General features: G+C 37.0%; 1 protein-coding gene across 1 annotated transcript; it reads right to left on the bottom strand.

Moving 5' to 3' along the window:
• Window positions 1-8,095: 8,095 nt before the first annotated feature.
• On the bottom strand, window positions 8,096-52,392 carry LOC129264288 (serine palmitoyltransferase 2-like). Its single transcript, XM_064101531.1, has 12 exons — window positions 52,240-52,392; window positions 37,856-38,023; window positions 29,832-29,986; window positions 20,943-21,088; window positions 18,099-18,223; window positions 16,915-17,008; window positions 13,897-14,002; window positions 13,008-13,227; window positions 12,419-12,545; window positions 11,087-11,222; window positions 10,197-10,326; window positions 8,096-8,665 (listed from the first exon to the last, which is right to left on the bottom strand). The coding sequence occupies exons 1-12, from the start codon at window positions 52,390-52,392 to the stop codon at window positions 8,567-8,569; spliced, it is 1,659 nt and encodes a 552-aa protein (XP_063957601.1). The 3' UTR covers window positions 8,096-8,566.
• Between the last annotated feature and the right edge of the window lie 5,727 nt (window positions 52,393-58,119).

The raw sequence follows: 58,119 nt of genomic DNA, 5'->3' as shown, positions 1-58,119 counted from the left end.
TTGCCGTTCTATGGTAATTACCATGGTTACAACGCTAAGTTCCCATTGGATGGCAAGCCAACCATTGTCACAACTTTTATGCCACGGGTCCCAGACTACATGTACATGAACCTGGCGGATGTTTTCAAAAAAGCTGTTCGTAACTTTATACTTACTTCCTCAGACCTGGTAAGCTTTTCTTGTGCTAAATGTTCATACCATACCCACGTAACTGATTTAGAGCATAAGTAAGATCATGTCCAATTGTGCTTAAAATCATACGTAACTTTACGGACAGCTTTATGAAACGCCCACCCGGAAAACCTTGGGTATTATCACTAAAGTGTATAGAATGAGTATTAGCAAATTGCCACGATATCAAATAAGCTTCCAAAGGAGGAAAGAAATGGTACATGGAGCATAAGTAAGATCATGTCCAATTGTGCTTAAAATCATACGTAACTTTACCGACAGCTTTCTGAAACGCCCACCCGGAAAACCTTGAGTATTATCACTAAAGTGTATATAATAAGTATTAACAAATTGCCACAATATCAAATAAGCTTCCAAAGGAGGAAAGAAATGGTACATGGAGCATAAGTAAGATCATGTCCAATTGTGCTTAAAATCATACGTAACTTTACCAACAGCTTTCTGAAACGCCCACCCGGAAAACCTTGAGTATTATCACTAAAGTGTATAGAATAAGTATTAACAAATTGCCACAATATCAAATGAGCTTCCAAAGGAGGAAAGAAATGGTACATTTCGGTTCTTTTCATCAAAGTTATCTTTTCATGAATACCAAAGATGTTATTTCTAGTATCAAAGAAAAACACGATATAAAACAGAATTAGCAGAAAAGATCTTAGATTATACACTTAAACAGCTATAATAGAAGATTTTTTTTTTCTTTTAAGTTCCATGTGCTTGTACATTAAGCTCAGGGATCATTGTGATAATCGACCTTCACTCCCCCTTTCACTTGAACACTAATTGCATGTGAACGTAGCTCAAAGAATCAAGTCCCTAATGCATGCTTTTGATTGATTAAAAAATCATGCTGTGTTTAATTTTATGAGTTGCGTTTGATTGCAACTCTTTCTGCAACTTGTTTCGTGAAACATAAATTCATCTTACAAATATAAAGAAAATTCGCAAAATAATAGTCGTTTTCATGGCTCTAAAAATTCACTTGTATGGCACGAAGATCAAATGTCATGAAATTGATTTATTTGTCTTTGGCCCACAGGAAAGTTTTATGGGAAGCTTGTTTTGTATGGATATATTTTCATTTGTTTTCACTTGACTGAAAATAATCCACAAGGTAAAAATATTTGAAGCCTTTTTACAGCAACAGTAGGGCAATTCCATAAAATGATCAACTTGTTTGTACGTCCGACCCCCATTTTTCTGAAGTCTTCCTTCACATCATAAACTGACCAAGTCATGGTCCTTTGAGAACATCACAGACTGTCAAAATAATGAGAAATCAGAGACAGAAAATTTCATGAGGGTCCCACATATTTTATGAAATTGCCTAGTAAAAAAAAATCAATATTGAGGACTCTTTGTGTACAAAGCCAATGGGTAATCAAAATGTCCCCAGCATGGACAAAATGGCATGCGGTGAAGGGACCGTGACATAATTGCTGATAATGCCTGTATACATACGTGTACCTCTCCATACAAAGCAAACTTGTATTGCTAGTTACTCCACACTATTCATTCTTTTCAAGATAATTCCATCATATTGAACGGCTTAGAAGGGATATATTCCACATACTCCACAGGTTGGGGCCATATTGTATGAATCAAGGATGAGTGCAATACTTATATTTGCAAGTGGCATATTTATGATATCCCATTAATAGTGCCATCCAATCATTATATAAGTGATCATTATTCTGTCCATCATGTCACAGTATTAGACAGCAAATTTTTGTACATGTAAAGCCTGATGGAAATTCATCAGATTTAAATTTAGGTACATCGTACAATATATGGTTCTGCACAGCAGACCAAAATACATATCGCACCACAAAAATGCCCACAATATATGATAAAAGAGTATAATGTATGTATACAGAATGAAACGGTAAAAATCTCAACTGGTATGATTCAGAAAGTGATCATCATCATCATAACCATGTCTCATCAAAATATATCATTTACAAACTTATCCTACATAATTGATTACTATTAAAAAAGCCTATACGTCACATTCATTGAATAGACAAGCAAAACGAATGCCTTTTAGTATCAAACATATGATTCATATGACATACATCTACACAATATATTAATGTTATGCAATTATTGATTATATAAATGCTATGAAAAAAGGTTACACAACCATGCCTATATCTAAATACATGTATATATATATCGTACTACTGAGTATTAAATGGTAGAAAAAATATTGAAAGTAGAAAGAAAGAAAAAATGATATGATAAAGAGGAAAAATATCACAAATTCAAGACCTCTACTACATTACATTGCTGAAATTACAGCTGACAGTCTCTTGTTTTTGTCAATAAAACGGAATAGCATTATGACGACATACAATTTATAATAAATACCCTGAAAGGCTTAATATATCAGTAACAAAATTTGTGAATATTGAGACTCTATCTGAGAGGATCTCTGCATAAACTTTCTCATCAAAACGGATACTTAACTCATCAAGATTCACTGAAAATATATATGCAGAGGTTCTTCATAGAATTCCCCTTCGCCGGGTTGTTGGTAGCGCTATCAGGTTGTCAAACATGGCAAGAAAAGAAAAGTTCTAAACAATGACTTTGGAGTTATTAATATTTTCAAATAAAAATATTGTATACCCTGTAGAGTTTTACATAATGGCAACAACAATTGGACACATTGCAATATACTGAGAGAATTTATGCATAATAATTGTTCATTAAATACAGGCATTTGACTTTGACATGATAGTTAAATGCAGGGATCTATTCATTAAAAAATCTACTCTTGTTGAATATATTGGCATAAATGGCAAAAACTATACTCCTCTAAAATATGCATATATTGCATCACAACTTGTCACATTCAAGGGAGAATTATAGGCTTTAATCTTAATAATGAAGATAAACAAAGATTTAACCTACATGAAAGAAAAATGCTTTTCACATTTTCTTTCTTCAATTCGTAATACACAGGCACAAGTCTACTTCAATTTAGTCATAGATTTTGAAAAGTGGAATAATCATACCAATCAACATCTTGTACATAAAAGAGGCAGTCACAATTGGATATTTCAATCAGCATATATCAACATACATATGGCAAACCATTTAAACATTTGATCAAATTTCTAGCTATAAAAGGTTCAATGTTTGCTCTCAAGCATTCAATTCAATTGACGAGTGGATACCATGCGCGACCATGGGGTCTCATAGAGCACCCTAAACAAGTATTTTCCATATTCTGAAAATGCATGTATTGGCGTGTGAAACCCTACCCTTAACAAGTATTGGAAACAAAACGATACCCTTGGCAAGGACATGTATTCCCTGAATTGAACCCCTAAACAAGTATAGCGATATTTTAGTAATGTCACGGACGTCGGTTGTCGCTTTTACCTTTACCTACATCATTGGGTTTAGTACGGCCACATCTCCCACACCTCAAGCAAATAGGACTCTATTCACGTAGTGTTGACGGGGCAAAAAGTACATCCTTTATAAAACAATTTAGTCTTTTTTATACCCTCGCAAATTTGACCCTAAATACATAACTTTCCTAGTGAAATAGATCGTATACACTCGTAATTCCGAAGCTTCGTTATTCCGAAGGTTCGGATATTCCGAAGGTTCGTTAATCCGAAAGCGAAATAAGGTTCGTTGTTCCGAAGGTTCGACAATCCGAAAACGAAATGAGGTTCGTTGTTCCGAAGGTTCGTTAATCCGAAAGCGAAATAAGGTTCGTTTATCCGAAAACGAAATGAGGTTCGTTGTTAATTTCGTTTTCGGACTAATGAACCTTCGGAATTACGAGCCTCATTTCGTTTTCGGATTAACAAACCTTGGGAATTACGAACCTCATTTCGTTTTCGGACTAACAAACCTTCAGAATTACGACTCTCATTTCCTTTTCGGATTAACGAACCTTCGGAATTACGCCACAAATGTTCGGATTAACGAACCCTTTTTCGTTTTCGGATTAACGAACTTTGAGGTATAGGCAATTTACGTGTTTCGGAATTACGAACCTTCAGAATAAAGAACCTTCGGAATTACGAAGTGTAACCGAAATAGATACCCTTTTTTTCATTATTATAGTGTTTTTGACACCCTTATTACGTTACGTAAGTAACGTGCCCCATGTTTTGGGGGTCGCGCATGGTATCCACTCACCAATGTAAGTGCTGTCAATTTAGTCGTGAAAGGCAGAGTTTCAATAGAACAGTTGGGAATAACGTACATATCCATATCACAATTTTACTCATAAATATATCAAAGTAATAACAAAGTTCAGAGCATATCACAGTTATTGCTTAATATTACTGACACTGTTGCTTGATATTATTAACACCAATACCATGATTTTAGATCTGTTAGCAGCTTCATTAAAAAATACATTCAATTTGAATCTTGATTATTCATAATTTGGGTAAAGAATAAATGATTATTGATATTTGAACTTTTGAAGGGAAATTAAAAACAAGATACCACAGTTTTATATCTACCGTATTTAACATATTTCAAATGTCCTTTAATGGGCATTGCCATTCATTCATACAGAACAAAAGAAAAACAACTGTCCAACAGAATTTATTTCAAAAAGGAAAATATACACAAGTATGCAAAACAAATTAATACTTTATAAATATTCAAATGAAAGAGATTCAAAGATTTGAATATGAATTAAAATTTTGATTTGGCTTTAAAAAGAGAACGATAAAGGAATACTAAGTAAAAAAAAATAACAGTTATGGCACATTGCATTTATATTTCAATGCACTCACACATCCTCATAATATGGTTCATATGATGAAACTTACAAAACCGTATCTAACAGATTGCCAGTAGTTTTTTACCCGTTTTCATACAAGACCTTAATGCCGTTTGCATAGCAGATGTACTACAATTGATTGCACAATTTCTATGAACATTTTTCAAAGACATGAGAGCTGTTTGGGATGAATTTCATGTTTTACAAATTTCATGTATTGGCAAGCAGTTCTGGTCTACCACAGACCAGACTTTCCCCTAAAATATTTAACTTAACCAAATATGGAACGTTTTTTGGCTGGTAAAGAATACAAGTAAAGAATACTAGTAATCAAATGTTTTTATCACACAAACCTATTCAAAATATTTTATTTTCTTATCATATACTGAGATTCTAATATTTAGATAAGAATTAGAATTTCAATTTGGCTTTAAAAAATTAAATATGATAACACCCCATCATATAGTGTGTATGATAATACATGCAAAATCTTAGTGGAAATCAAAACATGATCTTTGGGTAATGCTATTTTTCATATAAACAGAATTGATCAGCCCTGGAAGTTTTTACCATCAAAATCAGTTTTTTGAGCTGATTTTGCTTCTTATTAGAGGGTCTGATAATGTATCAACATCATATGATCTGGTCAAAAGTTACATAGTAACAGGTACTGTGTGGGGGTTAAAGATCTTTTACCATCTAAATGATTTTAAACATTCCAAATTATGTACACAATAAATTTACAAATTCCTGAAAATTGCAGTGTATAATAGTTTTTAATCTGTTTCCAAACTAGACCTTTATGAAGTTTGCACACAAGATGTATTCCAAACAACCAACTTCACAAATTCTATGAAAAATTATCATCAAAGATGCAAGATTGGTTTGGTAAAAAGAAAAAATTAATTCTTTTCAAATATCATGAACTGACATAGAAAAAAAGCGAGAAAATAAAAGGGGGAAAAAAGGGGGTTGAAATACTTTCTATTTTCTGAATATTATGTCAAAACCTATCATTAAAAAGATGTATAAAAATTGTGAAATATTTGTTTGCTTGGTCAAAGATTTTTGTTCTTGAAATTTTACCCCATATGCCATGTCTGGCCCCCTCAATTTTTTTTCTCATTAAGCCACTGGTTTGTAATATTAATCAAGTACTTACAATTTGTGCAAAGATTCTGGTATGATTTTACTAGGAATTGACAAAATTAATGACCACAACACTGGGCCTAGATATTCGCGCTCTTAATTGATTACCGGTAGTGAGATACTATGGTCATCATGATTACAAAGACTACAAGTGCTTCATGTGTTTAGATGTAATTCTAACAAAATCAGGAAGCACTTGGCACTCGCATTAGATGACTATGGTGAGATATGTATACTCTTAATCCTAAAATATAGTCCTTAAAATGTCAGTTTGAGGTCAATGTATACAAAAATTTCAGCTTGCGCTTTGCGCTCTTATTGTTGTTTAGCGAGACGGGTACGTATCATGATTACAACAATTTGCTTATATAATGTCCCTTTTTAGGTCTGATAATCAAAAATTTTCAGCTCGGGCTTCGCTCTCGCATTATTTGATCAGTGAAATACATATCCGTTTAATGGCACTGTCCTTAAAATGTCTCTATTAGGTCATACCTGGCAACTGAGCGCAAGAAGTGACTCAAATTTTTTGCTGGTGCCCCCTTAATGCTGTGGCCCACGGTATGCCACTGTGGGCATGTGTACAGCAATGGTGATGACTGTATACATTGTACTTTTTATTTTGTGTGTATGCACCCCCTGGGGGGGGGGGGGGCACTCACATATACATGTATTGGTGGTACGTGGACGTGCCGCTTTGATGACCCCCTTTTTCAGACCTAATTTTCAGTTCCCTAGATACTCTGAATGACAAATTTTCAGTTCAGAAGCCACCCAGCCCCGCTCGCAAGACCCTCGTTATGAGACATCTCAGTTCCCCAGCCCTGCCAAAATTGTCAAGCATGAGACCGCATGCAAAAGTTACACGTACGGCTTTGCAGCTCCCAACATATAATTAATAGCCGCTCCATGCATGGCGAGCGCATGCGCAACGCTCTACCTACAGTGCCGCGATCCCGTTCCGTAGACCGTTTTTCACACCACACGGTATATATTTAGATCCCAAGACCCCGTACTTTGCCCTTTTAGTCAGTTCCTTAGACCCCCATTTCAGAGTTTCGTGAGGCACACCCCCATCAAAAAAAAATTAGAGTGCCCCCCCCCCCCCCCCCCCCCCCCCCCGGTATGGACCCCTACTAAAAACAGCATTTGCTGATAGGATGTTCCATCCCACGAGTGGTAAATCAATAAAAAAAAGAACCTGAGCAACAAATCACCTGAAATTAGAATCAATGACGTAGTTATTTATGAAAGAGATCCCATACCACAAGGCCAAAGCAATAATTATAATAATAATAATACATGTATATCCATTCATAAAGCACAGTTACTCTACTGCGCTTGATACTTGGTATCATATTATTAGAAGTCATGACAAGATGCCATGTGAGGTGTCTGTTTTGAAAGTACATTTGGTCAGGAGAATCTTTTGTTATATTTTCATCATTAACCTCTCAAGGTCACTTTACAGGGACAGAGTTCAGGGCCCCATCTCACAAAGAGTTACGATTGATCCAATTAATCTCACCTGTATGGAAATCCATCAATACCATAATTTTTTTCTACAGGAAATGTGCACAATCTCTTTAGTAAAGAAAAAAATCATACTGCATCTTCAAGAGAATGATGAATTTATGAATATACATTGATATCTAGAAAATATTTTGAAGAAATTTGCATTTTTAGATGTTGACGTTGCTGGCCGTCCATAGTTGTGATTGATCTGATCGAACGTAACTCTTTATAAGACGGGGCCCGGGGAGTGTTTCATGAAGCACCTAGTCAGTGCTCTGAGCCAATCAGATGCAAGGATTTCAGTAGTATAGTCAGTTAATATTCACTGTTATGTTTTGTGAAATGCTCCCCAGTTTTCCACTTACTTCTCAGTATGGCAATTTTTCATAACACACTACGAGTTTGTTTTTTTATTAATACATAAATTTTCTTTTCCCAATCCTGTTCAAGTTTATAGAAAGAAGGAAAAGGATGCACAAAGATAAAACACTAAATACCACAAAACAACAGTTGGATATTGTACGAAGAAAGAAAAATACAGCATTGTTGGCAAATATCAAGCTAGCTTACTGGAAATCCTGTAAGGGAAAGGAAGCACTGCATTAACAAATAAAAAGGAATTAACAATAAACATTCTCAGCATGAAAATTAATGAGTTGCTATTAAGGTTAAATATTGTACAACAAAAAAATATTACATTGGTAATCAAGCTAGCTGACTGGAAATCCTATTCATGCAAGGAAGCACTGAATTAATAAAGAAGTACTACAATAAAATTCTCAGAATGAAGATTGATGAGTTGCTTTATATGGATTATTACAAAAACCATGCAGAAGATCAATAATATCATTTAATTCAAGCAATAAACTTAGTTTTACAAAGACATTTGTTCTGAGTTGTAGGAAGACTTGATTGCATTTGTTCGGCTGAAGGCAGTGTAAGTTGAAGCTAAGTATGGCAGTTGCCATTTAACTCTTGCTTTATCAGCTGGCGTCTGGAGTATTTCGCATTGAGCAAGTCACCAACTTCATCCATTATCTTCAAGGCCTGTAGTAAAAATGAACAGGAAACAAAGTGAATAGGGAAGTGAGATGAAAATAAAGCTGCCCGCAATGTGAAATATCCTCAATTCATCTATCTTGTCAAAATATATTTGTGTACTGTTTAAGATAAAATGTCACTAATTTTTTGTTGGTGGGAATAACGGTGTCCCACATAATGTGTAGTCACCTTCACACTGTTAAGTTTGAGCTTTCTAGCGTTGTGAATCACATTTTCACATTTTGTCAACACACTACACTGTGAATCACATTTTCACATTGTCCACTCTGTGGACACACTGTCAACACACTACACTATAAATCACATTTTCACATTGTCCACTCTGTGGACACACTGTCAACACACTACACTGTGAATCACATTTTCACATTGTCCACTCTGTGGACACACTGTCAACACACTACACTATAAATCACATTTTCACATTGTCCACTCTGTGGACACACTGTCAACACACTACACTATAAATCACATTTTCACATTGTCCACTCTGTGGACACACTGTCAACACACTACACTATAAATCACATTTTCACATTGTCCACTCTGTGGACACACTGTCAACACACTACACTATAAATCACATTTTCACATTGTCCACTCTGTGGACACACTGTCAACACACTACACTATAAATCACATTTTCACATTGTCCACTCTGTGGACACACTGTCAACACACTACACTATAAATCACATTTTCACATTGTCCACTCTGTGGACACACTGTCAACACACTACACTATCAATCACATTTTCACATTGTCCACTCTGTGGACACACTGTCAACACACTACACTATAAATCACATTTTCACATTGTCCACTCTGTGGACACACTGTCAACACACTACACTATAAATCACATTTTCACATTGTCCACTCTGTGGACACACTGTCAACACACTACACTATAAATCACATTTTCACATTGTCCACTCTGTGGACACACTGTCAACACACTACACTATAAATCACATTTTCACATTGTCCACTCTGTGGACACACTGTCAACACACTACACTATAAATCACATTTTCACATTGTCCACTCTGTGGACACACTGTCAACACACTACACTATAAATCACATTTTCACATTGTCCACTTTGTGGACATACTGTCAACACACTACACTGTAAATCACAAAACTTGAACTAGGTCCATATACTTTCTAAGTTATGATGACATTTCAAAAACTCAACCATAGGTTAAGATTTTGATGTTGATTCCCCAACATGGTCAAAGTTCATTGACCTTAAATGAACTATGACCTAGGTCATGTGACCTGAAAATCTGGTAGGATATTCAGTAATACTTGATTACACTTATGCCCAAGTTTTATGAATTAGGTCCTTATACTTTCTAAGTTGTGATGTCATTTCAAAAACTTAACCTTAGGTTAAGATTTCAAAGTTGATACCGCCATCGTCGTCAGAAAAGCAGCGGCTATAGTCTCGCTCTCCTATGCAGGCCAGACAAAAAATGGAAAATATTAAAAAATGATATGCCAACTCACCTCATCAAGCATTTCTATGGTGTGCGAGGCAGAAAGGCAAATCCTAGCCCTGCCCTCGATGATAGGCGTAGCCGGAAAACCTACAACGACCACGGCAAGACCACGTTTACGACACTCCCTGGCAAACGCCCTACGGAATAAGGTAACAAATCATACACATAATGAAACTATTCTTCATATCTCACAACCCCACACTGGTTGAGAGAGCAATGGTATCGTTTCATACAGCGCCATATATCTAGATATAATCTATTTGGAGACGCACGATTATCATTATAATGGCTTTAGCTCGAGCTGCTGTATTCCAGCGCTTAGTGGAATTAATCAACCAAAGAGTAAATCCTACCTGGGCTGGGAGGGTAAATTACACTGCTAACTCGTCCACACACCACATGGTCTACCTTCATTTAGTCTAATGCCATTCCGTCCGTCAACATTTCGTCTAACAACCATTTGGTCCAATAAGCATTTGGTCCAATCATCCCTTCGCCTAATCACCAGTTCGTCTAATAACCAATTGGTCTAATAACCAGTTGGTCTGATATCCATTTTCTTTTCATTCATTTTGCACAATTAACATTTCTGTTTAATTAGAACAAATGGTATATGGACTAATTGGCTATTGGACCAACTGGTTATTAGACGGAATGGCATTGGACTAAATGAAAGTAGACCATGTGGTGAGTGGACGAACTGATGGTGGACCAAATGATAGTAGATGAGTTGGCAATTGGACGAATTGGCATGAGACGAATTGGAAATAAAACCGCTGAGAGCAGCACAAATAGGGTAAATAATCTCGCTGAAGGGAATACACAATGGCTGGGATTCAAGATTAAAATATAATTGGGAATAGACATTTCTATTCTGCTAATGAGCTAGTAACTCACGCCAGCTTTGAAGGGTAGTAGAGCAGCATTGGAACAACAGGAGAGTCCACATTCCCGTAGGTGAGGAACCCCAGCTCACGAAGGCGTCTCCTGAAATACTTTGTATTTCTTCGCAGTGCTTGAATTCTCTTCTGACCTGTGAAAGGAGAAAAAAAACATGTTCTATAATTATGTTCAAGTGATTTCAAAGTTTCCATTTTGTCATGGCTCCTAATTGTAACTTACAAAAGAAAACCAACAACCATCTCCTTATCAAGACATCATCACATTATTTCACAAGAGTACATAACTCCAATTAGGCAATTTTTTTTTTTTCAGCAGCTACTTTTTACTACCTACTGCGTAGATCTGCAGCATTGGATAAAGTTTAAAATCCCGAGCCCCATGTAATATTTTTTCCCTGCCTGCCACCAATTTGAAAGTAAAATTCTGAGCACACGTCATGAACATGAAGCGCAACGTCCCTTGTGGTCAGGGTCAACGTCCAGCTCTGGGGTCATAGACACTCACAGGTGCAAACACAGGCTTATTATTCAACATATCCATGGCCAAAACCATACTTATATTATGTACAAGTTAAAGCTAAAGATACCACTTCATAGTCACTAGAAATGGAACAAAAACATGAGAAAATACCTGAGCCAGAGGCCTGATTTGTCTACATGTACCATCTATGCTTCTGTTGGCCCTGCCTACTGCAAATTCTACGTTTAAAAAAGATCCACTTCAACTATCGTCACTTTTGTATAAACATCTGAGAAAGTTCTCGAGACTCCAAATTGGTCAAAATGCGTCACATGTAAAATGCACTGTAGTATAAAAAGGTGTGACATTGACATTGCATGCTCCAAGTGCCATCAAGACAGAGTAGGAGAGCACCAAAAATGTACTGTTTTCTGTGCCACTTCATTATAAAACAAGTAAGGCACTTGCTCGGTCATGTGTAACAGAAAATGCAGTAAATGTTCAGCTTCTTCACAAAGTGCACATTCATTGCGGCACATATCTCAAGAAACTTCAAGTGCACTGCATTTCCACTAACACAATCACACCTGGGGGCCGTTTCATCAAGCTGTTCGTAAGTTAAGAGCGACTGGTGAACCTTCTTACGTGCTTAACCATCGCCAATGAATATACCAGAATCACCAGTCGTTCTTTAAGTCGCTCCTGACTTACGAACAGCTTTGTGAAACACCCACCTGGGTTCCGTAACATTAGCGATGAATCGTACACTTGACTGCACATTGTTGTAATCAATTGTAGAACATTGTACTACGATTATTGCTAAGCTTTATGTGTACGGTCCCCTGTGCATTATTTGCATGATATTACCTTCTGTGGACCCATCTTCTTGCATGATGATCTTGACCGTCCTAAGGACCTGTTCTACCACAGGAGCTGGGGTGGAGCTGGAGTAGGCTGAACTGTGTGAGTGGATCCGAAGGTGATCTATCAACTCCTGCACCAAGAACCAAAAATAATATTTAAAGAAAGAGTTTTGATGAACATGAGGTACGGTGTGTTTACATTCTCTATTTCATTTCACTTTCAAAAAGTATCACAAATGAATTCTGAGTATTTTGCTTGCTATTAAATTGGATCTAGTTTTTCATTGTTTCCATGTTATTTTATTATTTTTCCATGCAAAAATTATCACAGAAGAACGAGTATTTCAGTTGCTATTTAAATATAATTTGGAGCCAGCTTGTCATTGTTTCCTTGTTACCAACTCAAGGTCCAGTAAAAATGAAAAGTAATTTGTGAGTCTGCACTTAATCATCTGTTTATTTTTATGTGATCAACTTTGAACAGACGGATAGCTATTTAAAGTGCAGCTTCCTTTTAACATACCACCACTTGCATTTCTTTCACAGGTAAACCTTGACCAATGTCATTACTGAAGTCCTATCATCAATCTCACCTTTGACCCCGCGATGTAGCCACCGGCAGCACCAAAGCTCTTGGTGAATGTACCCATCATGATGTCGACGTCCCTGGGATTCAAACCAAAGTATTCCACCACCCCGCGGCCGGTCGGCCCGATGGCCCCGATGCTGTGCGCCTCATCAAGGTAAAGATAGCATTTGTATTTCTTCTTCAATGCTATCAGTTCCGGGAGTCTCACGATAGACCCTTCCATACTGATCATGCAAAATCAATGAAATTAATACTACTTCAAATTCAAATTCATATTTCATATAGCCAGTCATGCAAAACAAAAATCAAACCTTGTTTTGTGAGTCTAAGTGCCTATTCTATTTTGTTCTTATTCTTTTGGTGTTCCTGGTCATACCCAGTTACTCAAGATCCTAAGACAATTGGGGGACATTTTCAGTTTAATTAATTAAAATTTGAGTTTTCATTTGATATTTGATCCATCCTTGTACCATAAATACCTTTTGCACACTTGCTTTGTCATTTTTCACTTAACATTTTGGGGAAATTTTGACTGCTACAAGCCTCTAACATTATGGAAGAAAATGATGTTTCTTTAAATTGAATAATATTTGTAGAAGTGATTAGTCTGAAAAAGTTTGTGGGTCATGCCATCTTCCAGTAGACCAATGACTGATTAAAGAGAGTGGATGTGACTGAAAATATTAGCCAGATAAAATCATAAAAAATATTAATTATGTACCATTTGAAGAAAAAAAAATGTCAATGGAGAGACGACATAGATTTAACTGAGCATTGGATTACACAATATAACAATATACCAAAAAAAATCCCTGAAGCTATTTTTAAGTTCAAGTGGTATTCATTCTCTGAAAAATTTAGAAAGGTTTTTATTTCAGAAGAAAAGGACTTACCTATAAATTCCTTCAACTACGATGAGAATTTTCTTCCATGGCCTTTGTGTCCTTGGTTGACCCTCAATGATGGCTTTCTTCAACAACTTCTCTAAGCTTTCCATATCTGTAGAAAATTAAATTCAAATAATCCAAAATGCAATGAAAAGCAGGATAGACCATTTAACCATTTGGCTACAGGAAACATAGTCCTTGTACAGAGCCTATATATGGGGATTACAGAATTTAGTAGTCAATCGGTTAAGTTCGAGTCGGATTTCACAAGAAGCTGGCAGAGTTTCCTGTCCTTCAGGAACGAGGTCAGAGAAAATTTCCTTTGTAGTAGGATGCTCAATTTAGATATGAAAATTATCCCTAACTGACTTGGCCAGACATTCACTAGTAAGATGCTAACAGAATCCTATGTGACGTTTTATTCTGCTTCTTTGGTCAAAGAAAATTGGATGACTTAACCATCTTGGCAAGGATCTTGTCCGGGTACAATTGTTGTTTGAAGAAATGTTGCATTTCATCTGCTCGTTGGTTGTTGTCATCTTCCTCTGAACAAATTCAATTCAATTCAATTCAATTTATTTTCATTCTTCAACATAATATAAATAATTACATGATAAATCAATTCAATTCAAATAAAAGCATGAACAAAATTCAACATTGAATAAATAATATACATATTCAATAAGTGATTCAAATATAAATTAACATGCATGTCAAATTTAAATCAATATAATCAATATAATTAAATATAATTAAATCAATATAATCATATATCATGAGAAGAATGGAGGGGTCCACTGAAAAGCAAAGCTTGTAAAATGTGAACCCCTCAAAAACTTAGGATAGAAAAAATATTGAAATATACGTAAAGGAATACATGAAGATAACGAAAGGGGCAAAAAAAATCTTATACACAGGATTGTGAAATTCAGAGACAAAAGACAATAACACGACACAACACAACACAGGACGGTACATGAGGGTGGACAATAGTACGATGACAACTGCCTAGAATATAGAAAGAAAAATAGAGATAGGGAGAGGGATGCAAAGCTAATCTGCTGCATAACGGATGCGAGAAAGTTTAGAGATGGGAATGGATTTCTTGCAAGCAGGTGGATGGGAAGATGAGTAGTTGAGGTAAGCACAGGAATCTGAAGGCTAGTAATGCACCGACGTGTTGATACCCGAGCCTTTGATGGTGACGGAAGGCCATGCTGATGTATGACACTTTGTTGGGAAGCTGAACCAATAAATGCATATTGCTAAGTTGGTCAATCTATTCTATAATTTCATCCTTGGAACATGCAGCAATTCCAAGATAATCATCAATCTATCTCCATAGAAGCAGTGGTTTGGACCATTCCTAATTAGACAAGAACCTGCTTTTGTTGAATCCCATGAGGCAAGAATGAGATGGTCTCATCTTAGTACCCATCTTCATGCCCTTCTTCTGTTTGTAGTATTTTCTGAATGCCGAACATGTGAGAACAAGGTCAGTCAAGCGTAATATAGTGTCATTGTCAGGTGTGTTATCAGATTGATGACTACGTAGAAAAGTAACGAATAACATTGAGGTCATCTGATTGGGGGACGATGGTGGACAGAAACTTCTCTTCATTTTCTGGTAGAGTGATTGTCTCAAGTACCCAAATCATCTCAGATGAGTCATGTACATAGGTCGGGATTCGGAAGTCCCTTCACAACAGGAGAGAGGATGCTGTCCAGATACTCACTGATGAGCTCAGTGGGACAGTTTATCGTAGAGACAATCAGATGGCCAGGACTCCCTATCTCGTGTATCTTGGGAAGCATATAGAAGATAGCAGATTTAGGATTCTTCTGGAGGAGATGCATTGCATCCTACGGTAGTCTTTGGCTGTCAATAAGAGCAGCGACAGTTTCTTTCACATCACGTTGATGGTTATCAGTTGGATCATCATCTATCTTTTTATAGAAATTGGAATCTCTTAGTTGCCTCAGACCTTCTTTGATGTACAAATCGCGTTTCCAAAGAATGATAGCACCTCCCTTATTGGCCGGATTAATAACGAAATCCTCTTTGTGGCGAAGAGTGTTGATTGCAGCCTTCTCTGAAGAGCTGATGTCAGAGGAAACCGCTACTTCATTAATAGTGATGATTGAGTTGAGATCATGGCGACATGTGTCGACGTACAGTGCGAGGTTGGGAAATTCTCCTTCAGGGCGATTCTATCCTGACTGGCGAGGTTGCAACTGCTCAAAAGGAATGGGTGGCTCAGTAGACTCCTGAACTTCACCTCTGGAATGGATGTTGTCATCTTCTGTATCAGAACTAGACTCAACAACCTCCCTTCGAGCATAAAACTGTGCCTTTAAACGCAAACGTCGAGCGTAGATTTCAAAATCACAACAGAGTTGAAATTCATCAGCATTCCTTCGTTGGGAAACAAAAGTGAGGCCTGTGAAGAGAAGAGCACGTTGATTTTACATTCTAAGATTCTCAGGAATGGTAATGATAATCCTCTTTGTATCAGTATCAATAGTATGAGAGTTCCTCCTGCCAGAACCTTTGGGAAGCAAGGATACCAGTTTTCAATGCTTATAAAGGCAGAGACACTCAGAGTATTCACTGCTCTTGATGTGTGTCATTCGCCTAATGGAATGATACTGTGTGACACCGCATAGTTCCTTCAGCTTGATAGCATGTTTAAGCAAGTCACTGTCTTTGTTGATTTCTCTACGGTATGAGGTAAGAGACAAACGCATAAGACGTTTTATTTGACTTTATCTAAAAAAGTCTCAACAGTTACCATAGTAACAGTGCCTCTCAGCCAACAAAAATCAAAGAAAGTGGTCTGATCTGAAAACTTGTTGGACGAAATAAAACTTGATGAAAAGTTCCCCAGATCTATGGACCAGAGACCAGAAACAACAAACAGAAATGATTGCTTTACAGCTTACATAAGCTTTTGGTTTTGAATTGGAAAAAGAGAATCCACGCACATAGAATTATTTCATTTTAAGGCCTTTAAAAATACTTACTGTTATGTTCAAAAACTTTGACAGAAGCGCCCGACAGTCTGATTCCCAGTACAAGAGATGCATGGTTTAGTCTATCACTGACAACCAAACAACCCTGGAGAGAAAAAACAAAACAAAAGTAATATAATCAAACTCTTCATTTGCCATGATTCAATATATTTGAAAGCCAGATGGGTATATTTCTCAAATATGGTATATGTGTATTATGATTTAAAAACTACACTGCAATACTTGTTGGGGACAATAACTTCAAGAAATATCTATATGGCAATAATGGCAGTGTGTCTACAAATCAGTGTGTATTACCAGATCACAAAGATCTTTGTATGCATGTAGATTCTGATTTAGGGTAAGCAGGTCAGAATGTGACATGGTCAGAATGTGACATAGCTGAAAGCCAAGTATGCTAAAACTTGCAAACACAGAGAAGCACATGCGGGCACATGAATCAATTATTGGAAATAGGCCGCTTAACTTGTAGACTGTCGTGTCTCAAAATCTTAAAACTGAGCAATTTCTCATTTTCATCACTTGGCACATTTCTTGTTATCAATACATTAACGACCTTGGGTGGTTATTTGTATGAGTGAGTCCAAATTGATTTAGTGATATATATATATATACATATACATTATACATAATGAGATGAGGCGAGGCCAACTCAACAGATGACGCAGGATACCATTATTATGATTATTATACATTATACATATACATTATACATATACATTATACATATACATTATACATATACATTAAATTGTTGATTAAACTACGTCTACTTTCCATTGTGGTCTCATCCCATATGGTCTAGTCCTTCTTAATCCACTACCAGTGATTGCCATTTTAGCCCATTTATCAGTTTGTCTAGTTTCCAGTTAGGTTATATCCATTTTGTCTATTAAATTTCCACTTGCTTTTACACCATTTAGTCTATATGGTTAGATTAACTGTCTAAAAATATTTTCATATGATAAAGTAAATAAAGAATGGTATGTAGACAAAAGGGAAATTAGACCAACTGGGTATGACACTAAGCAAGGAATGGACTAAATGGGTAATTAGACCAAGTGTAAAGTAGACCAAATGGCAATTAGACCAAATTCATAGTACACTTAATGGGTTTACCCCATGTAAATATAAACATTATAGGGCATATTTTGTTTTTTGATCCTGTTAATTACCTTTCCCATAAGTGTAGGAATATTAAGAGCATTTGTGGCAAACCCCATCCCATAGGTTATGGCATCCTCTTGCCCGCAGAACTCAGCGATGCAAGTCTCCAACTCTTTGTGAATGGCTAGATTACCTGGATAGAAATAAATAAATATTCATATAATATCATGAAAGGAAGCATAAAAGCTCATTCAGAAAAGCGGTTGTCTCGTAGCCTTGGTTTGATGTAATGTCTAATCTCTCTTTTCAAAAGTTGCCATCGATAATAACAAACCCCACCTTTTGAAAAGAAGTGACCATTGAAGTATTTCACAACCCTCTACCCCCACATCAACCTTGGTTTGAATGAAAGTCTATTATATCTCCATCCAACAGTTCTTATTGATCAGTAAAAATAAATCCCACATATTTGAAAAGCTGTGACCTGTGAAGCATTAATATTGTCCATCTCATGACCACCAATGGATAAAAAACGAGTTATGCAACTTTACATATACGTATGTACAATACATCAAGGGGCTACAGCTATAGGCTTGGCAGATGCACCCATTTCTATTACAAGGACCTTGGGAACAGGTAATCAAAGTATTGATATTTTTTTAATTCCCTGACCCACAATAATCTTGTGTATCATTGCCTGGGTTTCAATGAAAATCCATCTATTCAAAAATTCTTATTTATTAATGAAATAATCCCGCCTTTCGAAAACCTTGGGTTGCGAAGTATTTATCGTACACTGCACCACAATAACAATCTACAAGTAGGGTATGCAATGGACAGGCATTAATCTCCATTGTCAGGCCCCTTCGAGAATTCTAGAGACTAAAAAACATTCAAGCTTTTAAACCTGGGCCCTGTCTTACAAAAAGTTACGACTGATCCGATCAACATCAAGTATAGGGAAATCCATCAATGTCATTATGAATATACAGTTCGACCTCTCTTATCCGGCCTCCCCTTATTCAGATCTTTCTATGATACAGACGCACACTTGCCAAGATCTTTTTTGTTCAATCTAGTACATGGGGAATTCAATCTAAAATCAAAATTCCTACACAAACTCAGTTTGATTACATACATTTTCCAATATAGTCTACCTACAACCACATTATTTTTTAAGAAAATATCTTACCCAACTCACTGAAAGAACTTTGGATAATTTTTGAGTATATCAGGGCATAGGACAACCATTTTATCACATTCTTTTTTTTTTTTTTGGGGGGGGGCGCTAGGCCTTGATACGGACAGTGCCATCTATCATGTTTGAGCCTACAGTCTAATAATAGCCCACTTTGCGAAGCAACGATGCCCGCCGCGATGATCCAATTTTCAAACTTGGTTTCATCGAGTCATTCTCTTTCTTTCGAGGTATGCTTGATGTACTCCTTAATCATTTCAGCAGGTAAATCATCCAAGAGTTTTGGCAACCAATCGATTTGCCCTGACACTGCAGTGAATACACTCTGTGTACGGCCACTACAATAGATTACCTGTTGCTACCACTGGGGAGGCGGAGCTGCGTATATTAACAAATAATATTGGGTCTCCCAGATCCGGATAAATCCCTTTAATATCGGGATTGGTGCTGGTCCAAACGTGTCCGGAGGTCAGACAGTACTGTACATCATATATAGAAAATATTTTAAGCAAACCTGTAATTTGGATGTTGATGGCTTTCCATACAGTAGTAGTGGTTGATTGGATCAATCATAACTCTTTGTAAGACGTCCCCCCCCCCCCCCCCCCGGTAACCATCTAATGGCACCTATAAGCCACATCAATATTCATAGTCTGCCATTTTCACATTAAATAGGAAGTTCACCCTGATAAAAAGTTTATTGTAACAAGTGGAACACCTCTGGCAGTCTTGCCTGCATTACGTGATTCAATATAGCAGCAGTGCTAACTTTGAAAACAGCTATTTTATAATTATTAAAAAAAGAAAGCACTCATATGATAATAAAATACTACCATATGTCCATTGACCCAACATGACCTTTGATCATGATCATGTGACCTAAGATGTGTGCAAAACAATCATTCATACTCGATTACCCTTATGTCTGTGTTTCATAAACTACATGTACATGTGTAACTCCATACACTTTTTATTGTTATGATGCCAATGCAACAGATACCCCCCAGCATGGTCAAAGTTCATTGACCTTAAATGACCTTTGATCTTGGTCATGTGACCTGAAACACGCACAGGATATTCAGGGATCTCGCGCCTTGCTCGCTATCAGACCACACTGCGCATGCCCATGACTTCAGGAACTTATTCCAAAGGGTATCATTCGGGGCATTGTCAATGCGAATGCGGAAATAATTAATCAATTTTTTTGCCTGAAAATTTTCTCGTAATTTAACAGGGATTCTTGTGATCGAGGCGGTTTGAAACCACCTAGAGAGGCGGACATCCTCTTATATAGACTTCTTGGGCCAGCATTTTTATTATTTTTTTATTCATTTTTTTTGGGGTGGGTCAAACTCAAAGTTTGTCCAAAGCGACCCCCAGGTTTTGGGGTAAATTTGGACAAACATTAATATCCCATTATATAATCACTTGGACTGTCTGAACTAAACCTCCTTCACGGGAAATTTGAACTACAATACAGAACTTAAAAAAAAAATATCTTTCCAATTGCAACCTGTTCAATTTCTTTTTAACAGCCACCAAATAATGAATAAAATGCAATATTTTTTTTGTGGTGGTAGTTTAACTACAAAATTTAGTACAGTATGTAAAATATGCTTCGCTTCATAATATACACATTAAAAATAAGGATTGTTTGATTCACATACCAACTAATCACATTCAAGGGATTGAGCTCTTTGTATAATTTATTCACCTAACTCTTGGCGGGTACTGCAAACCCCACTCCCATAAAAGCAGGTTGAGTTCTTCACAGACTCCATTCCCGGACCATCTTGTTCAGCAAAGCCGAGATAGTTGTACGACCCAATGTTTATTGCACGATGAGTTTTACCCGTAGCTCTAAAATGTAAAAAAAAATGTTATATATGACACTTATCCATTGAGATTGACATAAGGATTATAAAAAATGAAACATACAGTAGTTAAATTAATTTTGTTGGACCATAAATAATTCTAGCACGGGTGTCCTAACTTCATATGTACCTGAAAATTATCTATAATTTTCTGTTGAATGGGAAGAAAAATGCTTTGCAGTTGACTGCTGCTTTATGATAATATTCTCCCCATTCTAAAGAATGTAAATTTAAAGCTCACATCTTTCTCATTTCTAACCTTTTATAAAGCAGAAAGCTTTTACAGTTGTCCAAAGTCGTCAAATCAAAATTTCCTGATTGGATTAATAAGCAAAAGAAATCATTATCTTCAACATTTGACATCATGCCAATTCCATATACATGTACTTGTTGACATTTGTACTGCTTACCTGATAAGTGATACTTGATAATAATAATTTTGTTATCAGAGCTATTTAACTCATGGTACAAGTATTAATTTGCAAGAACATGAACATGTACATATTAAAAATGTCATGAAATGAGTTAATTTTCACCCTGTCATTTCCCTTCATTGAATTGATTCCTGCAATAAATATCAGTGCATACAAAGTATATTCAGGTGCAATAAAAAGTGAACATATACCGTGTTTACACTTAATCGGTTCAGAACCGCGAGCCGATGCATAATCGGCTTTTTTACTACGTGTAAACAGAAAGCCGATTCTGCACCGGCAATTTGTGCGCATTTCAATTACTTTACCATTGTGACGTAATTGTAAGCGCACTGATCCAGCGTTGTCTTTATTATGACGTATATTGTTGGTGTGCGTATCATTTCAGGTTTTTGCATCGGCTCGCGGTTCTGAACCGCGAGCTGTAACAACGTGTAAACGCAATCCAAATGCCGATTCTGCATCGGCATTTGGTTCAGAACCAATTGCCGATTAAGTGTAAACACGGTAATAGACATCACAGATAATACTTAGTTTTATATGAATAAAATTGAAAACCATGATTGATTTTTATGAACAAAAAAAATGATGACAGTAACACATATGAACATGAAGGAATGCATGAAGTAAGAAACTATAAAGAGTTCCAATTTTAATTGGATAATGTCAACATGATTTCAAAGAAAATAAGTAGGAAGAAATTAGGTTGGGCAATCTATAATGATTGGATTTTGATTGAGAGATGAAAATATTCTCACTTCTGACCTCCTATACAGTGTTTTGGAAAAATCGCCTTCTGTATCCGAGTTTCAGAGACTCTTTTGGGTTTGGATTTTAGAGCTGATGACATTTTAATAATGGGCACCTACATGTACATCTATATGAAAGAGCCACTCATTAACAATCTATAGCACTTAATTTCCAAGACTATACTGGAGGATAACCAAGCATTGTGTACAAGTATGGAAGAATACAAAATGGTATGGAAATGGACCTGAAATGGGCAAATTGGCGCGTGGATTACAGTATTTTGTCATTTTGGATAACAGCAGAATAATAGAATAGATGGTTATAGAATTGCTATTAAATAAAATGAAATGGCTGAATAAGTGTCATTAAAGGAGAATGAAACTCTTGGAGCAAGTTAGCTTTTGTGAAAGCAGAAAAATCAAAGAATAAGATCAACAAAAGTTCGAGTAAAATAGGACTAGCAATAGAAGAGTTATGAGCAATTGAATGTCGAGATCACTAATGCTATGGATATCCTCCCATTGGCAATGCGACCAAGATCTATGATGTCACAGATGAACAACTCTCCCCTTTTGGACACTGAAAATATACCCCAAAACATCTCTTTTTGCTCATTCTAATCATATGGCAAACGATTCATCAATGATATAATGTTGTGAAACCTCTGTACTTGTCCTCTCATAAAGAGAACACCTCACCTTGTGATAGACTCTATAAAAGTGAGAATATAAGTGAAATAAGTACTAAAGTAATGAGGGAGTTGTACGTGTGAGACATCACAGATCTTGGTCGCATTGCCAATGGGAGAATCTACATGGCATGCCAATATTGATGGAATATCTTACTATATAAAAAGAAAAGTTGAATACATACATGTATACGTTCAAATATGTGACTATGCTATCAGCCTTATATTAGAATAAAAGCCAATTCAATATCTATTCATGACATCTAAAAATGATATGATTGGCTAAGATTTGAATTGAAACTGATTTGGCCTTTACTCCAAAAGAAAATTGTGGAATCATCCAAAATTGTTATATCTAGAATGCTTATTATCTTAACCTCAAATAAAAAGTTAAAAACTTTGCTTTTCCCCTTTTTCTTTTTTTTTATAGTTTAAGTGCTCTTTCCCCCCTTTTTCTAAAATTAGCAAAATGCAATTTGTTGCAAAATCAGATTGTGGACCAGTCGTAAACAAGTGTAGAAATTTTGTGCAAGAGGATGAAGAATATGAGGAATACAGAACACGAAAGAAAACATTGAAGAAAATGCTGCCTTATATTAGGTCATCACTGTAGAACTAGAATAGGATTACATGTAGATTAGTTGAGTAAACATGGCAAATTGCACATCAAACACACTGTGTACTCACTAGGTGGTTTCAGACCGCCTCCAATTTCGTCAGTTCCAGGTATTTTCTGATCGGGAAATTTACCCGATCAGAAAATACCAGGTAATATTGGCAATGTGAAAGCAAATTACGCGTAATCTCCACGAAAGAAAATACCCACTAAATAGTAGGTACTTGTCAAAATTACGAGAACTTTCGCGGGGATTTTTCCAAGGTTGCAGGTATTTTGGCAATGTGAAAGCAATTTACGAGAACTTTTAACCTTAGTTAGGCATGGGCGCCGTGGGTGGCTGCTGAGCCAGTGATTTTGAATCTCGCGCCTTGCCTGCTTATCAGACCATACTGCGCACGCTCGTAACTTCAGGAACTTATCCTGAAGAGTATGTTTCGGGGCGGTGTGAATGCAGGAATAATGGGTATTTTTTAGCCTAAAAAAGTTCTCGTAATTTAACAGGGATTCTTATGATCGAGGCGGTTCGAAACCACCTACTATGCAGGTCTACAACGGCCTTGGATATAGAACAATGCAATGGACAAGGATCTCAAAAACGATTGTGTGACATTTTTAACACAAATTTTGGGTAGCGGTGGGTGGCTAGCTGTGCTGTGTGTTTACTTTTCCGTCAATCAATAAAAAGAAAAGCATGAATGAAAAGGTCTTTTTCTCAATATACAGTTCTCACTATACTCACAAAATAAACATTAGCATACACTTGTTCAAATAGGTTGCAACTCATTGTAACCAAGGAGCTTCAGCTGTGCTGGGAAAGTAATGGCATACAAAAGCAAGTGCTGCAATTAATAATGTGGGAAAGTTTCAGGAATACTGCTAGAGAGCGGACTTGTGTATTTCAATTCATTTGATGACAATATGGGGTATAACAACAATTTCAAAACTTTCTTCATACTCAGTATAAGTATGAACAGAAAAATAATAGTTTTCATTAATTTCTCTAATTTTCACTGTAGGCCTTGAATTCCACTGCAATAAGCCAGTTCGTAGTTCCTTTCTGCGCATGATCAAAAGATTCTACGCATGATCAGAGGAAGGTCATTTGTACTTAAGTGACATGGTGGTTTAAAATCTAATGACATAAGCACCAACTTTGATGTCTTGATTATTCATATATTCTTTTGAATAGTGGTTTTCATTTACATCCACAAAAAACAACAATGCGTCCACGAACGACTGGTATTTCACAGTTTGCCAAGTACATTGTGCAACATGCTATGATATGCATTCAAAGTAGGAATGCAACAAATACCTTCACAAAGTGTTCATTGGTGTGCTATTCTAGTCACCTGGTCTATTCAATTTCTTCATCCTGCTATGTAAGGCAAGCTTGCGTAATATCTTGCTTTGAAATCTGCCTATCATAATGAAAAAAATGAAAGGTAATTTGACCAAAATAGTCCATCAGTAACTACGAACTGGTCTATTGGATTGGTAAGGCTGAATTATTATATACACAGTTTATAATTGGAAACCAAAATCATCTAAATAGCCCTTTAATAAAAAAAAATTAAGGGCTATTCCTGTTATCTTTGGATGATGATTTGCCCTTTTTCATCTTTCATCTAACTTTTAATTTTCGACCTGCACAGTCACATTTCCACTTGATTTCTACATGGTGACTGATATTGATCGAGACAACAATTTTGCAAAATCTTGGTTCTGAACTAAGTATAACCTAGCTTTACCCTATAGGCCTACATACATGTATGCCAGATGTGAAGGCTGTAACAAAAATACACAGGCAATAGAAAGTTGTTTTCTTATTAATACATCATGATACAAGAAAATGTCAGAGCTCTGTAAAATCATGATTCATCGCTCTACAACATGCTTTCCTGGCCTTATGAGAACCACCCAGGAGCCACCAAACTTGACCCAAGCGCATTCATATTCTAAAGGAGGACGAAGATTTACCAAAAAATTACAAACAATAGAGGTAAATGTATATGATCAACCACACCTTTTTTATTGTGGACCCTGGAATTTGGATAAAAGTGAGTTTGCAGGGACAGGGGGTGCAAAATACATGTAGCTTCACGGGTCAAAGATTTTCAAAAGATGGCAATTAATTAAAGGGGAATCCAGCCTTGGCCATAAAATGTTGTGTTGGGAAGGATAAAAATAAATCAAACAGAATGTTGAAAGTTTGAAAGAAATCGGACAAGCAATAAGAAAGTTATAGCTGCTTTAAAACTGAGATCACTAATACTATGTAGATTTCAAATTGGCAACTGGGTAAGTAAATTATGACAAGGGCAAGGACAACTTTCCCATAGGCCATGTACTTTATTATCTAGGAATTTGTGGTTTTCTCCTAGTACCCATTCGCCTGGGGCAGTGATCTAAATATAACCCAGGTAGTATATTGTTTATGTCCTCAATGAAAGAAAAATATAATTTGAAATAAAACTTTTGGGAAAAATGACATTTTAGCCATAATATGTATTGGAGTGCATGGAAGAGTAGTCCTTGCCTTACATCACTATGACATCCCATATACGGCCAATTTGAAGTCTCCATGGGTATAGTGATTACCAATATTTACAACTTTTAAAAAATCATTACTTTCTTTTTGTCTGTCCGATATTGTTCAAACTTTCACCTATCAACTTGTCTGATTTTTCTTTTTCTTATAAAAACAAGTTTTCATTTGGGTTGGATTCCCCTTTAATAGAAAGTAAGATATGCAGATGTGACTTTGAAAGAAGAGATTTATTTTGATCAGTGCTCTTTGACTAGCGATGTATACAGAAGTGATGTATATTGTACATATATGTCTATATAGGGCGGTGCTGCACCAGCCCGAGTTTGCTCAATCCTCAATCTCGAGATTTTAGCCTGATCGGCCCTCTTCGCGATTAATCTCGAGATTCAAGAAATCCCGTCTTCACCATCGCAAGAAGAGCGATTCCTGCTCGAGCAAAGCATCCATGCATTATGGTCAGAAGCCATGAATAAATAATCCCGAGTTCGTCTGCACCTGCAAATTAGCGGGATAATTCGTAAAGAAGCGCGCTATTTTGCAAATAATCCCAAGTTGACTTGGAATTGCAATCTCGAGATTAATCCAGCGAACTAGCGCAATAATTGCGTCTCCATTACAAATAATCTTGAGATTGTTCAGATCGGGATAATTTGCCGGATCAGAAATAGCGCGCTAATTTGAAAACTCGGGCTGGTGCAGACGGCCCTTATAAGAGCGTTTCTCCATCATTGAGTTCATCCGGGGGGAAGGGGGCACTTCCATTGATGAGTGGATACCATGCGTGGTTTCGAAAAGCACCCTAAACAAGTATTTTCCATGTTCTGAAAATGTACCCCTAAGCAAGTATTGGCGTGTAAAACACTACCTTTAATAAGTATTGGAAACAAAACGATACCCTTGACAAGCATTTCCTGAATTGACCCCCTAAACAAATGATATCTTAATTGTTGTCACGGACGTGATTACAGATGTCGGCTTTGGGTTCATTGGGTTTAGTACCACCCCACACACCTCGCTCGCATCAGACCCTATACACCTAGTGTTGCCAGGGTAAAAAAAAAATCCGTTATTTCATTTAATTTTTTTTTTTTTTTTTTTGATAATATATACCCTTTTAAAATTATTTTAGTGTTTTTGACGATACATTTGTAACATGCCTTATCTTGAAAAAGAGATCCTTTTTACATGTTTTTGGGGTCACTCATGTTATCCACTCATCAATGGAAGTGCCCCCCCCCCCCGGGAGTTCATCTTGATTGTCATTTACACAGAGCGAGTATTCCACTCGGGAATCTGCCCACAGATGTTCACCTTCCTATAAATGAACAGTATGGTCTTCAAAGTTGATTGATTTGAATCTTTTGGGCTAAAATGAAAAAAACTGTGTGGATTCTCATTTTGCAGTCAAAATATTCCCGTCATTGCCAGACCAGCAGGGTAATAATAGGCTTGCCAACATTTGAAATGCAGAAAACTGAACCAATTATTGCGAGGGACCGGAGCGACCGAGGGGGAGGGGGTGCCCCGGACTGTCCCCCACCCTGTGGTACGTAGCTGGAGCTTTAGCATTTTTAGACTTACAATTGTGCAATCTGGTGCATACCCCAAGAGGAAATTATTCAGCCTCAAGAATTACTCTATCAGGGTGTGTTATGATTTGCTTAACTAGAATACAGAAATGGATAATTGGATATGGGCCTACATTTAACAAAAACAATAATAATGATATTGATAATTGACACACTATTATATATGCACCCAAATCCATACTCACAAATCCCCAAATCTGAACATTCAATTTGGGGGGAAATTTATAAAAACTTTAAAAAATGCACAATGCAGTTAAAAACTGAACATTTGGCAACACTGTAATAGTTTTGAGGCACAAACCTAAAAAAAAAAAAAGTGGCATATAAATACAATCACTAGATTCAAGTGGCCATTACTAGATTAATTAATATCATTATGATTATTAGGCCTATTGTTCATTTGCAGACAGAAAATCTGTAATACAGCAAATGGAATATGCACATGGAAATGCATATTAAAGTTTCAGCATCTATAAAGATCACACAATGGGTTCATTTTCCTCTTCAGCATACTCTTCAAGCGTTCATATTGCAAAATACAGCAATTATGCTGGTACTGTTCTTGTTGGGTAGCATGTGCATGCCAAGATGTGGGGGTATTGGATAAGGCTTGGCTTCTACTTCTGATTTTGATAACTGACTGCAATTTGATATATTTTGTCTCGCAGGATAACTATGTTTCACTCAACTCATACATGTAGTCATTGGGTATTATTCTGAATATTAAACCCAAGTTTAACCTCACACTAAACAAGAAGTCCACACTTCCACAGCATGGTAGATTTAATCTTACCTCTTCAATATTAATAGTAAAGATAATGAAAGAATAAACATTCATTCTCAATTCAAATTTTAATCAAATTTTTTGCCACTGCATTTTAAATCTATTTTTACTTATTGAATAAACTTTAACTTCACACTTGGGTAGACGACTGGCACTCCATAAAAGTGTAATCTAAGTTACCGAAACCAATGCTATGAGAAATTGAGAATACCACTCATGAAGTGATTTACCAGCTCTTTTCTTGAGGCTTCTTCACAAGGAAAGTCTCCCAGTAGTGGCTGAAACATTGACAGACAGCTCAGGAGGCCATTTTATGAAAGTAATCAGCACTGACAAGTTATTAACAACGGACAGTTACCGCAGTAACAGTCAGACAACAGTGCTTAGAACTTGGCCAATCACAACCCATGGAAGGGCATCAGATACATGAGTCTTATACCCCTTTCATAAACCCAATAAAACACAATTATGCGGCTAATAGCAGCATAATTTGGTCGTAAAATCAGAGGAGGACAAGAGTTATCCGCATTATTCTGATGCTGCTATTATCCGCATAATAGCGGCATCGGTACAAGATTTTGAGTTTATGAACGTATTTCCAAATAATGCGGATAATTGCCATGGTGCGGTCACAAGGTCACCCTTTTCCAACACAACCGCATTGGAGGGGGCGTGTCCAGTTGTCATGACGATTATCCGCCTTTTTCAGGATGGGCGCTCGTAAAAATAATTTATGGAGTTTGTGAACGCAATTTTTATTGAATTATCCGCATTACTCTTAGGCGGCTAATTGGAGGATATGTTTTATTGGGTTTATGAAAGGGGTATTATACATCGTTGCTACATTTGGACACAACACAAATCCTCCAAGCTTCTATTCCATCTAGTCTACAGTTTGCAGTATTCAACCATGACATACATTTTATTTTGCACATTGCACAACCAAATAATGTCACACTCACATACAGAGCAATGATTCCCTGCTTTTACAAGTATGCCTGTTCATGCAAGGAACCCTCCTTTGCTAGAAGAGTAAGGCTTTAATATTAAAACAACAAATATAGTTAGCATTATGGTTGCAATAAATTCAAGATTAACATCAAAATTCAAGATTCTGGCATAAAGTTAGCATTTTGGCTGCAAGAAAGTCAAGATTCAAGATTAAAGTTTCTGGCATTCAATGCAACATTGCCAACATGCATAATTATTTTGAAAATACAGCACTTTGCAACGTCATAGGAACATAACTGTTAACTTGAAAACATGTATATCCAGCTTTGCAAAGAGGTGAACACTCCTATGGCAAAGCACACTTACTTGAATGTCCAAAAGTGATCTTCGCTGTATCTCCCCATCAGATCAAAACGTGCAGTAGGAGCACTGGCAATCGGAACATTCCAATTGTCCCGTATTTTTCGGTAGACATGACGTGTGAAGAAACTGTCAAAGTCTTGGTACAGTGGCACGAAGGACTGCAATAAGGAAAAATGAGAGATCTGCAAGCTTTAGAGGATGAAAAATAATCTATTCAGGCAGTAGAAAAACACTTGCAATCGATTGCAAGTCAATTTCAGGTTCCCGATCGATCACAAGTCTTACAATTAATTGCCAATTTGCAACTGGTCACTGGTCTGCTTCTTGTATTGACAACTATAAACTGATTTGCTTTAATTAAGATTGTTCTCATCACTTGTACATTTGCAACTGAAAATGATTGCAAATATTTTCTTGCAACACCCTCAGTCTCTAGGACAGCTAACTAGCCAAATATCTGGAGGCTTAATTACTGCCCTGATGTAACAAAAGCAAAGCTCATATTTAACTGAATTTAATCATACGGCAAAGAGATATGCCATAGTAAAAATAACAAGTGGAACGCCTCTGGCAGTCTCGCCTGCATTACGCAATCTAATATAGCAGCAGTGCTAACTTTGAAAACTACTATAAAATAATCATTCACAAAAACATCATTCATATAAATGACATAATACCACGTTCATTGACCATAAATGAAATTTGAACGGAGACTTAAGACTGTCAACTACACCCATGTCCACATTTCATTCACTCTATCCATAAACTTTCAAAGTTATGATGGCACTTCAACAATTACCCCAACATGGCCTAAGTTTATTGACCTTAACTGACCTTTGACTTGGTTTTGTGACCTGAAACTCACAGGGGATGTTCAGTGATGCTTGATTACTCTTATATCCCAAGTTTTATGAACTAGATCCATAAACTTTCACAGTTAGGATGGTAATTCAACAAATACCCCCAACACGGCCAAAGTTCGATGACCTTTAATGACCTTTGACCATGGTCATGTGACCTGAAACTCGTACAGGATGTTCAGTGATACTTGATTACTCTTATGTCCAAGTTTTATGAACTAGATCCATAAACTTTCAGAGCTAGGATGGTAATTTAACATATACCCCCAACACGGCCAAAGTTCATTGACCTTAAATGACCATTGACCATGGTCATGTGACCTGAAACTCGCACAGGATATTCAGTGGTACTTGATTAACCTAATGTCCAAGTTTCATGAACTAAATCCATAAATTTTCAAAGTTATGATGGTAATTCAACAAATACCCCCAACTTGGCCAAAGTTCATTGACCCTAAATGACCTTTGACCTTGGTCATGTGACCTGAAACTCAAGCAGGATGTTCACTAATACTTGATTAACCTTATGTCCAAGTTTCATGGACTAAATCCATACATTTTCAAAGTTATGATGGTAATTCAACAAATACCCCCAACTTGGCCAAAGTTCATTGACCCTAAATGACCTTTGACCTTGGTCATGTGACCTGAAACTCAGGCAGGATGTTCACTAATACTTGATTAACCTTATGTCCAAGTTTCATGGACTAGATCCTTAAATTTTCAAAGTTATGATAGTAATTCAACAAATACCCCCAACTTGATCAAAGTTCATTGACCCTAAATGACCTTTGACCTTGGTCACGTGACCTGAAACTCGAGCAGGATGTTCACTAATACTTGATTAACCTTATGCCCAAGTTTCATGAACTAGGTCCATATACTTTATAAGTTATGATGTCATTTCAAAAACTTAACCTTCGGTTAAGATTTTGAAAATAATTTTCCCAACATGGTCTAAGTTCATTGACCCTAAATGACCTTTGACCTTGGTCATGTGACCTGAAAATCAGGCAGGATGTTCAGTAATACTTGATTAACCTTTTGTCCAAGTTTCATGAACTAGGTCCACATACTTTCTAAGTTATGATGTCATTTCAAAAACTTAACCTTAGGTTAAGATTTGATGTTGACGCCGCCGCCGTCGGAAAAGCGGCGCCTATAGTCTCGCTCTGCTATGCAGGCGAGACAAAAATGAACGAAAAAAAATGCTCTTTTAGTATGTCACTTATTCTAAACTTTTTTTCTCACTTTACTCCAGTGCTATCATTGTTCATATTGACAAATTTGAGAGCACTGCAAACACTACAAGTGTAACTAGAGATTCTCATATTGATCAAGTAAATGAAACTTTACAAACATTGTGAGCCAATACAAAGCATTGTGAATTAATAAAGCACTTCTTAAGGACGTTCCACAGTTAAAGTGAAGTCCATGTCATTGTCACCAAATTTTGCAGAGAGTTACTTTGGTATCTATGAATTATGAAAATGCAAAAAATAGTATAGGTTCATGTGCTTATTTTTTTCTACGGGTCTTCAAAGTCGCCGTATTTGTATGACATGCAATCTTGCGCAATCAAGATAATCATGCCTCTCTTAGACTTCACGAATTCACCAAATGAGTTTAAATCATCTTTACTCAGTGTATACCGCATCAAACTTCATCAAATTTTCAAGATATATAACAAAGTGTATACCAAAGTAAGAGAAAGTCTTTTAATTGGTAAAACTATTTGATTTGTAGAAGAATATATTATGAAGACATTAAAATATTAAAAATAGGGGGTCCATGTGCTCGTTTTTAAACTATTGGTGTCCCAAGTGTTGCAAGTTGGCTTGAAAATCGCGTAAAAAGCGCCGAAAACATGCAAAAGTCTCTTAATACACTCTAAAATGCAAATGGTTCCATATTTCGCTCCCAAACATTCGAAATCCATGTCATTTTCATCATAATCTCTAGATTTGTAGAGGGATATATTCTAAAGGCATTAAAATATTAAAAGTATGGGGTCCATGTGCTCGTTTTTAAACTATCAGTGTCCAAATTGTTGCGAGTTGGCTTGAAAATATTGAAATCCGCCTAAAGTGCGCCGAAAACAAGCAAAAAGTAAAATAATATCATCTAAAATGCAAATGGTACTGTAGTTTTGCTCCCAAACATTCAAAATCCATGTCATTTTCATCATACTATCTAGTTTTGTAGAAGAATATATTATGAAGACATTAAAATATTAAAAATAGGGGGTCCATGTGCTCGTTTTTAAACTATTGGTGTCCCAAGTGTTGCAAGTTGGCTTGAAAATCGCGTAAAAAGCGCCGAAAACATGCAAAAGTCTCTTAATACACTCTAAAATGCAAATGGTTCCATATTTCGCTTCCAAACATTCAAAATCCATGTAATTTTCATCATACTCTCCATATTTGTAGAAGAATATATTCTAAAGACATTAAAATATTAAAAATATGGGGTCCATGTGCTCGTTTTTTAACTATCAGTGTCCAAAATGTTGCATGTTGGCTTGAAAATCGCCTAAAATGCGCGGAAAACATGCAAATGTCTGATTATACCGTCTAAAATGTCGAAAATACGAATGGTTCCTTAGTTCTGCTCCCAAACACTCAAAATCCATGTCATTTTCATCATACTCTCTAGCTTTGTAAAGGAATATATATTGAAGAAGTCAAGATATTTAAACTATGGGGTCCATGTGCTAGTTATCAAACTATCAGTGTCTAAAGTATTGCGAGTTGGCTTGAAACAGCCCAAAATGCGCCGAAACAAGTAAAAGTCTGATTATACCGTCTAAAATGTCGAAAATACGAATGGTTCCTTAGTTCTGCTCCCAAACACTCAAAATCCATGTCATTTTCATCATACTCTCTAGATTTGTAGAGGAATATATATTGAAGACGTTAAAATATTAGAAATATGGGGTCCATGTGCTCGTTATCAAACTATCAGTGTCTAAAATGTTGAGAGTTGGCTTGAAACAGTCTACAATGCGCCTTAAACGGGCAAAAGTCTAATACCGTCCAAAATGTCTAAAATACGAATGTTCCTTATAGTCCTGCTCCCAAACATTCAAAATCCATGTCATTTTCATCATACTCTCTAGATTTGTAGAGGAATATATTTTGAAGAAGTCAAGACATTTAAACTATGGGGTCCATGTGCTCGTTTTCAAATTATCAGTGTCCAAAGTATAGCGAGTTGGCTTGAAACAGCCCAAAATGCGCCGAAAACAAGCAAAAGTCTGTTAATATACCATCTAAAATGCGAATGGTTCCGTATTCTTACTCCCAAACATTGAAAATCCATGTCATTTTCATCATACTTTGCACATAAATACTTTAGCACCTGAATATTCCAAATATGCAAAAATTAACATGGGTCTATGTGCTTGATTTTTTGCTATAGAGCTTCAAAGTTTACCCAAATGGATGTTCTTAAGAATCGTGCATCCAAAAGAATTTGGCATTTTTAGACCTCACGAGATCACAACATTGAGTTTAAAGCTCTATTACTCAGTCAAAATCCATGAAAATTTCATCAAATGTTGCAATATGATTAATAATTGTATCCATAAGATGGATAATCTATTTATATTGCTGTCAATTGTTTGCTCATTTAAGTCTAACAACACTCTCAGTTCTTAGAAATTGCTGGAAAGATACTCAACCTCAAAAATGTGAAATTTCAATAACAAACTTGAGAAGTAAAAGAAATGCTGCACTTTATTCAAAACATTTTCACCAAACTTTGCAAAGTTGTAGAGGAAGGTATACCTAAGAGGTGCAAACATTAAAAACTATGGGTTCATGTGCTTGCTTTCAAACTATCAGCACTCTTATTAGAGCAAATTTGCTTGTTAAAACACCCCAAAACGCGCCAAAAGCTTTATTAAAAGGAAAAATTCCGAACCACTTTTCCATTTATTCAAACTCGGGGTCATATTCATCATACTTTGCAGCACTACGGAGAAACTATTTTGAAATTGAAGAGGAATTTAAAAAATGGTCCATGGAATAATTCCACTTTATTAGCTTCATAAAATAACACATCGGATCTGCAGTTTGTGCAGATAAGGAGAAAAATCAGCTCACATTACCTACAGCTGATTAAATCACCAGTTCATATCCATTGTGACGTCAGCGCGCAGAGTGTAAATTATGCGCAGATCATGATGCGCACAAACATAACTGTGGAACGTCCTTAAATGAATTATCATTTACAGAAAGGCAGTTCAATATTCATTGGCAGATAAAGCAGATAAAGCAGATACCATTTAATCAATTGGTTGAGACCATGCATGTGACAAGGCATTAATTAAATTTGAATTTTCAATTAACACATACAGTGATACACTGTAGTATACATGTATGACATCACAGTCATGATGGGCCATAACTATGTCATGGTTTGAGATGCGGGTGATTTCTCAAATAACAAGGATCTGCGTCATTATTTCATTTTACAATACATACATGTAATGTTTGGGCCCACACTCACCCACTCAGTACCTTCCAATTGGTCCTGGTGTGGTTGGCATATTTCCCGCTTCGGAGGCTTATTTCCCGGACGCCGGGAAATAAGCGGTATTTACCGCTTTTTTCCGGTATTTACCACTTTTCACCGGGAAATACCGGGAAATATAATTTTCCACTCACTTTTCTATAGGATTGTCAAATTTTTAACATAAAAACAAAGGTGGTGAGCACTCTGGTGTGTACCATTTGTGTGAGTGTGTGTGTGTTTATGTTTGGGTGTTATCTATGTCTGTTATCATGAAATGCTGGAAAAAATACAATAAAATACTAAAAAGATCCCAAATATACATCTAATTTAGATATGATGTTCTTCATTAAGTCAGTCAATAATTACCATATTCATGAATACCTACATGTAGGGGAAGGCGGGGTAAGTTGAGCATAGGGGCAAGTTGAGCCACCGCCCCAGGCCAATAATGAATGAGTCAGACAATGTGGTGGTGTCATGTATTGATGACCCATTACATAACCATTAACCCCACCACATTCTTTTCAACTTTGAAACAAAAAGTATATTTTTAGAGGGAAAAATACACATTTCAGCCAAAAAAGTAAAAAAGGGTGTGAAATAGATAAGTGTTTTTTACACACACACTTCTTTACATATAATAAAGCATAAGAACAACATTGTCAGTCCAGGTATGGATCTTCATTCTTGTCACAGTCTTTTACATGATGGATACATAAGAAATGTGTGGATGCGAAATTATCGCATTAAGTTCGGACTGGGGTAAGTTGAGCCAGCAAACATGGGGCAAGTTGAGCCATGGTAATTCTTATGGTAATGTAAACAAAAACACAATAAAACCTTAAAAAGCCATCGATATGCAGACAGAAAAGAGCAAATTCACATGACAGTTCTTTTACTTTTAGAGAATGTTGGTATTTTTAGAGAATTAGCAAGTGAAAAGACTTTAAATAAAACATTGACATGCTGGTTCTTCCCGCATACATTTTGTACATAGTTTTTGTGGCTCAACTTACCCTCGAAGGTGGCACAACTTACCCCATAGATGGGGCAAGTTGTGCCACTTGACATTGTTTTTTTCAAAGGTCACAACGACTTTCAGTGTGGGGGTAGAAAGTTGTATATAGGTGAAAAAGATTTCCCAAGAATCATATTTAAAGGCAAGGTACTTATTTCTACAATATTATTAGTCATATCAATTCTATCATGCAAAGTGCAAAAAGTGTCACAACTTACCCCGCCTTGTATGTCAATTATGTTGTTATTGTATTCATTTTATATTTCTTAAAGGAAACAACTTTTGACACCTCTTTCCACTTTTGTGTACATTTGTATAAGTTATGCTTTTTAATTTTTGTGTTTGCTTTGTTTGTTAAACTTCTTTTAAAAGTTATATTAAAAGAATTACAACATTAAAAATGGCATAATCCGAGTTGTGTAATTTTTTAGGCTATGAAAAGATCTTTTTCTGTAAGCAATATCAAAATTCAAAACCAGCAACCACTAGTACACACTGATACATGTACACACTAAAACTCCTTACATACAGTAGAATACTGAGCTTTATTCACACTTAAAAACAAAAATCATATTGTAATGAGATACAATGGCACGTAAAAAGTTAAACCCCGGGAGAAATATTTGTTTATGTTTTAATATGATTATTCAATTTCCAGGAACATAATTTGAGTTTGTGTACGTATGTGTGGACTTAGATCCTATGTGTGTTTGGGTATGTACGTGTATGCAGTATTGATTTTATCTGTTTGTGTGTTTCTACTATGAGTTTTGTGATTCTAATTATTTCAGAACACTATTTTCATTTGTTGAGGTTAAAAACAACTAAAATTATTGAAAAAAAAAAATTATAAATCATATTTCCCGTTTTTTACATATTTACCGAACGCCCATCTTATTTACCGGACGGTATTTACCGCCCAACCCTGCCTGACACTTTGGCCATCCCCTTAGGAATAAGAACCATTCCAAACCTTGTTGAAAGCATACACTATATATTGTGCTGTAGAAGTTCTAGATCTGAAATTCTTAGCAAGAAATGGCCTTAAACAAAATCTGGAGTCTTCTTTTGGTATTAGATAATTGATTATAATTCCAGAAGAACAAAAATATACAAGAAAACAACACTACTTTAATAAGACATCTTTATTGAAGTCAAATTCCTAAATCTTTATTCTAAAGATTAGATTACTGAATCATTTCAGAGAACCTTGGCTGGAGACTTTCTGATAGTTTTTTAGCACCTATATGTACATACAATACAATTTAATTCTATTTTATTGTCCACACGGAAATTCGTTTTGCTCACATTATAAACATAATTTGTAATAAAAACATTACATATTACAATATATCACATGCATACGTAGATACAATTATACTAAATTGCAGGTGATTATGCCCCACAGGTGTGCATTATTTAAATGCCAAGAACTTCTATTTTAATAATATATTTGGTCAAATTGTCAGAAAAATAAAAAAAGTACATTTGATCATACAAATATTTGGCAGTTCTACACAATATCAACTAGCATTCATAAATTTTGTGTAATTTTTGTCATTGAGATTGTGCTTCTCTCTTTACTTTCTGTATATAATTACAATACAAGTAATAACAAGTGATTAACATACCTTAAGCTTACTACATTCTTGAGCTGCAAGGCTTTTGGCAAGTCCAATATCTCTAAGCGTATCTTGGACATAACCTACCAGAGCCAAGATGAGATAACTGAGATAGGTCAGGAAAGCAGTCAACAACGTAGCTTCCTCAAATGATTCTTCAAAATGGCTTCCAATTGTCTGAAAAATGAGAAACAAGTGGAATTTTTGTATTAAAGTTTAAACTGGCAGACTCCGAACTCAAGCTTAATCTGCATTCCAGTGTAATCTCGCTTAACAATATCTAAAATCCCTCCAATTTCATCAACGTTATTGGCTAGAAACCAGATTGAATATTAAAGTAAATGCTTTACTCAGTTTCCTTTAAACTGCACACTCCAAATTGAAACTTGACCTGTATTTTTGGGTCATCTCCCGACACACCACAAATATTTAAAATCTGTATTAACTCTTTCTATAATAGGCCAACTGTGTGGAAACCATTGAACTACTTTGACCATTGGCTTTTCATCTAGACTCAGAATTCCAACACCTGGGCCCCGTCTTACAAAGAGTTGCCATTGATCTGATCAATCTCAACTATGAAAAGCCAGCATGGTCAACATCTAAAATGCATGATAGTTCAAAATGTTTTCTAGATATGATGTATATTCATAAATTCATTGTTTTCTTGATAATTTGGTGTGTTTGCCTGTGTTTACAAAGGACATTTCGCAAATTTCCTGAAGAAAAAATTATGACACTGATGGATTTCCATAGAGTTACGAATGATTGGATCAATTGTATTTAAGTGATCGACATATTGATCCACATGTATGGGGGAGGGGGGGCTAGGGTGTCTAGACACTAAGATTCTAAAATTTGAAGCCTTCTTTTTATTCTTTGGATTTCGCAAAAAAATATGAGTTCAATAGTTGTAATCTTTTTCAATATGTTTTTTTATATATTCCCTAACATTTTGCTTCGTGGGCCAGAGTTCCCTGGGTTACTGTGCAGTCTGCTTCCTTCAATCCTGAAGGTTCTTGCAGAACTTGGTGAAGTGTGTGTCACAAGGGTAAAGTGCATGTGCCAAATATATGACAACTTTCCCATTTCTTTTCTATATTGATCTATAAACCGCCTCAAGTCTTTTCTCACATCTAATGTTAGGGCCTAGATCTACATGTATCTAGTATCAGTAGATCATACATGTTTATTCCTTCTTTAGTTTAGGAGGGCATGTAAAATTGTAATACAGATTTAAAAGAATACAAGAGTTTGTATCACCCATCTAATAAAGAGCAAAAATATACATTTCATGGTATTTTATAGACTAGATCTATAGTAGAGAGGTCTATAGATTCTTTCTATTTGACCAAAGGGAAAGTTGTTCACTTTATATGTTAGCTATATATTACCCATAAATTAAGATAAAAGTAAATATTGGCGAATGACACATCAAATGAAAGGTCTTTGCAATAGAAACGCCCAAAAAAATGTGATGCCTGACATTTTTTTGTGATAAATACATTCAGTGAAGTTTACCTCTACAATCAAGTAGTTAATGCCATTTTTCTACAATCTTGTAAATTTTTGTTACCATATCATGAGATTGGCGGAGAAATGGGGGAGGGGAGCATATTTATGAGATTATAATTGGCTCTCACTACTCCCTACACTTATTTGCAAGTTGCACTGTACATGTACCTCTATATGACTCCAGCAATGCTGAATGATATGTGGATGCTGTGTGTGTGCGTGCACTGGCGTAAATCCCGGGGGGGATGGGGGGGATATATCCCCCCCACTTTTCGAGGAGGGGGGGATGGCCTGTAGGTGAGCGGCCAGAAGCCAAAAAGTGGCTTATTTCTTGACTTTAATCCCCCCGGCTGGATCAAAGCAAAATCATACATCAAATGAAAGGAAATTTTCTGAATTTTTCGGAATTGGGCATTAGAAGTGACGTAATGTGTAGCATCACTATGGAAACCGGCCTTGATTAAGCCACGCCCATTTTAAATACTTATTGAATATTTATCGTGAATATTGATTTTTTACTCATTAATTTAAATTATCAGGTATTTTTTCTTATTTTTAAAGGATAGTTCCACTATATATTTTAATAAGGATTACTGAATAACAACTTAGCATGAATTTTATGAACATTTTCTCAGAAATTGTTGCCTAGCAACATAACTTTCCTTAGCAACCAGTTAGCTTATTAAGTTAACCACTTATTTTTCCATTTCAAACCTAACTTTTAACTTTTTAACTAGGTTAGATTAAACCTAATAAGTTACACCTATGAAATTCTATAAAGTATTATTGAAAAATAATAAAAAGAACTAAAAAAACCCATTTTGATTATTGCGAACCTCAAATAAATTTGCTAAGCTTTACTTAACACACCCCCTTCTATCGTACAAATCGCCATATTATTGTTCATTTTTGACTACATTGATACACGTACGTACAAGTCACATACTTTATACTATTTTGTGGTGAAAAAATGGATTGAGTTAATAATACCTGATCAATTAACATGCAGTATCTTTTCTTCAATATAACAACAACAAAATTACCATTTCACATTACCCATGGATACCAATTCATTGCCTAGCAACGACTATTTTCCATAGCAACGACTATGATAACACTCTCCTCCCTGGACAAATCTGTGTAAAAATAGTTCATTATGAGCAATGATACTGACACAATTATCATTTAGATGCCTACAACCTCATTTTCAACAATCATTCAACAAACTGACTATTTTTTAGTTTCCATGGAGACAAATGTGTTGCCTAGTAACAATATTCCCTAGCAATGGCTATGTTACCACTCTTCATCTCGGTCAAATGTGCTGAGGAAGTTGTGCCTTAGAGTAAAAATATTGAGAAAATTAACATGTGATAGTTTGTTAAACAGTATTCAGGAATTTACCATCATCTACTGACACAATTCCATTGCCTAGCAACACTATTTACCTTAGCAACGATGCATTTTTCCCTTAAACAATCTTGAGGAAAATAATCCACTTTAAAGTGTACAGTACCATTTGTAAAGGGATGGTCCAGGCTGTAAATATCTAAATAATAAAGTTATTGAATTTTAAAGTTTATCAATATATTGTGAAAACAGTTATATGCACATCGTCATTAATATTCATTAGGTGGGCTGATGATGTCACATCCCCACTTTCCTTTTTCTTAGTTTAGTACATGAAATCATAAATGTTTCCTTATTTCATACATGCGTACATGATGTGTCTGCAATATGATGAAATAAGTTGCGGCAATAAATAACTAATGTATTTAGTCAGTTGTCAATCCAATTGTTTCTTGGTAGAAATATTTTAAATAAACCTAATTTCATGTAACAAAATACAAAAGATCAAGTAGGGATATGACATCATCAGCCCACCTAATGAATATTCATAAAGACATGCCTAGAACTGTTTTACCGGAATAATGCAAATCTTTAAAATTCAATAACTTTGTTATTTATTATCCGATTTTGATCAAATTTTCAGCATTTTGCTTTGTGAATTTTACTCTATTTATTTAGATAGAAATATCTCCGGCCTGGACCATCCCTTTAAATAATATGCCTACATGCATACTGGCAATGGTAAATTAAAGGACACCACTTAATTTCTTTCATTTCTAAAAAAAAATCATTTATCCTTGTTTGTATATTGCTTGTCTACAAATTCTTAACAGTACGATGAGCATGGTATTAAAACTTAATCATACAAAAAGAGCAGAGTGACAAAGAGATATGTAAATGTTGAAGACATAAAGAGATCAATATGGTTTGGAGGATTAATAGCTGGGTACATAAGATATTTTTTAGCTCTTGGCTGCATATTCCTCAAGTGAATATGGAATGGTTAACAAATGGATGTGTTTTGTCAAATAATACCTAGCCACCCAAGCATGTCCAACTTCCAAGTTTGTGTCTGTGTGGCGGCTGTAGCCCCAAAATGCCAAAGCTGTGAGTTCGACAAGTTTCTGTTGAATACTATTAATAAGTGTCAGAAGTTTAATCACAGGGAACTTATGATGTCACTTTCAATCTGATAACTGTCAAGAAATCAGAGGGATGAAAGTATGGAAACTTGGGATCTTAGGCCTTCATATATGGTGGTTGTTTACCTGATTGCTATGAAAGCATGAATGTTTGTAAGCAAACAACCAGAGGACGGACAGCTTAATGTCCTCTCCGAGACCTGGTAATGAGGATGCGCCTTACTAAAGAGCACTAATGTACCAAGTGAGAATCAAATTCAGGTCACCGGAATCCGAAACCCCCGCTCTACCGACTGAGCTATCATTCCTGATTAGGCCAAGAAAATGACAAGAAAACCATTAAAGGTCAAGTCCACCCAAGAAAATTGTTGATCTGAATCGATAGAGAAAAATCAAACAAACATAACGCTGCAAATTTCATCGAAATCGGATGTAAAATAAGAAAGTTATGACATTTTTAAGTTTCGCTTATTTTTCACAAAACAGTTAAATGCACAACTCAGCGATATGCAAATGAGAGAGTCGATGATGTCCACCACTCACTATTTCTTTTGTTTTTTATTGTTTGAATAATACAATCTTTCAATTTTTACAGATTTGACAATAAGCACCATCTTAACTTAACCATAAACTGTTAAAATAATGGTAATTCCACATGTTGAGGGAAAAATAAAAGTTTGTTTCACTTGAAAAGGAGGAGAAATTAGAATATTTCATATTTCATATAATAAAATACAAAAGAAATAGTGAGTGGGTGACGTCATCAGTCTGCTAATTTGCATACTGACAAGGATGTGCATAAAACTGTTTTGTGAAATTAAGCAAAACTTTAAAATGTCATAACTTTCTTATTTTACATCCGATTTTGATGAAATTTTCAGTGTTTTGCTAGTTAGATTTTTCTCCTCTTTTTCAAATCAACTTTTTGTTGAGGTGGACTTGTCCTTTAAGGATAGAAAGGCTTACTAAATTGGGAGGTGTTTTCTATGTCTAAGTGTCATTATGTAATATGTCATGATGTTTGCACACATCTGCAGAATAGAGACAACCAGGGAAGGGCATACAAGAAAAGTCCCTGAATATATAGAGAGGAGGCATATCAACTTAAGTGGTCTTTGATGTTGTCCTTCATGTATTTTCTGCCACATCGATAGTGTCAGTGACTCGTGCTCTTAAAAACTGATGCCTTAAATACTCAGTTTAAGAAAATATATCTGAAAGAAAAGACAAGGATTCCCCTCACCATGCATACATATGTAAAGGACATTGACAAAGCTTCGGAAAAAACAGGTACACATGCCACTAATGTAGGGCTTACACTAACGCTACTGTTCGTTCCATGGAGATTTAGATCAATATAAATATTTAAAGACATCCATGGTATAAGAAATATGTCTAAGAATATATCTAAAACTGATGTAATTGGGATGATACCCCTACAGTATTGGTAAAACATACTAATCTGTATTTGTAATGATGATTAGTTCAAATAATAAGGCTGGAAAATCTAAATTACAGCCATAATTTTGTATCACTACTTTAATGGAGTGGGAAAACATTGAACTGTGCAATAATCTCTAAATAATTACTCCTTTGTGTGCCAAAGTGATGATCTGGCAAGTCTAATTCCTTACTGTGCTATAAATCATCTCTGAGCCAATCCAGAAAGACCCCCAACTTAGTGTATTCCACCTTAAAAACAGAGAGCAGATAAAAAACTGAGGATCAGATGGTAACAAGTCAACCTATCTTGGCGTCATTCTAGACCGTTCTTTTTCATAAAAAGAACATGCTTCCAAAACAAATGCAAAATTTGGAGGAAGGAATATCATTCTGAAGAAGCTGGGAAACAGATGGGGAATTGAGAGATGCCAAATCTATCTGTACCACAGCTCTTGCTCTATGCTTCTCCACTGCTGAGTACGCAGTCCTTGGTGACAAGTCTTAAATGGAGCTTGCAGAGCCATCACTGGCTGTTTGCGACTAACAGAAGTGATTAATCTTTACCTTCTCTGTATTATTGCCCCATCGTACATCAGAAGAGAAGTCATCAGCACAGAAGAAAGAAAATAACAATCAAGAGGATAGTATTCCACTCGTCAACCATGAACCTGCCAAGAGACTCAAATCTAGACACAGTTTTCTCCGCTCAACAGAATCCCTTGACATGCATGATGACTCTGCACGCATGAAAGCGTCACCCTCTGGTCTCACAATCTCCAGTCTGTGATGCACAATCTCACCTATGGACTTAGTACATCACTCTCCAGGTCCAAGTGAAGAATGGCCTACCTGATCTTGTTTAAATCGCCTATGGGGCTACAATAGGGATAAAGAAACTACCTGCAACTGTAAGGATGATCATAGGATACAACATTTTTGTGTCTGCTCCCTCCTACCAGAGCTATGAACTGCCACTGCCTTTGCCACTGCACTAGAATCTTTTCACAGGAAAGCTACATGTAGATCTTGTACCATTAACAGGACATGACATCTTTAATGAACTAACAAGAAGTGTGTCATTAATTATCTGACTGGTAGAAGACACCTATTTATGGTAATCTGACATTTGGAAGGGGGAGGGGGCAGGGACTTGATTGGTTCCTGATGGGGTTGTCGGTTAATTAGGCTAAAACTTTGCTGAAAACGGTGCCTATATTCTGATTGTTAGTGTTTTAAGGTGAAATTACGATTTGACAGTGAAAGAGCAAAGATATTCGATGCTAACAATCTTACCTTATATCTACACACCCACATAAAAAGCCACGTTTTGGAGACCTAGACTCCTGCACACCTAGGCTCCCATTTGGTCATAGTATACTGCATGATTTTAAACGGCAATATTTGCTCTGTGTCCATCTTCTCGGGTCACTACACAAGTCATGTGTAGTAGAGGGTTCAAGCAAGATCTGGCTTTTGGGTTGAACGACTCCAGATCTTTGGCAGCGCACGGCTCTGTTAGGAGGGAGGGGGGGGGGCAGACCAAAAGGTGATGCACTGTCTGATCCTCTCCTCAGTCGTAGATAGTGTCTGCATCCCTGCTCAGTGTAGCCCCGAACTGCATATTAAGGACTTTGCACCTTCCTGTTCCAGACCATAGGCAATTGAGACATAGCCAGGATGGCCATTCGTCACTTGTACCTGGGGGCCAGATTCGCTAGGTCACATGGAAAGCTTTTGCGTCACAGACTAGAGGTGGTTTGACCATAGGGGGATCCTTTGGCTGTGTGCATAGCCATTAATGGATTCAGTCAAGTGAATGAAACTGTCTTGATTCGAGTCTCTTTTTGGCGGATTCAGAGTTAAAGAGTGAAAGAAGAAGGATTTTTTTTTGTCCACCTGTGCTGATACCTCTATGTGTGGGGGACTGTGTCACACAATATAGGTAAAGATCATTTACTCTTTTTGGTAGCAGACAGTCGGAAATTGCTCTGCAAGCAGCATTCAGGACTGGGTTAAACTCGTAGAATACAGCAGAGCTGTTGAACGGATGGTTTGTCATCAGCTCCCCATATCGTGCTAGCAAGCCTCTTATTGATGTTGTTCCTTTCTCCAGCTTTTGCCTTTGTCTTGGCAACATATTCTTTGTATGCAAGAGTGACGTCAAGGTAGGCAAGCTTGCTGGTGTGAGGGGGTGTGATTCATTCATTTTCAAGTTTCAACACCATCTGACCATCAGTTTACGGTCTGCATTTCTATCGTCAAGGTGGGAGAAGCTAAGTTGGATGTTCTCTTTATAGTAAAGAGCCAGATACGCCAGAGGATCGCTGAATGTTTTTTCCACCTCTTCAAATGACTGCTTCTGTGAGGCAATGTACAGTTCATAATCATTGGTAGCTCTTGGTGTTTGGGTGAATTAGTTGGTAGTTTGTGTATTTGGGCAATGACACTTCTTTGTGGGGGACCATTTTCTGCCTCCACCATTTGCTGCTGGAACCATTGAGATTCACAAACAACCGGTTTGAGGGAATGTTCTGAATTAGCCTTGTCAACTTGACGTCTTTTGTCATCACAATGACTTTCCTCGTAAGTAGGCCTACCCTATGATCAACTGTTATATAAGCTGCGGAGAAGTCAACAATGGCTGCTCTAGTTTTCAGACCTTCCTCAAACCATCTGATGTACTGAATCAGATTCAGTAAAGGACTTTCCTGGCCTGAATCTTGCATACTTGAATGAGGAACTCAGTCACAAAGGGAGCAATGCGTTTGATCAGGAGCCTTTCAAAGGGCTTGTATGTGTGACAGAGTAGAGAGATTGTTCTAGCTGTAACTCCTTGGGCTGATTAGGTCTTTACCTGGCTCTAGTTAGGCAACTACCCTCAATTTCCTCTTGCCGTTGTTTTATTTTTTCATGCAAACAGTGGTTTAACATGTCAGCAGCCATTGGGCTGCAACAGGTTCAAGAAGTGTGATCTGCTCACAGAGGACATCTAATCCAGGTGCCTTGTTGCTCTTCATTATTTTCTTTGATAGCACAGCACAAGCAGACAAGACGTTCATGCTGAATGGTCTTGTGGTTTCAAATGACTCTTAGTTGGGAGGCTGTCTCTGCACTTTTAGGGAGGTTGGCCCTTCGCGGGCAATAAATATGGATACCTTGTACACAAGAAGATAGTAGGCCATTTGGTCGGTGGTCACTAGGGGTATAGTTTGAGACTCGCATAGTCGTTTTCAAGGATCCAAATTATTTTCCCCGGCTTTTCTGCTGTAGTGAGTCATATCCATTGATTTATTTAATTACTGTCAATTTCTTTTTTTACTGGGATCCATAATGACAATTGTCAATGTTCCCCCACATTCAAGTGTATCGGCACCAAAGGGGTAATTCTCAAAGCTCCTTTAATTATTGCACAGCAGCTTCGTCATCCGTCAAGCCCGGAGAATAGTTTGTACGGCATCCTCGTGGAATATTTTTCTGTGATGACTCCTTCAACAGCTTTCCAAATGTGTCTTAATGTCGTAGGGAGTGCTGGAAGATTCTGTGGATAGGTATTCGGATCTATGACAAACTGCTCCCAGATTGCTTTCTTCAGGGTGAAACGTCTGTGAAAAGGAACTGTGCGTGGAGTGATGGCTGCATTCACCTTCAGCCCAATCGGTCGATGTTGAGTGTGCGGGAGAGGGTCAAGCACAACTTTCTCAAATTTTGTCGGGTGATTCAATCTAATTTGCATGTGACCAGTTCTCCACAAGTTCTCCATCTCGTTGGTTTCTCCCGGGGTTTCTCCATACCCCCAGATAATGCTGTGACTGTTGAAATCCCTAATAATAACATTTCCCAGATCGGAGGTGGCTTCTCGAGTAAGGGAGAAAGATTGGTTAGGAGGTTTATAGAAAGAACTTAAAGAAATACTCATAACTTCAATGGTTAGGACTTTGCCCGTTAGCTTGATGAGACAGTAATAGGGCCTCCTCTTAATTAATTATACTTGAACAGATATTCGACCTGCTAATTAACTGCTGGAATCAGTAATGCCCATATAGAATGTCCAGGGACTAACCGGTTCTAGTGAGCAACATGCACAGATTGGAGTAATTTTTGTTGTCTACTTGATACATGTACGACATACTGAGGATCTCTTGATCTATGTTTAAATCACGGCAGGTGATCATTGAAAAGCTTTTTTTCACCAGGTTGTGCAGATAAACCAGCAATCCTGCTTGAAGGTCTGCAAGTAGACTATTGTGTTAATTGCCCCATTGCCCATGGATGCATTGGAATAATAATAAAAAATATAAAAAAACTCGCAATTACACAGGAAAATTGCCAGAATTGCAGTTAGAAACTTTGATAGATCATTGTGATTTACATAATTAAGTAGGTTCCTGCATAAAGTAATAAGCATTTGAGTTCACAATCACTACAGTTTAGGAATTATATATGCCATACTGATAAATAATTTCGTTTTCATATTGCAGACACTTTACACTTTATTGGTTGGTCTTGGATATGTATTACCCTTCCTAATAAATGTTGTATAATAAAATGTTCCAAATAACAACCTAAATGATATTGTTAATAATACCTATTTCCTCTCCCATTGCCGTATGCAGCGAAAAGTTAAATTTTTAAACTAAAAGTTTTCACAAAATTCACCCAAAGTGTGCATAATATCCTTCAATTTACTATGAAAAAGCGCCTCTTGCCAAACTCAGTAGCTTCGCTCCCTCGCTTTGTTTCTTTGACATTTTTTTGTCGTCAGCCACCCCAAGGAAAAATCTTCTTCATACAGCCATGCCCTCTCTCAATATGCAAACTGCCTGGCCAGATGTGTAAAATTAATTGTCATCACCACGATATATGCTTAGAATAGTATCAGATGCATTTTGAGTACCAAAAAACAGGGATTTTGGGGAGGTTACAGGCTTGAAATATCGCCAAAAAGTGATGGTTGCTAGGGAAAATACTGTTGCTAGGCAACAAAAAATGGTTTCCATAGGTAACAAAAAATATATGAATACTCAATTAGTTAGATTAGAACAGATGACATGACACAGCAGGGTATCTAAGCATGATTTATAACAATATTATAAAATCCATTAAATGATGCGTATAGTCGTAAACACACACCAATAAATTATTAGTGATATCAGTCACATGCAAGGGTTATTCAAACAAGGCAAAAATGTAATTTTTCATGATCATGAATGCATTATACACCCTAGTCTTCCTCTTTTATCACTTTTTCATCAAAATTCATCTTCTTCATTAGCTTTTACAAATAAAAAACTTAAAAAAATGAAAAAATGAATTAATCTGATTAAAAAAATAAGAGAATATTGAAAAGTGAATATGGTTGCTAGGGAAAATAAAATTGCTAGGCAACAGTTTTTAAATCAAATATTATGAAATATATATTTGGTTGCTAGGCGTTATCATATCATTCAATCTGTAGTGATTTTAACCTTGTAAATTCTGTATTTATATATAAATTAGTGTAATTAATTAACAAATATAAATAATAAGTTACTGCTTTGCATTTATCACAAAAATGGGCGTGGCCTATTCAAGGCTGGTTTCCATGGTGAAGCTACACTCTGCGACACTTTTAATTCTCAGTTCTGAAAAATTCAGAAAATTTCCTTTAAAATAATGCATGTTTTTGCTTTGATCCAGTCGGGGGGATTAAAGTCCCAAATTTTGGCCTCTTGCCGCTCGCCTACTGTACAAACATCCCCCCCACTTTTTACGAAAGAAATGAAAAAAAAAATCACAAGAGATAATTGTTTTATTGGTGAAAATTCTTCCTAAAATACCGCTTAACAAATAAAACAATATTATTGAATCATAAAATGCAAATAAAGAGCCATTTCACCATTTCCAAACGAAATACTTATGTCCTTATTATAACATTGAAGAGAAACCCCTGTTTCTTCCAATTCATCAATGTTGGGGTCTTTGGGAAGGGATTAAGATGGAATGTCAAATTTTTTTAAATGTAATCTCTAATAAAACCATTAAACCATCATGAGGTAAAAAAAAGATAATAATATTGGAGGGGTATTTGCCATATGGACATACAGTGGCGTAACTACGGGGGGCATGGGGGGCACATCCCCCCCCCCCCATCGGCTGACAAAAAAAACGGGGAAAGGGGGAAAAGGAGAAAAAAGGGAGAAAGGAAGAGAAACGTAGTGGGAAAGAAGAAAATATTATTCATTATAATGTTATATTATATTATGTTACATTACAACTTTATGAAACATTTTTTTATTGTTCCTGGTGCTCGCATTGTCTGTTTAACGAGATATATAATCCTGTTGTACTAAAATATCCCGTTTTCAAGTCAATATAAACCAAATATATTTCCTAGCACTTGAGTTATCATTGTTTAATGTAGTGACATATGCTTCTTTTTCATGACTCAAAAGTGATTGCCCCATGTTAAGGTCTTCGTATATATGAAACATTTCCTGTCCGTGATTACGTTCGCATTAGTGGATTGGTGAGATATGTCTGCTCTTCATGTAGTCCTAAAATCAGTCCTTAAAATGTCCCTTCTTCTGATCTGAATATCAAAAATTTTCAGCTCGCGCTTCGCGCTCGCATCATTTGGTTAATGAAATACGTATGGTCCTAGTTAATTCCTATACAAAGAAACCTTAGAATGTCCCACTTCAGGTTTGAATTATCTAAGTTTTCAGCTCGCGCTTCGCGCTCGCATTGTTTAGCGAGACAGGTACCTAACATGATTACACAAGTTTGATTATATTGTCCCTTTTTAGGTGTGAATATAAAAAAATGTCAGCTCGCGCTTCGCGCTCGCATTATTTGATCAGTGAGATACATATCCGTTTAATGACATTGTCCTTAAAATGTCTCTATTAGGTCAGTATAACTGGCAACTTAGCGCGCTTCGCGCGCTCACTAGCGCACTCACTTAGTGATTCAAAATTTTGCTGGTGCCCCCCCCCCTCCCCAATGCCGTGACCCACGGTACGCCACTGTGGACATATCAATGACAATTCCTTGCATATCTGAAACATGATTGCAAAAAAATGCCAAAATATTTCAGTCATCCCCCCCACCCATCAACACGGATTTACGCCAGTGTGTGCGTGTCATGTGATCACGAGAGTGGCTGAATGTGCATTGTACAAAGTGGGGAGATTCAGGCTTGAGGAGGGGGGAGAGCAATAATGAAATGTAATTGTGTGTATGACTGTGTATTACAAGCTGTGTAAGCTTTTTTTGTTCAAAGACTGCAAAGTAGAGGCAGGTCCAGGATATACATGTACCTGCATGAAGGGGGAGGGGGTGTGAGGAGTAAAAAAAAATGAAATTCTTGAAAGGGTCAAGAACAGATCAACTGCTCTTTCTGAGCTTCTCCGAAATGTCTATCTTGGGGGTGCCCCAGTTCCTCCATCCCTGGATCCGTGATAATTGTACTATTAAGAATAAGAATTATCACATGGTCATTGTGCAGGGGCGGATCCAGGATTTTCCAAGGGGGGGGGGCTCATTTTCCTTTTTGGAAGGAAAATTTGACAAGCAAAAATAAAAATGTTTTCACCTAAAAATGCATTTCATTTCATCCAGGTAAAATTTGAAAAGCAAAAAAAAATATTCCTATGCTGACTTTCAAAGGGGGGCACACGTGTAAAAGCAGCAATTTACATTAACAATTTTGATAATGGCTCTCAAGGAGGGGAGGGGTTGGATGTGCCCCCCCCTGGATCTTCCCCTGGTCATGCATGTATACAGGAGGCATTTCTGCAACTATATAGGCTTCCTTAAATTTCTAAGTGGGGCATGAAAATATTTTACTTGCATGAAATGAAACATTTAAAAGGGGAGGGGGTATACCTAATTATAACCTCTGGTGTCAAGCACTGGCGGATGCAGGGGGCACAGCCGGCTCGTCCCCCCCCCCCCCTGAGAGGCACAATTAAAATTTTTAATGTAAAAATGCAGTTAAAACACAATAGCGTGCCCCCCCCCCCTTTGATAAGGACTTTTTTTTTGCTTGTAAAATTTTCCTAGGGGAAATGTGCCCCCCCCCCCCTTCATAAAATCCTGGATCCGCCCCTGGTGTAAAGATACTTTATTTGAAAAGAGATATACCCCTTCCATCCCTGATGTAACCCATTTGCTGTAAAAAAATATATGAGGGGCTAACATACCCCCTTTGTCTCCTTTGGCTTCACACGATGATTGCAAATGAATTGTAATTGTATACATGCACACACGTACAACACACACGCCACGTGCAGATTCCCAGCGCTTATAAATGTTCTACCGCTATACCGGTGACCACTGCACTAGACTCTAGAGACACACACAGAGCTCAATCCGGTCGACCCATTCATTTCACCTCACTGCACAAGTTGAATGCAACATTTGTTATTCATTATATCAAACAAAATTTTCAAAGGGGTCATTATTAATGCTCAAACTCGAGTTTGGTCATTATTAACTCTAGAGTCGAGACACACACAGAGCTCAATCCGGTCGACCCATTCATTTCAGTTTTCACCTCACTGCACAAGTTGAATGCAACATTTGTTATTCATTATATCAAACAAAATTTTCAAAGGGGTCATTATTAACGCTCAAACTCGAGAAAAATTATGACTCATTTTGTTTAGTCCAACATCACCTTGCGTTTAAGCTTTGAGGGCGATATGCGACACATTTGTGAAGTCGGAAAATGACCATCAGCCGAAGAAAAACCTTCCCTAATTCACACATCGGCATCAAGAAAACTTGAACTTGAAGACCTTTTTTTTTTTTGCTTGTCACGAATTTGCCCCCCCCCCCCTTTGGAAAATCCTAGGACTAGGTACGCCCACTCATTCAATGAACATGTCATGGGTACCTACCGGGTACGCCACTGATCAGAAGAATGAAAATTGAAATTGAAAACAAACAGGCAATACCAACCTCATGATTAAACTTTGACTCTGAGTTTGACATGTTTGACTTTGATTCGCCCAACCTCGAAGGCACATCTTTCCTTTCTGAAAATCCATTCTTCATGTTCTTAAGGGATTCTATACATTTCGAACTAACTCTGTTGTTCCTCTGCAGGGCCATTCTCCAGTAAGCGCCAGACGCAGGTTGCCGATCCCAGGAAAACATTCAATGCCAGGCGATAGCTAGCTACGTACGGTACATATAGCTAGCCAGGCCTAAACTAGGGCGGCTACGGCCGAACGAGTACGGTATATTTTTGTAACGGACGCCGCGTGTTTGGCGGTGCAGAGCGCGAGCCTGGGCGGTAGAGAAGAGGGTGAGCTGCTGCTGTTGCTACTGCTGAAGCCTTTTGAGAGGCCGACCGGCGGTTCGCCGGCCGGCCGGGCCGGTCAGCTAGACCTCCGTGATAGTATGGAAGGCCGTTCCACATAATTTGTTGTGATTTCGTGGTAGTCTTTTTGTCACAGAAACAAATTTGATTCTTAAAACCATTCGTAATAGGTCCATGTTAAAACAGATCATTTAAAGTTTGATGAGGACTGTACTCCTCATCAAAATTGAGGACTGAATAGATTATGTGACGTGGTAGGCCCTACAACTTATATATAGCGAGGCCTTGTCAATCTTCAATATAATATATACATCGAGCCAGCTTTGACAGATGTAGGGGGGGGGGCACTCAGTATATAAGGCATAGTGGGTATGTGCCGCGGAGGGGACCCCCATTTTTACACTCAAATTTCCGTTCCAGGGCATAGCATTTTCATCTTATTAAGAAAAAGAACTAAGAAAGCCGCTCCGAAGCATAGCATTTTCTTGTTATCGAGAGAAAAGAAGAAAGAAATCCGCTCCAAAGCTTCGCATATTTTTCGTTACGCCGTTCCGATCGCATTGATCCGCCACAATGAGCTGCAATTTTGGTAAAAAGCGGCCGCTGAGCGCTGTCCGACCATCCCGGGGGGGGGGGCACTCAGTATATAACGCATAGTGGGTATGTGCCGCGGAGGGGACCCCCATTTTTACACTCAAATTTCCGTTCCAAGGCATAGCATTTTTGTCTTATTGAGAAAAAGAACAAAGAAAGCCGCTCCAAGGCATAGCATTTCCTTCTTATCGAGAAAAAAGAAGAAAGAAATCCGCTCCAAAGCTTTGCATATTTTTCGTTACGCCGTTCCGGTCGCATTGATCTGCTACAATTTTGGTGAAAAGCGGCCGTAGAGCGCTTTTCGACCATCGCCTAAGCGCGAGCGCACCCGGCAGAGGCCGCGCTAGCTGCGTCATGCACGATTGCCCGTTCCATAGGGATGCATACGCACTCACAGAGATACGGAGATCCGTTCCGAGGACCCCCGTTTACACAAACATTTGTAGTTCCGAAGCCCGTTCCGAGGACCCTCCATTTTACAATAAGCCCGCTCCAAGGCCCCCGTTTTTTGCCTCGCCCGCGGCACACCCCTACCACTTTTTTGGTCGAGTGCCCCCCCCGGGCCGACCATCGCCTCTGCGCGAGCGCACCCGGCGCCCGTGCCGCTGGGCTAGCTGCAAAGACCTTATAGGCTAGCTGCATATACACGTATGCACGCAAGCCTTTCCAAGGACCCCCGTTTTCACAAACATTTGTCGTTCCGAAGCACGTTCCGAGGACCCTCCTTTTTACAATAAGCCCGCTCCAAGGCCCCCGTTTTTTGTCTCGCCCGCGGCACATGCCCACTACTTTTTTGGTCGAGTGCCCCCCCCCGGGATGTAGGGGGATTAATTATTAGTAGGCCATGTATGCTTGAACCATTTACTGACTCTTATTGACAATGAAGATGGTCAGTGGAAACAGAGCCAGGTATGCCTATTTCGTCACGATACAGAGGGAAGTTTTTGGTCAAGACCAGCTTTTTTCTAGTTGGAAATATTCATACATGTATATGAATAGGCTTAGGATATGACTAGCTGGAAATTTTGAAAATGTTTTTTTTTTTTGGCTCTAAAATTTTAAACTGTAAAGTATTGTGTTTATTTTAAATTGCAGATCCAATCGGATCAAGTTCTTAGCAGCCTAGCCCAGTCAGAAGTACAAAGTCAACTACCATTTGCACATCACCAAGAGTTACAATCTGATGAGGAACAGGATATCTGAACTGAAAACTTGCAAGGTACGCTTGTTTCCGTAAAAAGGCCTCCTATTTCCTTTTTATTTATTTATTTTTTTTTTTTATTTTTTTTTTTGGGGGGGGCTATAGTTACTTTTTCTGAATCATGTTATCCCATATATAGTAAAGCTCCGTTGTGAGTTAATATTTATTTGAATTCAGATTCACCAGTATTTCCATTCTCATCAATGCATACTTGATCATGTCTCTTATCTATATTAGTCATACATAAAATCACTTTAAAACTCAGTTACTCTGTAGACAGAAATAAAATAGGACAAAATATTGAGAGTAATCTCATGATATATATTTGAATTAGTTTGCACACTTAATAAAAAAAGATCTATGAAAAACGATCTATAAATAGTGATCTATGATTTTTATCTGGCTATATAGATTGCTACATGTGCATTATCTAAATATATTTTGCATGGAAGAGTAGGGCCTAATAAAAAGATTTAAACTTCTTAATAAACTGGACTAGATGAGTGAGAATAATTATATCAGCAGCTCATTTTGTACTTTCTCTTTTTGTTTACCATGCAGGTTTCGCAGGCTGTTTGAGTACCACCAGGGCAGATTAAGAAGAAATATGGAGGCCAAGTTCATAACAAGTAGTTACTTAATCACAATTACACATTTTAAGAATTGAATGAATTTGAATATTGTCAATACATATTGAATTTTGCTTGAACTACACATCTGTAGAAAAAATAATATTGGAGTATAAATATTTAGGTCCATAGGTTTCACACAAGATTAAAATATTTTCCCAAAGGGCACACTTACCCACCCATTATTAATGTTGTAATCATCTAAATGTAGTACATATTGTAGTGAAAGAACTTTTAATGCTATTAGTAGTTTGAAAGGGATAGTTTGTATTCTGGTAATAAAATCAATTCAGAATGGGTCTTTACTGAGGTCTGGGCTATGTAACATACATGCCTACAGACATACATAAGACAATAAGAAATGATGGATTTTCATTGAAAAATGTGCATTCTAAAAAAAACAAGGTGACAGAACAAAGGATTAAGAAATTACTCTCACTCCTGGACCCCATTTCATTAAGACTAACCACTATTCTAACTTTGCCATTCTGGTAATTACCGTGGAAACATTAAAGCAACAGATCAAAAGTGAGGTTCCCACAGTGGCGTAACAGGCGGGGGGGCAGGGGGGGCAAGCTGCCCCCCCTGGCGGGTTTCACCGGGAAAAAAAAAAGAAAAACGGGAAAAAGAAAAAAAAGGAGGGAGAAAGAAAGGGAAAGGGGAAAAGGAAAGGGAAAGGGAAAAGAAAACGAAGAAAAAACATTTTTAAATGGTAAATGAAGGAAATCGGGAAAATGTAAGAAAGAAGAACATTTCAGAAAGAACAAAGCATTCCGAAATAGGCCTATGTAATGCAATAGCACGATGGGAAATAAATCAAAAGATGACAAAACGGCAAACAATAGCGCGAAACGAACTTGTAATAAGTCAAAAGCTAAATTGGAAAACAAAGAAAAGGGATAAGAAAAAAAAAATATTACGACCGGGCTGCCGATGATTGAATTAAAGAGCGGGAAGAAAGATGGACTGCATACAACATTGCGCTCTATATAAGCGAGCTAAATTTTATGCAAATAATCTACCGGGGCTTTGCCCGACACCTTACGCAGTAGGACCGGGCTCTTCATTTATAACCTTCAATTGGCTCTTTAACGCCCCCCCCCCCCCGTTCAATCACTGGCATACAGGCACGGGGGGGGTGTCATTTATTTTCTAGCTCGCTTCGCATGCTGACGACTTTTTACAATTTTTCCAACATTGCTATGTTTTGCCCCCCTCAAAATATTTGGTTCATTACACAACTGGTTTGAATAAATGTGTTGTGTTAAAGCTATATTCTGTATATGCCCGCGATTTGATTAAAATAGCGGCAATCTGCGAGGTTTAAATGGCTTTGATATCAAAAAGTTTCAGGGGCTCCGCCCCGGACCCCAACTGCACAGCACTGCGTATGGAAAGGTTGGGCCATGGCCCCAAAGGTTCTACAAACAATAACACAAAAAAAGGAAAGAAAAGCATCTGAGAAGTGTAGGATATGCTTTTATTTACTGAATATAATATCAAAATGCTCAAAGTTAGATTCTCATGAAAAGGTGATTTTTTTTCTCGCTCGCTTCGCTCGCTCGGGACTTATACAAAGCAGTTTTTTAACACATGTGCTATACTGCGCCCCTCATTTTTTTATTTACTCTTCACGCTGCCGCAATTAATCCTGTTCACAGTGGCGTACAGACCACAAAAAAGGAATCTAAAGAGAGAAGAATGCAATATATTATTCTCTGGATATAATGTCAAAATATATCACAAAATTTGATTTTTGTCTTAAAAGGTCAAAATTTTTGCTCGCTCGCTTCGCTCGCTCGCAAAGTTTTAAAAAGATATTCTGCTCGATGCGCAATAACTGGCCTTCTCAAATAGTCTCCTCATATTACACCATTACGCCTGTTCATACCATGATATGACCGGGAAATTTTTTGGCGCTTGCCCCCCCCCCCCTGGCCACCGACCCCTGTTACGCCGCTGGGTTCCCATGCTAGTTGCTAGTTACAATTGGGGCAAATTTACCATAATTGAAGTCTTTATGAAACAAGGACCTGTAGTATTGGACATTAAACTGTTGAATTTATTTTATGGGGAAGTGAATACCTATGAAAGTGAATATACAAACTCTTTTTTTTCCGATTTTTTTCTCTAGATTTTACATAAAAAATTACATCCCCTCCCTTATAACTGCCTTGCAATTTCTGTTGCATTCAGTATATGCATTTTATGCTTTGGCGAGAAAAAAAGGATAGTAATATTTTTATCACATATTTCAAAAATTGATTCCTTATTAAACATTTTAATTTGAAATATACTTTCTAATCTTCATATTCGTGATTTATTTAATCCACCAATTCATATTGCGTGAAAGATAAAATGATGATGATGTTATTGCTACCAAACTGTGTTGTGATGAAATGGCACTATTTAGATGATGGTATGATGATAATGAAGAATACTTCTATATGACTGGAATATGATGTTGCTACTGATTGATTGACTTTGTTTGTCAGGTATCTATGGGTAAAATACTAGTACAACAGGTAAGAGTATAACATAAAGTATAAAAATACCATGCATGGCAAGATAGCCCATAAAAGCTATTGCAACATGGCATACTGTGACATTTTATTATCAGGCACAGCCAAAATAAATATTCTTCCTAAAGAGATAAACCAATTTGATTTAAGAGTGGGATAGAAATAAAATGATATGAGAATATTTGTTTGCTCGCATGATTATGTGGTATATGTGTGTGTGGAGGAGAGAGAGGGGGGGGGTGAGATTGATAGATTTAGGGGGCGGGCAGGTACAACAATTTTATTTTGTTTGGAAGTCAACTTTATAAGATAGCCTTGATTCATGCAGGGGGGAACTGGGCTGTCTTGCTCCAAACCTAAACTCAGATATTTTTTTTTTAATCTTGATAAGATTTGCAACAGATTGTCATTTCAATTTCAAAATAAAGACAAAATGACCTTCTGATTGCTTTGCTCTCTTGCTCAGATTTCTCTGATCATTTTAAGCATTTAACCCCCCCCCAAAAAAAAAAAAAACCCAAACAAACAAACATTAATAGCTATTCATGATGTGTAATTAAAAATAAAAAT

This window comes from Lytechinus pictus, chromosome 7 (genome assembly GCF_037042905.1).
Source record: "Lytechinus pictus isolate F3 Inbred chromosome 7, Lp3.0, whole genome shotgun sequence".
In the NCBI taxonomy this organism is placed as follows: Eukaryota; Metazoa; Echinodermata; class Echinoidea; order Temnopleuroida; family Toxopneustidae; genus Lytechinus; species Lytechinus pictus.
Note: the sequence above shows the minus strand (reverse complement) of the source record. Positions and strands in the feature narration are given on the sequence as shown.

Coding starts and splice junctions, on each gene's coding strand:
- LOC129264288 (XM_064101531.1), bottom strand. CDS start 52,392: ATGGCCCTGCAGAGGAACAACAGAGTTAGTTCGAAATGTATAGAATCC. Junction 29,987..37,855: donor AAGAATGTAGTAAGCTTAAG/GTATGTTAATCA, acceptor TCCTTATTGCAG/TCCTTCGTGCCACTGTACCA. Junction 18,224..20,942: donor CAGTACCCGCCAAGAGTTAG/GTGAATAAATTA, acceptor ATTTCTATCCAG/GTAATCTAGCCATTCACAAA.